Source organism: Martes martes (assembly GCF_963455335.1).
Source record: "Martes martes genome assembly, chromosome: 7".
In the NCBI taxonomy this organism is placed as follows: Eukaryota; Metazoa; Chordata; class Mammalia; order Carnivora; family Mustelidae; genus Martes; species Martes martes.
Window position 1 is genome coordinate 69,911,367 of NC_137894.1, and position 71,123 is coordinate 69,982,489.

At 46.2% G+C, this 71,123-nt stretch overlaps 2 protein-coding genes across 2 annotated transcripts; both read right to left on the reverse strand.

Moving 5' to 3' along the window:
* Positions 1 to 8,932: 8,932 nt before the first annotated feature.
* On the reverse strand, positions 8,933 to 13,099 carry BCL2L10 (BCL2 like 10; the record flags this gene model as incomplete). Its single annotated transcript, XM_080809727.1, has 2 exons — positions 12,606 to 13,099; positions 8,933 to 9,055 (listed from the first exon to the last, which is right to left on the reverse strand). Exons 1-2 carry the CDS (start codon positions 13,062 to 13,064, stop codon positions 8,933 to 8,935), a joined length of 582 nt encoding a protein of 193 aa, XP_080665853.1. The 5' UTR covers positions 13,065 to 13,099.
* Positions 13,100 to 19,229: 6,130 nt separating this feature from the next.
* GNB5 (G protein subunit beta 5) lies at positions 19,230 to 60,141 on the reverse strand. Its single transcript, XM_080808331.1, has 11 exons — positions 59,888 to 60,141; positions 50,666 to 50,802; positions 47,492 to 47,533; positions 45,299 to 45,375; positions 40,329 to 40,461; positions 30,807 to 30,950; positions 28,548 to 28,639; positions 26,243 to 26,291; positions 24,040 to 24,136; positions 22,938 to 23,104; positions 19,230 to 21,485 (listed from the first exon to the last, which is right to left on the reverse strand). Exons 1-11 carry the CDS (start codon positions 59,997 to 59,999, stop codon positions 21,474 to 21,476), a joined length of 1,062 nt encoding a protein of 353 aa, XP_080664457.1. The 5' UTR covers positions 60,000 to 60,141; the 3' UTR covers positions 19,230 to 21,473.
* Between the last annotated feature and the right edge of the window lie 10,982 nt (positions 60,142 to 71,123).

The window sequence follows — 71,123 nt, forward strand, 5'->3', positions numbered from 1 at the left end:
CTGGTTACCATGAGCAACTGGCCTGGTTCTGCTGTCTTACAGAAGACTTCGAGGTCTTCTCTTCCAATATTCCTAGCCACCATGATCTTCATTTTGTTCGGGAAATGTAATGCAAGATCTCTAGGAGCATGTCTTAAGAATAGACTTCTGTATGAGAACACTGTATCTGGTTTAAAAAATCTGCCTCACTAAATTTAGAACACAGGCTCTCTTCTTCCTTAGCACTGGGCCCATCTGGGCATCGGAAATGACTATGTGATTATCCATATCTGTTTTAGGAGCAGATAAGGAAAACTGGGTATGCCCATCTTACTAGCCTTTTCAACTCTGGTTAGGTAATCTTTTGGGTGAGAACCAGCCCTTCTACCAGCATGTAGTCATCATCTGTACCACCCAGTTTTGTTATATATAAGCTACATAGAGTTTATATATAAACTATAGATATGTGGTAACTATACATACAAATAAATATTTATTTAAACTAGAACAAAACAGGGGAGCCTGGCTGACTCAGAACATGAGACTCTTGATCTTGGGGTCCTGAGTTTGAGCCACGAACTTACATACATACATACCTGGGGTTCTTAGGTGCTTAGCTGAGCATCCGACTCTTGGTTTCCGCTCCGGTCATGACTTCAGGGTCATGGGATTGAGCCCCGGGTTGGGCTCCACGCTGGGCAGGTAGTCTGCTTGAGGTTCTCCCTCCGCCCCTTTCCACCCTGCTCTCACCCAATAAATCTTAACAACAACAAACTCTTAAAAATAAAGTTGGGCAACCCTGTCGGAACCCCTCTCACTCTTGAGAGCTTTTTCTGTTATCTTCACTTAAACTTCTATTGCTTTACTCACTGCTGTCCGCCGAGATTCACTCTTGACTCCGTGAGACAAAAACCTCTCTCCCCCACATCATTTTGGTGCCGAGACCTGGGATCACTTCCACTGAAGGGTGAGTAAAAAGCGGCCTTTTTTCTTTTCTTTCCTGGGAGACGCCTCTTCCCTTAGCTGACCTTTTCTCATAAACAGCAAAACCGCGCACCTGCGGCCAGTTAAAGGCAGAACTGCGGAACTGCGCAGGCGCAGTCTTAAGTCTCAGGTGATCGTCTTTGGGGAAAGGTTTGGTCAACCCTCCTTCCTCAAAGGAAGGGAATGTTGGCCTAACCCTACCCAGTTCTGCTTTCTGTTCACTGGCTGGTCTTAAATGACTTTCTTCTGCCTCAGGCTTTTTGCCTCAGGTCCTTCCAATCTCTGATAATCAGTAGGGCCTTCTGACCAGGGACTCAGTTCACGGTGGCCCTTAGCATCCTCAATGCCTTCTCTAAGAACCTGGGGATTTTATGGGTTCAGTGGTCCTGCTGACTTTGTCATGCTGGGGAAGGATGTTGCCTATGGAGATATAAGTTTTGTTTTGTTTTTTCATTTAAAAAGGTCTTTTCATGAGAACTTAGTTCAGGAGGAAAATCTTTTCCTTATTTTTTGTTGCTTGGTAAGGTGTTTTTCTCTTAGGTACAGTTTAGCTTTAATCACAGCCAGGGATCCAAACCCAAGTTACTGGCAAGCAGGATTAAAGCTCTCTCTCTATATGACAAGTTAGAGGGAGCCCAATGTTTCCTGAGCATTTACTGAATACCTTGGGCATTGAAGAGGAAATTACAGACCCCCCAGCCAATTCCTTATTGGTTGCATTAGTAGCTGGGACTTTAATGGGTCATATAGTTGAGGCTTTCTTATTCCAACAACGGAAATATGAAACTATGATGATACTAAATCTCGGGGTCTGCACCCCTCAACAGGGCCATGCTTACAAATGGGACCTCAGGTATATGGACAGAAAAAGCACCCAGGGGAAGGGAAGGGAACATAACTGACTCAAAGTTTAGACTGTTAACCTTGCTAAGCCTTTATGATTAGGGCAGATTTTTGGGGGTGGGGGGAGTCCAGAGAAGAAAAGGAGGATCAAGTGACAGATGGGTAAGAGTGGCTACTCCCGCCAGCCTGATACCTCCTCAACCCAAGATGTTAGACCACTCTTTCAGCTTGGGTAGGAAACCATGGGACGCCTTGGTTCCCAGGGGAGTGCTGCTATGTAGGGACGCCATCACCTCTCTCTAACAGGTACGGAGAACTCTTACTGGGACCGCGAGATGGGAAACCATTCTCTGCGGGGACTCCTGGATTGGGTACTGCAAACCTGGGTAACTCCCAGGGTGTCTGGGTGGCTCAGGTCATGATCATGGGGTCCTGGGATCCAGTCCTGCATCAGGCTCCCTGCCTGGTGGGAAGTCTGCTTCTCCCTCTCCCACTCATCCTGCTTGTGTTCCCTCTCTGTCAAATAAATAAAATCTGAACAAAACAAAACAAAAAACTGGGTAATTCCCCTTGTAAAACTTTTCTAGTGTTTTCCATGGGTTAAACTCAGCAGGTTCTTCAAGGCAAGGTAAAATAAGGCATGACCTTCCCGTAAGACATGGTCTCTTCAGTTCCCAAGCGCCCCCTTGGGGTGCCTTTTAACCCACTGCAAACAATTTGGATTGCAAATGTGGGAAAGGATTGAGCTCTAACATGCACTACATGGCCATAGTGGGATCAGGTCTCCTACAGGGAACCCGGCGGATAGACTGAGGTACCCTAGATCCATCCAGGCTTTCAGGGCCCTGACAAAAAGACCTCTAGGAGAAGGCATTTACCCAAACATGGTGGCTAGTAAGCTCCCTCCTGACATATTGGGTAATTGTCTAAATATACCTCCTCCAAATAAACCTAGATTGCTGGAGGAAACACAGGCCATCCCTAGCAAGGGGATGCAGACTCTTCCAACCTCTCCCTCTCACTGTTCCTAAAAGATGTGGGGGCTTCTCCTTCATTCATTTCCTAGGTTAATGGCTCTAAGTGGAGCCAATTGTGGTTAGTCTCTCTCAGGACGAGGAGTTTAAAGAATATTCCCAAGGAGCTGCTGAAACTCCTTTGTTTCAGGGAAATTTCCTGTCTTCTCTGGCCTGACATGGACTACCTAAACTCGCCTGTTGGTGGAAAAGCTACTCATCTGTCCAAGCGGATGAGCTTTATAACTGGGAACCCTTTTCTGGGTCTTCTGGCAGCACTTTGCCTCGTCTTTCTACCCCACCACCTCCTGTTTCTGCACCTTGGGTACAGCCGCATACACTGCTCACTACAGATCTCCCCACCTGTATCTCAGGTGAAAACTGACAATGGGGAACAAACAGACTTTAAAAAGTGGGCCCACGGGCGCCTGGGTGGCTCAGTGGGTTAAAGCCTCTGTCTTCAGTTCAGGTCATGATTCCAGGGTGGATCAAGCCCCCCACTGGGTTCTCTGCTCAGCAGGGAGCCTGCCTCTCTGCCTACTTGTGATCTGTCAAAATAAATAAAATCTTAAAAAAAAAAAAAAAGAAAGAAAAAAAAGCAGCAGCTACATCTCCTTTAAAAAAATAATAAGTGGACCTAGGTGGAACATAACTTGGTATTTAAACTAAATTTAAACTATAGGTCTTTAAAGTTATCACCATTAAATGTAAAGCTTGTACACTGTCAAGGTTTGCTGAAGGTCAAGTAAGCTCATATTGTCTCTGTTGCAATTTGTCAGCAAAAAGATGGCTGAAACGATGGTTAATTATATGTCTCATCCAAGTTTTCATAGAAAATTGTTAAAAGAGCTTTCAAAGTCTTTGGGATTAAGTTCACTGGACATCTAGGTCTTTTCCAAACAGGAAAAGGTGCTCAATCATTGATTCCTGATGTAGGTTTGTGCTTCTGACTACTTATTGCGAAGAAACTAAGGATATTTTAAACTGCTGGTAAACATACTTTGTGCTCAACCAGTTCATAACTTTGCCATTTCAGGAATTCTGGTGTGACAGTTCACAATGGATTACTACTTAGTCTTCACTGGAAACTAAGATTTCTAAGAGTGTAAAATTAGGCAACTCTGTAGAAAAGAAGATGTGTATGAAAGACTCAAGGAATGGGAATACTTTTTTGTTGAAGGATAAAAGAAAACAATTTTGTCCTAGAAGAGACCGGTTGTTTGCAGAGAAATGGCTTGGGACAAAATCTCAATGCAAAAAGAAAGTTCTTGGTTTGTGAAGGGAAATCTTTGAAAAGGAATTTTAGGTGTGGTCAGGATAGACTAAGATTACAATAAAGGGATTTTTAAGTACACTGGCATAAGATTGTTAAAAAGACAAAAGTTTTCTTGAATTGCTCTTGATAAAATGTAAACAGCTATTTTCTCTTTGCCTGCCCAGAAAAACTAGTTTCTAGGTTTTGCCTTTATCAGGTCTTTGAGTTCTTTAATCCTATTTAGCTAAGTGCTTTAAAACTTTCCAAGATTTTAACAAACTTCTCCAAGACTTAAACCGTGAACAAAGTCTTGTTGACTCATCACGCTTGTTTGTCAAGTTACATTCTGGTGTAAGGGCCACCACTCGATGCTCTGGCCGTTGTGAAGTGTTTGTGACCCAGAAATAATGTCAGTTGTATCATAATGAACTCTCATATCATTAACAATGTCCATTTCTGAGTTTTTGTCTTTTATAACTTCTTTATTCTCTTGTGAAATGAGTTTCATCTTCAATGGGGTTCATAAAAAGGACTTTTAGGACAAATACTGGTATTCACTATTTTTAAGGTCAAAACTAAAATAGGTGAAAACTTCCCAAACTAACAGCAAGGGCTTCTTGATTTCATCTCTGATAGTCATTTATCCTAGAAGCCACCTTGACTGACCTCCAATTGCAACCAAAGGCTTTAACCAAGCATCCAACAGCCTTTCTGGTAACAAGAACCTCAAAGCTCATTATGGGACTTCCAGGACTTCTGTTAGGACTGCAATATGAAACAGGCAACACAGTACGCTTGCTCAGGACTCTAAATGCTACTTCCCAGGCACCGGATGCACTCAGCCAAAAATTAAATGAGGTCAGAGAAGAAATTCTTGAGACTGTCTACTACTGCTACACCTTTTGGGGTGTGAAAAATTTCCTCACATGTGTTGCTTTAACATTACAGTTAACTCCTCCCAGGTGTCCCAATTAATAGGAGACCTTTGTGATCCATTAAATAAGATCAAGATTATCTACTGATCCATTTGAAAAAACTGGTAATTGGGAATCTTAGCTAAGGGATGGAATCATAATTTTGGGCCTAATACTTTTAAGATTTTATTTATTTGAGAGAGAGGTCACAAGCACACAGAGAAGCAGGCAGAGAGGGAGGGGGAAGTAGGCTCCCCACTGAGCAGAGAGTCCAATGCAGGGCTTGATCCCAGGACCCTGAGATCATGACCTGACCCGAAGGCACAGGCTTAACCCACTGAGCCACCAGGCGCCCGCCTAATACTTGTTTTATGTTCATCCTTTTGCATGTGCTGATGCATGTACCGTTTGCGGCTCATCAGGACTCACTGGAGCCATACCACAAGCCCCTGGACCGGCCCCTGGGTAGAGTCTAACAGCCACGCAGCCCGACGCCCCATGTCAGGAGGGAGCAGCCAGAGCGGTCATCATCCCACTATTCTTTAAGGGCAGTTAGGGTTACTATTTCCAAGTGGGAGGAATGAGGAAGGGCCAGGTGGGGCTAGGCAGGGAGAGACAGGGAGCCACGGGATCAGCCTGACAAATTCCAAAAATGGGGAGGCGCGGGAAAACCAGAGATAAGGGAATAAAGTGACCACCCTGTCCTGCTTGGGGGGGTGGGGTGGGTGGGGAGGAGCATGTTTTACAATAAACCTGTGACCAACACAGAATAATCAGACCCCAAAAAGGAAGTAAGCCATCGAAGGTGTTATCACTAGTCCTTGCTCAATGGCGGTATCAGTAGAAATGTTAAAGAGATTGCAGGTCCCTGGTTCACTTTCTGGAAGAGACCAACCCTAAAGGCCCTCGTTGGCAACCTGTTGGGACCCCTCTCACTCTTGAGAGCTTTTTTTCTGTATCTTCACTTAATACACTTCTATCGCTTTATTCTCCCAAAAGTAATAAAAGTAAACAACAAAAAAAGCATTCACCCATTCCCTGACCCTGGCAAACACCAATCTATCAATCTGTTATCAATGAGGTTGGTTTTAAAATTTTTTAATTTCCTCTTTTTCGATTCCACTTAGAGACATCATCAGTATCTGTCTTTCTCCATCTGACTTTTTTCACTTGGCATAATGCCCTTGAGGTTTCTGAAGTACTTTGGCATCTTTAAGATCTACACCAACAGCCCTGGCGGGGTCCGTCACTTCCCTCACTCCATTTCCACTTACTGGATAAAGCAGACTTGAACAGGAAGACTTTGAGTTCAATGAAATGGCTCCATTACTGAGCAGTTTCTCTGTCATTCAATACCATGGGTCAAGACAAGTTAAGACTTCAATACCCTTTTCCAAGTCTTTCTGGAATGACTTGGAAATAATAGTTGGATGAACCCCTTTCTGAAAAAGCTTCACACACGAATTTAAGAGAACCAGCAACGAAGATCACCAATGTGGTACCACCTTCTGCTTCTTCATCTGGACACAGCTCCGCCAGCATTCGGGCTACAGGACAGAACATGCGCGTTTGCTTCAGAATGGTGGTAACCATCATTTGTAATGGTCACATCCTTCCCCATCTTCACTTATTTTTATCCGTTTGGTCCCAGGCTTGTTCTAATAGCATCAGCAACAGCTTGACCATGGAGAGATTGCTCAAGTAGGTTTGGGGTGGCTTGTGGTTCTCATCGGTGCTTTTCTTGGGGCTGCTGGCAGCCCTGGGGGCACCCACTCAAAGAGCACCACTGCTTGGCCGTGGGAAGCCTGGAGGGTCTGAGTGGGCTCAGAAAGGACAGATGGGTATGGATTCCAGATGGCTGAAGAGTAATGGCATACACCATTCACCACTGAGGTGGATTCAAACAGGTCACTCCAAAATATGAAACTATGGCATATTATTTTGAGCTTAAGGCAACTAAGAAATAGCACATACAGGAAAGGCTCTTTGCCCTCCACTTTTCTGCCTAAAGCAGGGCATGAATTTCCTATGATAAAGGGTTTTTTTTGGTTTTGTTTTGTTATGGGAACACATGTGGGGGTGGGGCACAGGAGGAGATCGGGAAAGAACTCTTACTCGGGCTCCACCCCCAACATAGAGCTCAATGCATGACTTGATCTCACAACCTGGGGAGGACAACCTGAGCTGAAACAAGAGTCAGGTGCTTAACTGACTCAGCCACCCAGGCACCTCCACTTTTTCTTTTCAGAGGTGTATTTCATTGATTCATCAGTTGCATATAACACCCAGCACTCATTCTATCAAAGTGTCCTTCTGATGTCCCCACTCACCTACCCTCCAGCAATGCCGTTTGTTTCCTATAATTAAGAGTCTCTTATGGTTTGCCTCCCTCTCAAATTTTCATTTATTTTTCCTTCCCCCAGGGTCATCTGTTTTGCTTCTTGAATTCCACATTATAAGTGAAGTCATATTTGTCTTTCCCTGACTTACTTCACTTAGCGTAATACTCTCTAGTTCCATCCACCTCATTGCAAATGTCAAGATTTCATGCTTTTTGATGGCCAAGTAGTATTCCATTATGTATATATACTACATCTTTATTCATTCATGTGTCAATGGACATCTGGGCTCTTTCCATATTTTGGCTATTATGGATTTTGCTGATATAAGCATTCCCCCTCCCTTTTTAAAGAGATTGTTTAAAAGTAATCTCCATCCCTAGCACGGGGTTCGAACTCACAAGCCCAAGATTAAAAGTCACACATTCCACCAACTGAACCAGCCAGGTGCCTCAAGAAAGGTGCCCTCTTATTCCAGGAGGGAGAGCACACTTATCACTAGAGACGGAAATCAACACCAAGAAGACCATACAAACAAACTGGACTAAAATAACCTTCACCTTCCATTAGTTTCCCCCATCTATTTCCTAGTCCCTTTCCTCAGAATATACTACCCCTACCAGTCTCACCCCTCTACTTTGTCTACTCCACAATTTATCACTTTTTGTTAAAATGGTATATAAACCCTGAATCTACACATTTCTTTGAAGTTTCCACTCTTCTATAGTCTCCTGTAAAAACATCAAGATCTGTATATTTTTCAGCTGTTAACCTGTCTGCTAAATTCCCAGGCCTCAGGTGGAGAGCCTTAGAGTATAATGTTTTCCTCTCTATCACCTTGCCAGTGATGGGTTGACTGCAAAATGGAAGGTAGAAGTAAAGGACTTTTTATGAGCTTGTGTACTGATTGTTTAAAATCAAGAATAGTATGTACTGTATTTAAACAAGTAAAAAAAGGAAATTTTCATTAATTCAAGTTACTCCTAAGAACAGTCTTATTAAATTCCAAGGAAAACCAACAAATTAAAAAAAAGATACATAAGTTTATTAAAAATTTGAAGATATTTAACAATTTAGTGAAGTCAAAAATATAGGTTCTTTTTAAAATCTAGAAAGGTAGAATTAGGAATTAGATTTCAAAGTATTTAGAAAGAATTCCTTATAAAAGTTTTTAATGTTACATTCCTTGTCAAACTGGGACTTGGGAGGGCTTTCGGCATTCCATCCCTGACTGCCTGCCTTGAGAAGTGTCCGCAGCAGCACACAAAACCGGACAGACGAAAGATGCACATTCACTCTCATCCAAGTGTAGCAAAAAGCACCATGTTTCCTACTTACTAGAATGTAGCTTCTCCTGCTATTTCTTAGAGCAGTGAACCTTTAGAATCCATCTTCCCCTCAAAGAGCCATTTTCGCCTTTGTCTTAATACCTCGGAGTACTCGCCAGGAGTTAAAACTCCCGCTGAACTATCACCACGGGACTCCTTAGATGAAGGCAGAAAAACGTCTCAGAAGATGGTTTACTCTGTTCTATTCTTTCACATTTCAAATTCAGGTGGCTGGTCAGTTTTTAGGCAGGTAGAAATGCGTTAAAAATTTCAGAACTCACGGTAATCTTTTCCAGAAGTAGATTAAGATCACTGCCGTAAAGCATGACAGAAGAGCCTGGACCAGCACTCTTTTCCAAGAAGACAGCAGCACGGGTGTGAAGAAGAGACAAAAGCCATCCTGCAAGGGGAGGGATAGGCAGTTAGACTGGTTCAGAATGGCCCACAGCTGAACTCAATAAAATACACTGGTGCTTTTGGATTAAACAGCAAGGAAACTCCTGGATTTAAAGCACAGAGGCAACCTGTACTTAGGAAACTTGAGTTTGGATTTGTAAGGAATCCAACATAGGGCAAAGAAGGACACAGGAGACACGTAATTTTGTCATAGCAAGAATACTCATCTTTTGATTTGCACCCCCCCCCCGTTTTTAAGAGGACACCAACCCCCCCCCAAATAATCTGATTAAAAATGGGCAGAGGAGGGGCGCCTGGGTAGCTCCATTGGTTAATCATCTGCCTTAGGCTCAGGTCATGATCCCAGCGTCCTGGGATCGAGCCCCACATCAGGCTCTCTGCTCAGCAGAACACTGCTTCTTCCTCTCCCACTCCCCCTGCTTGTGTTCCCTCTCTTGCTGTGTCTCTCCGATAAATAAATATAAATCTTAAAAAAAAAAAAAATGGCAGAGGACCTGAATGGACCTTTCTCCAAAGAAGACCTACAAATGGCCAAAGGACCCATGAAAAGATGCTCAGCATCACACATCATCAGGGAAATGAAAATCTAAACCACAATGAGAGGTCATCTCACACCAGTCAATGTCTAGTATCAAAAATACACTAAGTAAGTTTTGAAGATTTGGAGAAAAGGGAACTGTTTACGGGAATGTAAACTCATGCAGCCACTATAGAAAACAGTATGGCAGTTGCTTAAAAAAAAATTCAAACAGAAATGGCGTATGACCCAATAATTCCATTTCTGGGTATTTACCTGAAGAAAACAAAAACACTAAGTTGAAAAGATATATGCACCCCTGTGCTCATTACAGTGGTATTTACAATAGTCCAACATCCAGCGACAGGCTAATGGATAAATAAGATGTGGTGTATTAATACAATAGAATATTAGCCATAAAGATGGAGATCTTGCCACTTGAACCAGCATGGGTAGACCTAGAAGACATTATGCTAAGTGAAGTCAGAAAGACACAAAAAACATGACTTGTATGTGGAATCTAAAAAACGAAAGAACTGAACAAACATAACAGAAATGGGCTTATAAATACAGAAAACTGGAAGAGAGGTGGGTGGGAAGATAGGCCAAATAAAAAATAAAACCATGAGGCATTTTTACTACTTATTTACTATTTTTTAAAATTTTACTTATTTCAGAGATTGCACACCAGCTGGGGTGGGGAGGGCACGGGGAGGAGGAGGAAGAGGGGGAGTAGAAGGGGAGAGGGACAGAGGGAGAAGCAGACTACTCCATGCTAGGCAGGGAGCCTGAGGTAGGTGTCCAGGACACCAGGATCATGACCGGAGCTGAAGGCAGATGCTTTAATCAACTGAGCCACTGAGATGCCCCTCATTTCAATCACTATTTTGTACACCCCAAATTAGTAACACTGTAAGTTAATTATACCAAATTTTAAGTTAATAAAAATTTTAAAATTTCAAAGAAAAAAAAAACTAAGAGGAACGCAGACTAATTTATCATATTCTTTCCTGAGCAAAGAGCAGGTGCCATGTGGGAAACTGGCAAATCGCGAGGTTGAAAACAATCACCTAAGACAGTAATACAAGAAGCTCCATTCAGGGGGCACCTGGGTGGCTCAGTGGGTTAAAGCCTCTGCCTTCGGCTCAGGTCATGGATCGAGCCCCACATCAGGCTCCCTGCTCACGGCGGAGCCTGCTTCCTCCTCTCTCTCTGCCTATCTGCCTACTTGTGATCTCTGTGAAATAAATAAATAAAATTTAAAAACAAAACAAAGAAGCTCCATTCAGAAACATAGAGAAGAAAGGAATGAAGTCTGGATAGTGGCTTTTTTAAAGGCGGGGGAAGAGAGAGAAGAGTGCAGAGGGAAGAGACAATCTTCAGCAGGCTCCATGCCCTGTCAGAGCGACTCGATCTCGCAACCCTGAGGTCAGGACCTAAGCCAAAAATCAAGTCTGACATTTAACCCACTAAGCCACCAAGGTGCCCTGAGATAGTGGCATTTAAGTGTAGCTGGGAGAGGTGTGGGGGAAGTCAGTCAGAAAGACACAAAAAACATGATTTATATGTGGAATCTAAAAAATGAAAGGGGGAATCTGGGCCTCTTGATGCTAAAGGAATACTCCTTAGTCAAAATGAGAATAAAAACTATGACCTCCTTCCAATCAATTTCCTCTAACTACAGAGGGCCCTTAGGGGCCAAATGCCTTAAAAAGGGCTCAGGTCCGTTCTTAAGAGTGTCCAGGCCTGGATGATTGAAGAACAGCACACAGGCCAAGAAGAACGCAGGAGTTAAGGCTAACAGCTCGGACTGTTCATAGAAGGTCAAGATTCTGATTCCCGTACTACCTCTCCTCCACAAACGGGGCCAATTTCCTTACAACAGGTGATGTCAACTGCCAACAGGAGCTAAATTTCCTGTCTTCCTTAGTTTTTTTTTTTTTTAAGATTTTTATTTATTATTTGACAGAGAGACAGCAAGAGAGGGAACACAAGGAAGGGGAAAGAGAGAGGGAGAAGCAGGCTTCCTGCTGAGTAGGGAGCCAATAGCGGGATTCAATCCCAGGACCCTGGGATCACCACTGGAGCCTAAGGCAGACACCTAACGATTGACCCACCCAGGCGCACCCCCTCCCCCTTAGTTCCTTTCTTAATAGCTGTTTCCAATACTTTGGCCAAATTCATTCTGTAACTTGGGTCACTGCAGTCCTTGATTCAAGTCCAAGAAGGAAGAGAGGAATGGACCAGGACTCTAGCTAAGAAACCAGGAGGCATGTTCTCCTCATACTGAAGGGTGGGTGGGCTTCCCTTGATCACTGACGGGGTTCAGGAGCTGCAGGGCAATCGCCTGCCCATCTAGCCTAGACCACAGAAATCAACGACCTACAGCTGAAAGCCCAGGCACCTGGTTATCACTCAGTGAGGAGCTGGGTGCAAAGGGCTGGAAGTTAAGGAACCTTGAGTCAACACCACCACTGGGGGCCTGCGCACTCTCTCCAGCACTTCTGGCCCGGCTCTTCCTAAGAAGTGTCGGGGCTGGGCAGGGGGATGCCTTTTCATTTGTTACGGTTTTACGCTGGTGCTCTCCACCCTGTAGCGCGGTGGGGTCCGTCTCTCCAAACGTTGTTTAACAGGCAGAGGAGAAAAAACCCACCTGGCCCAGGGCCACCCCACTGCTGACTTTACCAGTTTGGGGATCTCTATGTAAGCGAAGCATCCAGCCCTAACGTGGGCGCATCCTAAAACCCCTAAGACCGGCAAAGGTAAGGCCAAAGTGTGCCAACCAGGTCGTGCGCAGCTGCTTTAGAATGGGTTAATAGAGAGCGGTCTAGCGAGGGCGGTTTCTGCCGGTCTGACCACCAGGAGAGCAAGCCAGACTTAACACTGGAAATCCTCGTCTCGCTGAAAGGAACACCTCACCCGGCTGACACCGCGAGCCCCCTCCCCCGGTCGGGCCATTCGAGCGCGCCCCCAGCTGCCCACCCGGCCCCCGCTCCCCGCGTCCCCCCGCGCTCACCCAGCCGCCGTGCGCCTCCAGCCAGGCGCGGTGCTGCCCTGTGAGCCGACGGCAGAGGAAGTCCACCAGGCGCCGGCAGTCCTGGTGAACGCGGGCCTCCCACTCCCCCAGCTCCAGTTCCTGGTCGGGCCCCAAGTTCGAGCAGGCCCCCGACGGCGGGCGCTCCAGCAGCGTTCCCGCGAAGGTCAAGAGCGCCACCACACGGCCCCAGCTTAGGGCTTGGGGGTGGGCGAGTATCTCCCGCTCCACTTGAGCCACCAGCTCGACGCGGTTGCCGCGGTAGCCGCGGTAAGCCGACAAGAAGCGCTCGTGACGCTGCCGCACGTCGGCGGCCACCGAGCGCAGCACCGCGGCCTCGCGCGTAGACGGCGACCGCGCGGGGGTGCCGGGCCCGCGGGCGCAGTACTCCAGGTAGTCGCTCAGCAGCTGCGCCGTGCGCTCCCTCACCGCGTCCGCCATGGCCGGACCTCTCCCCGCACCCCCCGACCTGACCCGGTTTTCTAGGTCCGGCTGCGCCTCCGCCCAGGGAGGGGCCGCCACACCCCTCCCTGGTTCGGCCCCGCAGTTGTTTTTCTAGGCCCGGAGAGGAGCCTTTGATGGGAATCCCATCCGCACCTGTTCCAGCCCCAAAGGCCAGGCTCCGTGGTGTGCACGCGCTCACAGGGCGATAAGAGACCGAATGAGGCTTTTTTTTTTTTTTTTGCGGGGGTGAGGGGGTGGGGTGGGGTGATTATTGTTTAGCTCTGGGGCTAGGGACTAAGAACCCAGAGGGGACAGTCTGGGAAGTTGATCCAGACTTTTGCCTCCTCTTAAGAAGTTGACAAAGGCCACCCACAGCCCTCCACTGACGACTCCCTTGCGAGGATCATCATCTCCCGATTGGACGGAAGCACGCAGGTGTGTGTGCTGGAGATACCTGCCTGTGGATCTGGCATATGCGGCAGGAAACAGGATACTTCTGCAGCCTGCTGGAGTGCCAGTACTGGCTGTATTCATTCATTCACTCGTATTTATTCAGAGCCTGTTAGCACTGGGATGTAATGCAGAACGAGGTATGTGGCCCCTGCTCTCAAGAACCCTACAGTCTGGTGCTGAAACAAAGAAAAGCCCCCCACAGCAGAGTTTAATTAACACTATAGCCGGAATAGCTGAGTACCCAGCTCCAGGATAGTGGCTGCTTCCGGTAGCTACCATTTCTATATTGCTTAGAATTCTCTTTACTTTTTAGTGGCCAATTCCTCATTATTCCAAGGCTCTGTTATAGTTAGCATTTCTTTTTCTTTCTCTTTTTTTAAAAAATAGATTTTATTTATTTCTTGACAGACAGACAGAGAGAGATCACAAGGAGGGAGAGCGGCAGGCAGAGAGAGAGGGAGAAGCGGGCTCCCCGCGCGGCAGAGAGCCCAATGCGGGGCTTGATCCCAGGACCCTGAGATCACGACCAGAACTGAAGGCAGAGGCTTTAACCCACTGAGCCACCCAGGCGTCCCTATAGTTAGCATTTCTTATATTAACCTTTCTCTGTTCATTGTACTCTATGGCTTCTTTCTCCTGATTGGACCCAGACTGACATGGAATTGGTATTAGTAAAAATTCTGTGGGTGCAGTGGTCTGGATTATGTTGCAATATCCCACTCAGGGTGAAAGAGGAGTTGGTGCCCCTTGTTTCACCTACAAGAAAGAAGAGGCAAGACATTTGGGAGGTCCTTTTGGATTTGGGAGGCAACATACACCACGTATGAGTGTGTGAATTTGACCCATCCTCAGGCTGGTGGATTGGGAGGAACAAGAGAAGGTTCTGTAGCACATTTAGGCTGTACTACAAGCTGCTCTACCACCTGGGTCTTGGGCTCCACCAGATCCAATGATATGTGATGTGCCAAAGAGGGATCCTGTACGGACACTCCAGCAAATACCAATAGGAGAATTACAGCACAGATCTCTAGGTTTTCAAAGCAAATCTGTATTCTTCTCTGCACATAGCTATTCTCCTTTCAAGAAGCAGGTTCTGACTTGCTACTGGACCTTGGTAGAGCCTGAATCACTAACCATGTGCTATCAGGTGACCATGTAGCTTGAGCTCTCATCGTGTGGATGTTGTCTGATTTACCTAGACATAAGGCTGGGCATGCACAGCAGCAATCTGCATGTCTTCTCTGTATAAAAGACTGAACTCAGGCAGATCCATTAGGTACAAGTGAATTGCATGAGTAGGTGGCTCAGAATCCTGCAACACCAATTCTTACTGCTTTGCCTCCTCCCTCATTCCATGCCTGGGGCCTCCAAGAGATTGCTTATGATCAGTTGACTGAGCGAGAAAAACTCAAGCCTGGATTACAGATGGGTCCACATGATGTGTGGTACCACACGCAAGTGGACAGGGGGAGCATCACAGCCCCACTCAGAGGTGACTGTGAAGACATTGGTAAAGGAAAATCTTCCCAGTGGGCAGGGATTCCAGCCAGGCATTTGACTGTCCACTATGTGTGGAGAGGGACAGATGGCCAGAATACCCATCGACACTGGTTCTTGGGCAGTTGCTGATGGTTTGGCTGGATGGCCAGGGCCTTGAGAAGACGAGGACTGGAAGATTGGTGCTAAGGAAATCTTGGAAAGAGTTATTGTCTGGATGCCTCTGAATGGGTACAGACTGGAGATATTCACGTCCCATGTGAATATCAGGAGCATACTCTTAATAATCAGACACACTTCTGTGCTCTGTGGATGTCAGAGAGCTTCTTTACCCAGCTAGCCTGGTGCTGATTCTGTGAGTCTGGGAACAAAGAGGCCATGGCAGCAGGGAGAGTGTATGGCAACAATGGGATTCTCCCTACAAAGGTTGAGCTGGCCATTGGTACTGGTGGGTGCCTGGTCTGCCACATCAGGGGTTCGTGTATAGTGAGCCAAATGAATTTCCTTAGAAGGGATTATAAATCTCTGTGCATCAAGCTCCCATTTGAACTCTTTTTGATATCTTATGGGTTCCTCGTGGAGTTAAATGTTTTTCTCTATGGTCATATTTTATTTGCCAGGGACTCATGATTTTACCTGATTAAATATAACATTATATTTTAGCAACAAGCACAGTTTTTCTTAGATTTGGCATAGTTTGGTGGTGAGTGGTGAATCCTCTGGCCTGGCCATTGGCTAACTCCTGATAATTATCAGGTGAACCAAACAGCAAGTGAACAAATGAACCTCTACACAGAATTTCTGATCCACACCATGCAAGGAAGCAGTTTGCAGTCAGATTTGGTTAAAATCCTCGCTCTGCCACTTAGAAACTGTGCAACCATGAGCAAATTATCCAGCTCTTCTAGCTTCAATTTCCCTAAAAAATGGAGGTAATAAACTGCACCATCCAGCTATTACAAGGATTATGTGACTTGGTGTATGCAAGGTGCTTTGCACAGTGCTTGGTACATAGGGAAAGTTCTTTACAGAGAAATTTTTTATTATAGGTATGAACTAACCAGTGTTACTATGCTCACTTGTCCCACTTTTAACCAAAAATCAAAATGTAACATTTTGGTGAGCCTTACCTATCTGGTTTCTTGGTTTTGTTTTTTTAAATACGGAAAATACGTACCGAGTACCTACTATTTTTCCATATATCTATATATTTAGCAGCTTTATTGTGATAAATGTGCAGCCATCACCACTAATTCCATGACATCAAAGGAAATCCTGCACCCATTGGCAGTCCCTCCCCATTCATCCCATCTGAGCCCCAGGCAACCACCAAACTACTTTCTGTCTCTGTGGATTTGCCTGTTCCGACTATTTCATATGAACAGAATCACACACTGTGTAGTCCATTGTGTCTGGCTTTTTTCGTTCAGCACAATTTTTTCAAGGCTCATCCACGCTGTGGCATGAACCAGGACTTCATTCCCCTTTCACTGCCAAATGATACCCCGTTGCCTGATATCCCACCCTTTGTTCATCCGTTCATCGGTTGTTGAACATTTGAGATGTTCCACTTTGGGCTACGGTGCACATTTGTGTTCAAGTTTCTGTGTGGGCATGTTTTCATTTTTCTTGGGTTACAGACCGAGGGGTGTGAAGCCACCTATTATTGGGGAGCACAGATAGGTTAACCTGTGCTTCGTGGTTCCTGGTTTACAATAAGGCCAAGTGTTCACCAGTGGTGTATAGTTTAGATAAGCTTAGGTTCGAAGACGGGTGTTTTCTGTTGTCACAATCTTTGTGTAAATGCTCACACCATACTTACCTTTAGCTCTTCATAGTTATTTTTGAGCCATGAACAGAGCATCATTCCTGATCCCATCCCCTCACAAGAGGGTCAGCATCCTTTCTACAATGATACAAACATACTCACTTCATTTTTTGTCACCAGAAATGGGGGTCAGCCCACGGTGGAGACGGACCAGTCCCGAAGGCCAGCCTAGCTCCAGCCACATCCCATCTAGAGAATAACGGGTCTGTGGTATGCCTTGAAGAGTGGCCCGATTCTCTCCTATCACAGGTGAGATGGCGAGTGGTTTAGCCTCATGTTCTTGCAAAGGATCCAGAGAGACAAAAAGATTAACTGAGTGCTTTCCCCCACATTGCCTCCTCAGAGTTCCTGGCCCACCTCAGTCCTGCCCAGTCCAGATCTCCAGGAACTGTATATTTTTAGGACCTTTTTTTTTTTTTTTTTTTAAGATTCTATTTATTTATTTGACAGACAGAGATCACAAGTAGGCAGAGAGGCAGGCAGGCAGAGAGAGAGGAGGAAGCAGGTGCCCCTCGGAGCTGAGAGCCCGATGCGGGGCTCGATGCCAGGACCCTGGGATCATGACCTGAGCTGAAGGCAGAGGCTTTAACCCACTGAGCCACCCAGGCGCCCCTGTATTATTTTTTAAAAAAAAGATTTATTTAAGAGAGAGAGAGAAAAAACAAGCTGGGGGAGGGGCAGAGAGAGAAGGGGAGACAAGCAGACTCCCCACTGAGCAGGAAGCCCGTTGCTGTGATGCTCAATCCCAGGACCCCAAGATTGCGACCAAGCATCAGGCGCTTAACCAATTGAGCTACCCAGGTGCCCCCAGGACCTGTATTTTTAACCTGCTGTTGACCCGAGCAGTTTTCTCAGCAGGCAAATTTGGGAGATGCAGATCTACAAATCGCTGCTCAGCCAGCTCTCCGGGGCTCAGAAGAAGCCAGCAGACAGCAATAGGGCCCCGACTCCAACCCTGGTTAATCTAACCTATCTGCTGGGCTTACCCTCAGGATCCCAACCACCCTCCTCGGAAAAGCTTTTCAGCAGTCCTTAGACCCCAGTTGGTCTCCAGCCTTTCCCACTGCCTCTCTGTGTCCCCTTGGAACCTCCTCTGAGGTCCTCTCCTCCAGCCCCTCTCCTCAGTGACCCTCACCCTTATCCCCCTTTTTTCCAAGCTTCCGTAAGGGTGTTCTCACTCAGTGGAGCTTGAGAAGGGCTCATTAGCCCATCAGCTGTTTTCAAAGTAGAGTTCCAACCCTGAGACCCTTTCGGGGGGGGGTCCCCAAGATCAAAACTATTTTAAATACGTAATAATACTCACCCTTTCTCTATATGTGTGTCCTTTAAGACTCTCACTCTTTGGGGAGTTATCCAGAAGCTCCTGATATGTGGGGAAACATCACCAGAGGGATGCGTGCTTCTGTATTCTTGTGTTTTACTGTTTTCCTCAGCTTTAATTTCAAATATGATAAATATTGATAGATATAACCCACATAACCAAAAAGCTCAATAATTTTTAGGAGTGTAGAGGGATCATTAAGACCAAACACTGGAGAACCAGGGGCCCAGATGAGCCTCTAATTGGCGACAGTGACTAAGTGACTAACTGGAGACATGCGTGGGGGCTGCTTAAGGAGGGGGAGGAAATGAGGGAGGGCTGAGGGGAAAGAAAGAGCACAGGAAGGGGAACCGGGAGGATGGGAGGAGATGGGTGTAGGCGTGGGACAAGGAGAAAGAGTGAGAAGGGAGGAGGGGGAAACAGGAAGGGGAGGGATGGTGGACGGATGGAGGAAGCAGGGAGCCAACCCTTGTTGAAAACGAGCCAAAGACTGAGGACGGTGCTTTATGTATTTCAGTGCCGTCCCTCCACACGCGAGCGAGCTGAGGCTGAGAGGGCTTCAGATATCACGTAGGCTAGAACTGGTAGAGCTGGGTCTGAACCTAGGTGCACATCGTTTGGGCCCACGCTGTCCCCCTCTAACTTGCAGCAGAGTCCGGGTATCACCACTGCCCCCTGCTTGCTAGCTGGCCAAGCAGCCATGACAGTCCGGGATACTAACACCTTTATGACCTTTTGCCGCCTTTATGATCGAGGAAAGGTGTAGAGGAAGTCAAAGGGTGGAAGAGGGAAGTGGGTATGGAGTGCCTGCCTCTGACTCATTGCGGGGTAGGGCCGGCCGCCCACTCCAAAGCAGCTGCCTGGATTTCGGTTCACAGGTATTTCCCATAAATGGCCATCACTGCAGCCCTCCTTACCTGACCCCCGTTCCTGCCTACGCCTTGTCTTCTCTGGCTGCGCACATCTGAGAGCGCATCTGTGTGGACCCTCCACCATAGCTGGTTTGGTAGGTTTGCCCCCAAGTCCTCTAAAAAAAAGAAAAACTGACTACAAAACTCCACTCAGTGTTATTTTCAATATGCAAAATAAAATTTATTACCTGGAGTTACCCTTGGAGTCTCCACATGGTGTGGCATATTACAAACCAAGTGTTTCATGGATAAATACTAAACAACACCCACTGTGAAATCAAATGCTTCCAGGGGAGGTGGCTTACTGCCCGTGGGGATAAGTGAGTGTTCTAGGGAATACTTCACAGTTTGTTTTTTTTCCCCTGTAGCTTTTTTGACTGGAAAGTTATGGACCATTTTTGTACATACACTGAAGATGCTCTCTGCCTCTCCAAACATCTAACCTTGAATTTGCTTCCCTTTAGTCTTGGTGACTTTTCTTCTGTCCTGTCTTCCTTCACTACTGGAAGGTCCAGATGAGAGTGCAGAGACACTAAAGGGTCTGTAGGGGACAGGAAGGGGATACCGTAACGAGGAGACCGGGGCAAACTCTGGGACCTCCTGGGAGTGGAGTTGGGGAATCCCGTGAGGTGCACCCTGGGACCTGATTCCTTCAGCAGCTGGCTGGAGTTGGGGAGATCCTGTGCTCATTTCCCTGAGCCCCTGCCCAGCCTGGAATCCACTGGGGAAGAGGAGAGGAGTGGCTGAAAAATGGGCCCTTTGGACCAACTTCCTCCTTCCCTCTGGGCTCTCTGGAGTCAAGTAGGGGCATTGTACATTTCTCTCTCTATCCCAGGGTGCGCTGTCTAGTAAAACCCTCAGTAAAATGTTTGCTTGGACTGGATCTAATCACCATATTTACTTAAAAGAACTGATGGAAAAGCTAGCCTGGCTGTTTTTTTTTGCCCATTAGGATACCTGCACAAGTCGTTCTGAGGGTGGGCCAGGGAACACGTCCTGATGTTTGCAGGAGGCCAGCCAGGTCCAGACCTGTCTGCTGACCAGGCCCTGCGGCAGCTCTGGATGGTCTGAGCAGCAGGGCCTGGAGCTGGGCCCACAGGGCCAGAACCACGACTAGGAGTGCGGGCAGGCTGGAGCAGAGCCCAGAGAGAAGATTGGATGATCCAGGGCTTATGGGCACCACAGGAGCCCAGAACACCCACAGGGCAGGCCTCAACCAGGGAAGACTTCCAGGGTGTGAGCTGACCTGCTATTTCTCCAAGGAATGCATGCTATCCTAATGAACGAGGAGTTTCCTAAAACGAATAAGCCTCAACGCCTTAAAAACGAGGAAAAGAAGGGATCTTAAAACAAAAACACTTGATGTCTTCCAGAAGGAAATGCTGATTTTCAAATAAAGACAATTAGTTTGTGTGTTATTTTTTTCTCCATAGAAGAGAAGCAAAGACATTATCGCCTGGGACCTATCAACTAATTCATGTAATTACATTTTCAATGCACTAAATATGAATATACTTCATATGGATATGATCTACTATGACACTTGTAGTATCCTGAGTGGATACTACTAATTCTAATACATCTAATACTATGAACAGGTTTTTAAATAAGTTTACTGTCTGTGTTCCCACACAGAAAGGTTTTGCTCTGAGAAGCCTTTGTGTCACAAACAGCATCTAGCTTTTCCCTCAAATGACAGGAAATATCCTGTCCAAGGGAGCCGTCACATCATCACAGAAGTCCTAAAGCAAACATCCCGTCCACTCTATGTGCATCTCTCCTCTATTTGTGACAGTTCACACAGAGGGAAATATTTGACCTGAAAAAAGACAATGCGAGACTGAAAAAGAAACTTTTACAATAAAAACATTTTTTCAAGAGGGATTTTGTCTGATTACGTTCAGAATTTGAATTTTCTTCTATCACAGACCCCTAAACACGGTCTGCCTCGTGCAGTCTGTTAAGGTCAGCACTTCTAGAGGAAAGTTCCAAAAGGCACAGGGCACCCTGAGAAGAATCAAACTTTAGAGTGCTCTGAAAACAAATGTGGTTCAAGGAAGAACTAGGGGATTTATTAAATGCTGAAACGGTGTGGTAAGAGAAAGCGTGGAGACTATATAATTAGAATAACCTTAAAAATGGATACATTTTAAAAAGTGTTCAAAATGCAAAACACTGGACTTGAAGGTGTTCTAGTGCTGAAGGCCCACACCAGGATCTTTCCAGGGGTGGTCATTTTAAAAGTAATATCGGGGACGCTGAGTGAACTCTCAGCCTCCAGGCTCCTTTAAGCTACATCACAATAACCCTCAGGTCCTCTAGAAGAAACATCTATTTCCATTTGGCGGTTTCAAATTCTACCCTCAGGTGCCTATGTGTGCATTGTGCGGAGACGATTAGGCCCAGACCTGCAAAGCCACAAAGAGATAATTGTTAGCGACTTGTGAAACTTGAGTTTAAAAAGATAAAATCAAGGTCAATCTCACACACACACACACACACACACACACACACACACACACCCTAAAATGAAGCACACGCATTTCTTGGATGATAACACCTTACTCCTGGCTACTCAAAGGTGCCTCTTGGGCCCTGCCTCTTCCCCTGGCTCTGCTCAGTCATCCATGGGATATCTGCGGTGACACTTAGGCTGAGTACCAAAACCATCTGTACTCACACACGTCCTTGAGTCATTCACGTGACTTTACTAATTCAGGAAACTCTTGCCCTGGAAGAGGAGCTCACAGATAACTTTGTTGTTTATTTCTGGAACCTCACAGAAATCCTTGGTTATTCCAAGATTAGACCACTCAACTACTCTCTTTAGAAAAGACACTTCCCAGGCATACACAGAGCATCACAAATGATGGTTACTTTTCAAGACTGTCTTCAAAATCCTCTCCCTCCCCCAAATACGTGTCCAGCAATCTTTTTTTTTTTTTTAAAGATTTTATTTTATTTGAGAGAGAGAGAGAGCATGAAAGGAGAGAGGTCAGTGGGAGAGGCAGACTCCCTGCCGAGCAGGCAGCCCGATGTGGGACTCGATCCTGGGACTCCAGGATCATGACCTGAGCGGAAGGCAGTCACTCAACCAACAGAGCCACCCAGGCGTCCCTGTGTCCAGCAATCTGAAAACTACTGTGCTACAAATTTGTCTAAGCCTAATTCAATCCCTCCAACTGGTTAAACCAGATCCCCTCCCCAAACCTCATAAACATCTCTCTCTGTTTTCCCCTTCTGAGATGCCACTGAGACTGTCAAGTTTGTGCTCTGTCCCCAGTGAGGTAAGAAATACACTTAGCTTTGCTTTATGAACAGGCATTTTGGAGGTATTTCTGGGGAGCCAACAGCCAACAAAGTCATAGAGCTCTTTGAGAATCTGATGAAAGCCATGAGGGCACTTTCTCCAGAAAAATGGATACAGGAAATGTGTGTGACCTATAATTTCAGGGGCTTCACAGATTCCCTAAAGCCCCTCTGTGGGTCTCATAAAAGTATGTCACCACGGAATAGGAATGTCCCACTACTGGGAGTGAGACGGGCACCCTGTGGTTTGCCAAAAGCTAGAGTCAGCAGAATCCTACTTTCATGATCAAAGGGGGCTGTTTGGATCACCTGGCCCCATTATTACCTCAATTACAAGCTGATACACGGTTGTTTCAACCTATGCTCCAATACCTGCACTGACGGGGGACTCACAACCTCTCCGGGGCAATACACCCCTTCTGTGGCCACGGACAGAGCTGAAATTAGAGCTCGGTCTGGCTGATGTCACCCAGGCTGACTCTGAGCCTCTGCTTTAAGGAAGGCCAATCACTCCTCTCACACACAGAGTAAAATAACAGAATTTCTCTTACTCTTAGGGTATGATCCCATGATCCTGAGCAAAAAGCAGTCCCATCAGGGGAGACTCGGAGAGTACTAACGCGGTTTTCATGTCCGAACAGGATGGAGACTCGGGACCCCTTCAGAACATCCCAGACATTGATGGTATAATCATTGTATCCAGCAAACAGCAGGCGCCCTCAAAGCAGGAGGATAGGATGGTTACTGAACCCGTTCTTCCCATCCGTTTTTCTTTTTATGACGTTCACTCACACGATCAGCAGTCGCTTGCTCATTCATTCATTCACTCATTCAGCCCACTGTGATTTAGTGCCCCCTATGTGCCAGGCACTGTGCTTTGCCCTGGGGCTTCAGAGAAGAGAGCCCAGTCACTGCCCCTCGAGGAGGGTGCTGGTGGGCAGGCAGGCAGATACGTGAAGGGACACACGGTAGCCCATGGAAGAAGGACGATAATGGAAGTGCTTAGCTGTGTGTAAAATGCTATGAGATCATGGAGGGAGGAGGATCGAGGAGGGCACTGCACAAAAGTGATAGGAGATGGCTCTTGGGGGCTGAGGAGGAGTTCGCCAGGCAGAGAAGGGAGGCGAGAGATGCTGTAGGCAGCGGTAGCAGCATGCAGGCAGAAAAGCACAGATTTAGACTGGGGGGCTGTGTCTGGGGAAACTGGTCCTGTCAGAGCGGTCTTAAATTTTACTAGTAGCCTCCCCAGCAGTGAGGGCAGAGGGGCCATGAGCTTCCAGGCATTAAGAAAGGGGCTCTTGCTCCCCCACCCCCTGCCCACCTCTGGAAAAGTCCCTTTTCAGGGATGAAGGGGAGGCCAGCAGGCTGAGGAAGAAACACCTGTGAAGGGCCCCGCAGATGTGAAGTTGCATGCATCACTGAAGAACAGCAGTAGGCTGCTCAGCCTTCATTTCCCATAAAATGAAGCGGGTGGGGAGGCTGCTTTGGGTGGGGTGACGTGGGGCGAGGGATCATGGAGGAAAACCAGGGCAGATGCAGACTGCTTAACGTGCTGGCTCATGGGAAGTTCCACTGAGGGAAAGCTTGATCAAGAGCTGGGTTTCGTTTAGGTCCCGGCGTATGGTCCCGGGAGTTTCTGAAAGAAAATCTTACCACTGAGGGAGAAGTCCACACTGGATGCTCCAAATATGATACTGTCTTTGGAGTAGACGGCGACTTCCCTGTCCGCTCGGAGGTCGTAGAGGCGACACTGGGGTGACAAAGAAGACAAAGAAGCACTTTTTTTTTTTTTTAATTTATTTATTTGACAGAGATCACAAGGAGGCAGAGAGGCAGGCAGAGCGAGAGAGAGGAGGAAGCAGGCTCCCTGCTGAGCAGAGAGCCCGATGCGGGGCTCAATCCCAGGACCCTGAGATCATGACCCGAGCTGAAGGCGGAGGCTTAACTCACTGAGCCACCCAGGTGCCCCAAGAAGCACTTATTTCTGGCTCTGGGTTGGGGAAGAGAGGAGCACGGGGCTATTGGCAGGGGCTGCTGGCTTGTGACGTTTGGGGGATGAGGGAAATACCTCAAGTTTTCTCCCCTAGTATTTTCTCCCTTCATCCCAACTCCTAGTATGCTGCATGGATCAGTGGATATTCAAAGAAACAGCAAATACAGAAGATTTGGGGGGGATACAAAACCAAAAATGAAACCCCTCTTTCTCTTTGAGAAAGGATACACATTCATTGTAGAAAATACAGAAAAACTCAGAAATGCCCAAAGAAGGAAACAAAAATCACCCTAAATCCTCGTACTGACTAACATCTAGGTTATTTCCTTCAGTCTTACTTCCATTTTATGTTTGTCTTTACATGCAGTGGATATTTCATGAAGACTTCTATTAACATCAGGTTATGAGCATCTTCCTCATATCATTAAATAATCTTCAAAACCACATGACTACCATGGTTGAATATTCCTTATGCAGATATATTAAATCTGTTTAGCCATACCCTCTTAAGAGTTTTGCTTGTGTCTAAATCTTCTCCTTTACAAATAAAATTTTGATGACTGTTCTTGCATAAATTTTGATGATGGTTCTTACATATCTCTGATGTTTTCTTTAGAATAGTTAAGGAACAGAATCCCTCAGAATAAAATTGTTTTAAGAAACGGTATGACTGGGGGCACCTGGGTGGCTCGGTGGGTTAAAGCCTCTGCCTTCGGCTCAGGTCATGATCTCAGGGTCCTGGGATCGACCCCTGCATTGGGATCTCTGCTCAGTGGGAAGCCTGCTTCCCCCACCCTCTCTCTGCCTGCCTCTCTGTCTACTTGAGATCTCTGTCTGTCAAATAAATAAATAAAATCTTAAAAAAAAAAAAAGAAATAGTATGACCAGATCAAAGGGGAGGGATATTTCAAAAGCTCTTGGATCATATGGCCAGACTGTTTTTCAGAAGGATGGAACCAACAGGCCTAACTCTTTAACCACATCATGTCCACAATGTAGCATTTCATGTCTAATCCAAATGAGCATGGATCCCTTAAGCTTGCAGTTATTGGATTACAGGTGGTCTGAAAATGTTTTCAGGTGTTTATTTGCCATTTTGGATTTCCTACTTTGTAAACAGTCTAGATTTTATCAAACTCTTTCAAAAAATTGGGGTGTGTAGTGATGATGCAACCCCATTCATATCTAAAGGATTTCAATTTGGTCTGTCATATAGATGGCAAGAACTTTTCATAGATGTATGCTCTTATATTTTGTTATACGTTCTTTGGCAGATGGAAGTTTTACATTTTCATTTTCATTTTTTAAAAAGATCTTATTAATTCGGTATTTATTTGTCTTCTCTCTGGCAAACCCTGAACCAACCACTTTCCCCAGGCTGCCTGGGGAGGTATAGGAAAAGGAACATATAGGGTATGGGAGAAATAATAACACATGGGAGAAATAATTACCAAAAATATTTACCTATAGCAGCATTTCTTAACAGGAAAAAAACCCTGAATCTAAACTTCCAAAAATTAACTAGTTAAGTACATACTAGCCAATCTATAACATGAAATACTATTCAATTGCTAAGAAAATATAATGTAGATTGGCTATATTGGCATGGGAAAATGTTCACAGTCTATTGCTAAGTGAAAACAAATTATAAAGCATTTTGTTTTAAAATAAAAAAGAGAGGAATTCACCCAGCTGTGACTTTACATGGGGTTGGAAGATTAAGATATTTAATCCCCTAACCAAGTTTTCCTCAATGAATTCATTTTATTATGGTAATCAGAAAAACATTAATTTTGAAAAATAAAATTAAATCACTGCATTTCTCTTTCAAATAGGAAAAGTTCTCATAATTTAGAAACATACCGTAGCATCATCTGATCCTGAAGCAAAGGCATCTCCACTTGGGTAGTACCTGCAGAGAGACAGTTTGGATAGAAAGCACTTTATTTAGAGTGGTGATTCTCAATCCTGGATGCCCATCAGAATCATCTGGAAATCACCAGGAAAGTAGTCCCATGCTGGGCCTATGGAATCAGAGTTGGCGTCTCCACTGCGACATAAGAACCACTCATTATAGAGGTCAGAAAGGGAGGCTGATCTGGCTGGCCCACTGGCCTCTAGTTTTCTTCCCTGTAAGTAGGGGACAGTGAAATGGCTTTGCAGAGTTTTGGTGAGGAGTAACTGAGATAATGTGTGTATTTGCACCAGGCACTGATGCTCCATACAGAGCAGGCTGCCTGTAACTGCCTGTTTCCACTGATCTGGGACTTGGCTCAGCTCTGGATTATCTGCATAGACACTGGGATTGCAAAGACAAAGCCTCATGCAGATCTCTGCATGGACCACTGCCTCCATGTGATACTTCTGGCAAAGGACTTCACCTTGCCCAGCCTCAGTTTCCTTATTTGAAAAGTGAGGATGATAATGCATCTTCCCTGTTGTAAAGACTGAATAAGATAATATGGGCAAAGAATTTGGCATGGCTAGATGGAAAGTATTCAGCAAATGATACTTATTACTGTTACGTTCATTCTCTTCTCGGTTATCAGGCTTCAGAGGAAGAGAGGAGTCTACACTGAGACCTAACGGATGTTAGAGGAAGAGGGATCAGGGTAAAGGGAACAGCACAGGTGAGAGAATGTGCATTTTAAGGAGTGAGTATATAGAGGTTTAATTTATTTTTGTGGCTTTATATTCTATCCAGCATCTTACCAACTTCACTTAAAATCTGCATTAATTTCCTTTGATTTTTCTAGGTAATTATTGCACATTTGTCAAAAGCTACAGTCTTTGTCCTTTTTCACTATCCTACAATTGAGGGCAAGGACCTAGAAATTCTTACTAACATTTCTACTGCTAATGTAAATAAGCACTGCTACCTTATTCTTCCTTTTAAGGGGAACAGGTCTACTGTCTTTCCCACTAAGTATAATGAAGATTCTTGGATGATTATATTTCAAATACTGTCTTAACAATGCCATTTTCCAAATTTACATGTCAAGTCCTTGCCTCTCTCTTGGGAACCAGTTCATAGATCCTGCTACCTACTCAACATTTCCACTTGTATATATAATAGGCATCTCCAGTGTAACTATCCCAAAACAGAGCTCTGGAATGCATGTGCGACAACTGCCTCCTACTTCTAATTCCTCTAGCCTTCTCTGTCTTAGTAAATGGATCACTGCTTACTGCCCCTTATAAAAGGTTTGGGTTCTCAAGCTCAGGGTTCTTCTTCTGTAATGGAACCTCTCCATTTCACCCTGTGGAATTGGGGCTCAGGCAACCAGCATTAAAATGCTAATACTCTGGCTGTTGCCATTGCTAGGAGTAATAAACTGTCCTTCATCTTGAACCCAAGAGTCTCGTGTCTTCTACCAGCAGCTATGAAACTGCGGCAGTCTAACTTGATAGCTTGTAGGTAGGGCAAAATCTCAGAATCATCACAATTCTGGACATTTCTGTCTCCATGCTATCTTTAGTTCCAGCCACTGTCACCTTTTCTTGGACTCGTGCAACTTTCTAATTGGCCATCATACCTCCATTCTTGCTTCCCTACAATTTGTTCTCCAAACAGCAGCCAGAGTGATCTCTCAAGGGCAAAACAGAGACCATGTCAACCACCCCTCAAACTGGCCTTTGGTTAGGTCCCTCCACATCTCATCTTAACCCGGTTCTCTGCAAGCCTGGCTCTTTCAAACATCGTTTTCTCAGAGAGGACTTCCCTGGCCATCCTAAGCAATAACCCACCCCATCCCATCTGCCTGTTTCACTTTGCACATAGCACCATCTTAAATTAAATTGTACATTTATTTGTTTGTGCTTTGTCTTATCTCCTGCAAGAAAGTAGAGACTTTGTCTATCTTGTTCACAAAGTTCCTGGGACAATGTCTAGCATATAAGTCTCAGTAAATATTTGCTGAATAAATGAATAAGAAATACTGACTCTGCTTAGGGAGGATAATAACAATTACTCTAAGTGCCATTGAATTAAATATCTCCAAGAGATCTGCAGCGCTGTTCAGGGTTACCACAAATCAGCCTTTTAGCTGGGGGGACCTCTCAGCCAAGTGAAATGAGCCTGGAGGTGGTTCCTGGGCTGAGCATTATTACCCCACGCCAGGGATTGCCAGCAGAACAGGGAAGTTATGTGAACATTCTACTCACTGACCGGACACTGTTGATGTCAGATTCGTGTGTCTCAAAGGCCTGCACGCACTGGCCGGAGCGCATGTCCCACACCATGGCTTTCTTGTCACATCCCTACAAATGCAAAGTTACCCAGAGTTATGGTCACTGCAAGGCCTGTCTGCAGTCAGGCATGAGTTCTTGTTACGCAATAAACCCGTTTACCTCCCACAGGTAAATGGCTCACAACATGTTTTTCTGAGACTAGCATCACCTAAGGCTGCTTTCTTCAATCAATAAGCCCTGAGAAGGTGAGACTGTCTTGGGGCGTGGGGAGCAAGAGAAGGCACTCGGCTGTCCCCTTCAGCATGTTTTCTTCTTTTGCACCTTTCCAAGTGTGGGTGCAAACCCTCCAGAGCCTCCTTGCTCCCCCCTGGGCATTTCTCTCTTTGTTCTGTCCTTCCCTTCCTCCCTCCTCTTCATCTCTGCCTCCCTAAGCCCAGGGGGGAAGGACAGGCACACACTGGGTGCACAGTGGGGCCACCTCACTGTCTCAGGTGTACAGGACAGCCGGGGGCAAAGGGAGCGCCCCAGGAGCCGCTGGGTCCATCTACGCCTCTGCCGCACGCCAGCTGGGGGTCATGACCTTGCCAGCAGCAAGATGTGGGGCTCCAGCAAGTCACTGTCCTGGGCTTCCATCTCGCCCCCTGTAAGCCCTCTCTCTGGGTTGCCGACGTGACCCAGGGGATCCTAAACATGAGGTTTTCACATTATACTGTCCTGGCTCCAGGAGCATTTGACACATTTCTGCTAAGCAATGCTGTTATTGAACTTGGGTAGTACAATGTGGACTCTTAATAGTCAAATAGAAGATGTAATGGCTTAAAACTGGTGTTCAAGTTGCTGGTTTCAACCTCAGAGAGAAGAGAGGGATGAAGCACCAGAACTAGTACCTCAGAAACACCCGCAGTGCGGGTTCAGTGCTCCAATTATCTTTAATGAGAACGCAGACAAAGCAAGCGGGAGCGTCTTCTCATCTTCTGAGGACACTAAGTCAAACGGAGTTTAGTGCTCTGAAGGAGACAGTATAATCTACAGTGCTATCAACTATTTGAAAAGGCAGTGTAGTTGAGGAGGCACAGATACAGTTATTCAAAGGCCCAGAAATGAAACATACACAGGTGGGGCCAAATACCCAAGAAGAAACTGGGGTTCCTGCTGATTACAGGCCACACAGTCCCTGCCTAATGCCCAGCACCAAGACACAGGCAGCTTGGAGCCAAGGGCCCCTGCGTCCTCCAGCTGCAAAGGACACGTGATGGTGTGTCCAGCGCCTCCTCTCCCCCCATCTCCTGACTAAAGTGAGACAGGACTCGAGCCAGGTCAGCCGGCTCAGTTCCCCACTCTTATTCCTGGCTGTCCACAGAAACACTCACCCTGACGTCTGCCTGACCCACTGTTGGCTCCTCCACCTAATATATTCCACAGCATATCCCGGGACAGTGGAGTACTGGTCTGCGTTATGCCCAATTTTACAGACAAGGAAATGGGGCCAGAGAGCAAAGCCATGACCCCAGCATCCTAGTCTAGTGCTCCTGTGTGCCATCGTGGGCTTGTGTCTGACCCCAAGCCTTCAGATGCCCTGTTCCCTGTGCACTGGGGTGGGAGGGTGCTGGTGATGCGTGGGGCTGGGGCAGGAGAGTGTCTCACGAGCCCCAAGCCCTGATCACACCACAATGCTGCCTCACCTCAGCAGCCATCTGACCAGCTTGGTACCCTTATGGCTCATCTCCAATGCTCTCAGCTGCTAACTTTGCTGTTTATTTGAGGAATAACATTTTCAGGGCACCTGAGTGGCTCAGTTCGTTGAGCAACTGCCTTTGGCTCCCGTCATGATCCTGGAGTCCCTGGGTTGAGTCCCGCATTGAAGAGTCTTCTCTTCTTTCTGACCCTCCCACGTCTCCTGCTCTCTCTCTCTCAAATAAATAAATAAAATCTAAAAAAAACCCTAAACATGTTCAAATGCAGCAGATATGCACCTCAAGTCACAGCATTCCCATGAGGAGAACATTCCAGATCCCTCTGCAGACTGAATGTCAGCAGAACAGGAGACCCTCACAGCCCCTCACCATAACTGCCCACCACACGCTGCCGTTGCTGTGGGAGCCGGGGATGCGACAGCGAGCTGAGGACAATTCCTCCTAGAGAAATGTCCGGTCAACTCCCTGGAAATGACAAGAATTGCCACCATCACCCTCCCAAGGAGAAGAAGGACCCCAAGGGATTTTGCTTGGGCCTTTACCCCAGACACGAAGGTGTTGCCCGTTTCTGAGGGGGCCAGGTCCAAGCAGAGCACGTCAGCCCCGTGTCCGTGGAAACTCTGCAGCAGCTGCCCGCTCTCCACGTCCCACAGTGCACACGTCCCGTCGCCACTCGCTGTCAGGATCTGTCCCCAGAGAAGGGCGGGAAGAACACTGGCATCAGGATCTGTGCTGGGGGAAAGTCACTCGGATGCTGAAAGCTGACCGGGGAGAAGGAGGCTCTTGGAACACACACACGGACACATGCCTTGCTATACCTGGATTCAAGCACAGAAGTATTTCTCCTGTCCTACGAAAACAAAGTCCCTTTGCGACATGCTCACTGTCCTCGTGATGTGTGTTTATGTGCCTGTCTCCAGGGGCACAAAGTCGAGCAGGGCCTCCGTGCCATATCCACAGAGCGCTGTGACTGCCCGGGGTCATGGAGGGAGTGCTCCGTGAACGTCTTGGGGGACAGAACTGGCGCGGCCCCCATGAGCAAGCCAGACACCTCAAGTGCTTCTCAGATTTTAACGTGCTCCCCAGCCATGGGGCTGCCTGCTAATATCACACCTGGGCTGGGGCCTGGGACCCCCCCACCCCCAGCCCTCACAAACCCTCAGCTGGTAGCAGTGAGGAGCACTGCACCCCACCAGGCAGCATTTTGTGAGACATGTGCCCCTGTGGCTGCTTCTCCCCAGAGCAAGGCCTAGATGGTCCTAGGGCCCCCCCAGGAGGGCCACACGCATGCCCTCACAGACTCAACAAGCATCTGCTGGGTGCTGACGACATTCAGCTGCTCTGCTAGTAGGCATTAATCAGGGTTTGCACAAAGACTGTGTTTTGGTCTCGGCTCTCCGCTCTCCCGGAGCACAGTTGAACAGAACTGGCAGTAAGACCTGACACCAACCAAATTCCCTGCCCCTGTGTTGAACAATTCTGAGCCCAGGCACACTCTCCTGGTGTTCTGTGAGGCAATACTGAGAACACGTGAAAACAATCTAGCGGCTTGCTTCAGGACACACCTGCTCCTGCAAGATAAGACTGTGAACCAACAAAACAACTTATTTACCAAGACAAACAGCTTGCTCATCCAGACTCACTTCAAGACCTTCATCTTGTGGGGCTCCCGGATCCAAAGCTAGTAACGTTGTAGCCAGTTTCTTGCCTCAAGACACCCACCTTAAAAATCACTCAGCCTGGACCCCCAAACCCTCCAAGTACCCTTCCTTGATTTCTTCATTTTGAGATGCTATGGGGATTCTGGCAAGTTGGGGTTCTCCCTTGCTGCAGGTCTAAGAAGGTTTTGCTGGAGGGGCGCCTGGGTGGCTCAGTGGGTTAAAGCCTCTGCCTTCAGCTCGGGTCCTGGTCTCAGGGTCATGGGATCAAGTCCCGCATCGGGCTTTCTGCTCAGTGGGGAGCCTGCTTCCTCCTCTCTCTCTGCCTACCTCTGCCTACTCGTGATCTCTCTGTCAAATAAATAAATAAAATCTTAAAAAAAAAAAAGAGTTTTGCTGGACAGCAAGTTTTTTCCGAGGATCTCAGCAGAGAAGACTGTGATGAGTCACGATCAAGTGAGAAGTGCTGAGATCTGGGTGGGCCCATGGGAGGGACAAGTCCAACCCAGCAATATCTGAGCTGCTCTCCAAGGATGAGGGAGTGCTGGCTGGGTGAAGGCCCACCTCTGCGGGAAAGGAGAGGTGTGAGGACTTTAGCCTGTAGGCCAGACTGAGGGGAGGGCAGGGGAGGGGGTAAGCTTCCAAGGGAGATAAGATGAAGGGCAGATTTTAGGAAGACGTGTCTAAGGTCTTTGCGGCCACCCCTCAAGCTGTTTCTGTAAACTGACAAGGTACAAAGGCCATGCATACAGTGAGAGGAACGCTGTGATGTCTGGGGGAAAGCATGGTGAGTGGAGTTAGGGTCACAGCAGGTGGGTGGGTGGGTGTCTGTGTGTGTGTGTGTGTGCCCGAGTGCGCCCATGGCTTGGGCTTAGGCTGAGCACAGCGCCCTGTGTCCGGGGGAAAGGCAGCGGAGATGCAGGGCTCACAGCCTCCGGGACCCAGCTGACCATACTGCAGAGCCCGGGGCGGCCCGTCCCGAGCAGCCATGGGCTGGGGGATCCACAAGGGCTAATAAGCTGTAGACGCACAGCCTCCCTATGCCCCACCTTCCTGCTGCTCCCAGGGTCTGGATGAGGTGATAAGACAGCACAGGAAGGGGCTCTTGTGGCATCACGGCAATACTGTGGGGCCCTCTGTGGGTGAAGATTACCGAGGAAAGGAAATGAGAGAGCGCTGGGCTTAGAGACTGCAAGCCTTCAGTGCACCCACGGACCGCCCTGTACCTCCAAATTCCTCCTGCTGCTGGTTTTCTCTTCTCCTCTTCCCTCCTGCTCTTGTCCCTTCTCTCTTACACGCTGGGCCCAGCACTTACAAAGAATCTCCTTTTCTCTGCAGGAGGGAAACCACATTATACCCAGGGGACTCTACTCCCACCGTGGCCTGGTGCCTGGCTGGTTGCAGCATGTTGGAGTGTGTTTCTTCCCAGGCAGTCTGGGGAGGCCCAGACTCTCCTTGCAGCTAGGAGAAGCGGCTTTGGAGCTCCTCCCTGGAGCCAGAGCTGCTTGAGTTCCAGAGAGCTTAGGGTTCTCTGGCACAGTCCCCAAGGCCCTCCTTAGAGCTCCCACTCATGGGCAACTCTCAAATCTGGGGACTCTCCAAGGCTGCAAAGCTCCTGCCGCTGTTTGTGGGGCTCCCTTCACCCTTCAGGTGGCCTGGTTCACCCAACAAGATGACCTAGGCTGATAAAAGTTAGCTTATAAACTCACAAGACTTGGACTGGGTCTTAATTTCTGTACTTATATTTTATAATATGCTGTAATTCCCTTCAATCTCTCCAAGCCCACACCTATTCCTGTCCTAACACTTGCAAAGGGCCAGTAATCTGTAATCTCCCATCTTTTTTGGGACACCCAAACAATCTGCTTTAAACGATTACCTCAGTCTAGCTCTTTAATTTGCAGATTTTCGGGGCGCCTGGGTGGCTCAGTGGGTTAAAGCCTCTGCCTTCGGCTCAGGTCATGATCCCAGGGTCCTGGGATCGAGCCCAACATTGGGCTCTCTGCTCAGTGGGGAGCTTGCTTCCCCTCTATCTCTGCCTGCCTCTCTGCCTACTTACGATCTCTGTCAAATGAATTAAAAAAAAAAATCTTAAAAAAAAATTTGCAGATTTTCCATACCATATTCTTCAACCAAAGAGATGAATATTTTTAAAAAGTTACAAGTAAATTCTTAATAGTAAAGAATATTTTAAAAATACTTTTAATATTTTTGTTACCTTCACTACAATATAAGTGAAAACACTCATCACGATAAATGCACAAAACAGAACCTCTTACTCGCGGTCATTTATTCTGGAATGTAAGGAATTTGTAGGTTTAACACCAGTCTTCTGCCAGCCTCTTGACTTTTTCTTTTTCCATCCTTGATCACCAGAATGGAAGGAAGCTCAAGGTTCATTAAGGTATCCCAAAGAGGCCATGCATCAGAATCACCCAGGAAGCTGTGAGATACTATTAACAATAATAAAGTGGGGCGCCTGGGTGACTCAGTGGGTTAAAGCCTCTGCCTTCGGCTGGGGTCATGATCCCAGGGTCCTGGGATGGAGCCCCGCGTCGGGCTCTCTCCTCGGCGGGAAGCCTGCTTCCTCCCCCCCTCTCTCTGCCTGCCTCTCTGCCTGCTTGTGATCTCTGTCTGTCTGTCAAATAAATAAATAAAATATTAAAAAAATAATAAAGTAATAACACCTAACATTTATTGATATTTACCAGGGGCTGTACTATTTTACACAAATCATCTCAGTGAATCCTCAGAAAACCTTATGAGAGAGGAGTTTACTACCATTCTCTCCTGAAGGTGAGAAAAAGAAAACAGAATAAAACTTTGTTTGGGACTGACCAGCTGGGATACAGTGAAGCCGAGATTTGATCCCGGCGGTCTGATGCCAAGCCAAGACCTTTGCCCTGCTCTGTTTCCCAGGACACATCCCGGGGGAAGTCGCCAGCAGGACCTTCTCTACCCGGGACTCGCGGCTTGTTTGGAGGAAAGCACTTTCTCCTTCACAGGTGCCCCTTTGATCTCCACCTCCAGCACCTGCGGCAACACAGAGGAGGTGGGCAGGGAGGGCGTGGTGATGGGACTCCACCAGAGGGGCTTCAGATGTCTGAAGACTCCCTGTTCTCGCATCCCTCTGAGCCTTCCTTCATCCAGACTAAATGTCCTCTGTTGCTTTGTCCTCAGCCCCAAAGACAGCGGGTTCTGGCACCACAGCCAGGCCGGGCCACAGCGCCCCCTACTGTACAGGTCTGTGAGAATCCTGGTGGCAAAGGAAGGATGCAAACACTGGGTGTTCCAAGTCCCAACACCCCTCTGCTCAGCAATTAAACAGATACCTAGTCCCCTGGTCTCCCTGCTGCCAGCCTCACCTCCCCTTCCAACCCCAGTGAGATGAAAACACAGTGGGCCACGGAAGGCTTTCGTCTGACTCAGAAGCTCTCCTGCTTAAAAGAAACCCAAATCTGACCTAGCGCCTGTAATGGCTGAGGCCAGACTCAAGGGCCCTGTGATCCGGCCCTGCCCACCTCTCAGGCTGCCTGTCTCCCTCTGGGCTGCCCTCGAACTTCCCTGGCCAACAGCCCCTCCCTCCAAGGCTGGCTCAGGCAGCCCTTTGCAGCAAGTTTGGGACCATCCCTCCCATTCCAAGCTCTCAGCTTCCCCCGCTGTTCAGTCACAGACAGTTTCCGTTGAAGGTCCTGAGAACAGAGCCTGAGTGTGAGTGAGTCCACCCCCAGAACCGGTGGTATCTGGCAATGTGGGTGGTGGGCACCTACGAAAATTTTCTAAGTAGGCATGAATGAATAAGCCAAGGATCCTTTTATGACGTGTTAAGAAACTTAGTCAAAGGGTTGAAGTTGTAATGTTTTCACCTTGTAGTTTATTCAAAGTAGGGATCAGGCTTACTAGTGAAAGCCTCTTCTTTTGCTATTTGAGAAAACACAAGTGTGAGGTGTATAAAATGCACAACTCTGAAGCGCGGCAGCTCGTTAAACTTTTACACACGTAAGCACATGTGGACTCAGGCTGCGGGATAGGAATTTCCACGCCCTCAGAAGGTTCTCTGTTCCACTCCCACGACCACCAAGTTCATTAGAGGAGGACTTTTATGTGGTATGCAGTTTATCTCAGCTCTGTCATTTAATTAACAGCCCCAACTTTCCCCATTTTTGATTAATTAAAAGTAATAATGATAACCAATGAAAAACAACAGGAGGGTCCTCTTAGAGCCAGCTGCTAGAGCATATCTCTCCTTACATACTTAATACTTACACTGCACAAGACAGGCTTTAAAACAAAGACTGTAACAAGAGACAAAGAAGGGCACTACATAATGACAAAGGGAAAAATCCAATAGGAAGATAGAACGATTGTAAATATCGATGCACCTCACATAGGAGCACCTAAATACATAAAGGAACTATTAACAGACAAAGGAAGAAACTGACAGAAGTTTAATAATAATATGGGACTTCAACACTCCATGTACATCAATGGATAGATCATTTAGACAGAAAATGAACAAGGAGATAGTGGCTTTGGGCCAGATGAACTCAACATACATTTAGAATATTCCATCCCCAAACAGTGGGATACACATTGTTTTCAAGTACACAAAGAACATTCTCCAAAATGGATCACACGTTAGGCCACAAAACAAGTTTCAGTAAATTCAAAAAAACTGAAATCATATCATTCATCTTTTTAAGCACCACACCTGAGCACAACCAATCACAAGAAAACACCTGGGAGGAATACAAACTACACGGAGGCTGAATAACAAGCCGCTAAATAACAAATGGGTCAACTAAGAAATCAAGGAGGAAATAAAAATACATGGAGACAAGTAAAAACAAAAACCCAACAGTCCAAAATCATTAGGATGCAGCAAAAATGTCCCCTAAGAGGTCCAGTTATAGCAAAATAGGTATACCTCAAGAAGCAAGAAATATCTTGAATAAACAACCCAACCTTATACCTAAAGGAGCTAGAAAAAGAACAAAGGCCAAAGCTGGTAGAAGGAAATAATAAAGATTAGAGAAGAAATAAATGACATAGAGACTAAAAAAAAACAAAAACAAAAACAGTAGAACACATTGATGAAACCAGGAGCTGGTTCTCTGAAAAGATCAACAAAATTGATAAACCTTTAGCCAGACTCATCAAAAAAGAAAAGAAAGAACTCAAATAAATAATATCAGAAATGAAGGAGAAAAAAATAAAAGCTGACACTAGAGAAACACAAAGGATTGTAAGAGGATATTATGAAAAATTATATGCCAACAAATTGGATAATCTAGAAGAAATAGATAAATTCGTAGAAACACGTAACCTTCCAAAACAGAATCAAGAAGAAATAGAAAATTTGAACAAATGGATTACTAGCAATGAAATTGAATCAATGATTTTACTTTTTTTTTTTTAGATTTTATTTGGCAGACAGAGATCACAAATAGGCAGAGAGGCAGGCAGAGAGAGAGGGGGGAAGCAGGCTTCCCGCTGAGCAGAGAGTCTGATGCGGGGCTTGATTCCAGGACCCTGAGATCATGACCTGAGCTGAAGGCAGAGGCTTAACCCCCTGAGCCACCCAGGGGCCCCTTGAGTCAGTAACTAAAAAAAAAAAAAAAAACAAAACAAAACTCCTGAAAAACAAAAGTCCAGGACTAGATGGCTTCACAGGTGAATTCTACCAAATATTTAAAGTAGAGTTAATACCTATTGAATCAAACTGTTCCAAAAAACAGAAGAGAAAGGAAAGCTCCCAAATTCATTTTACAAAACCGGCATTACCCTGATACCAAAACCAAAGACACTACAAAAGAAGAACACTACAGGCCAATGTCTCTGATGAACATAGATATAAAAATCCTCAACAAAATATAAACAAACAGAATTTAACAATACATTAAAAAAATCATTCACCATGATCAAATAGATATTTATTCCAGAGATGCAGGGTAGTTCAATATTCACAAACCAACATGATACATCACATTAACAAGAGAAAGGATTAAAAACCTTATAATCATCTCAGTAGATGCAGAAAGAGCATTTGACAAGATTCAACGTCTATTCATGATAAAAACTCTCAATGAAGTAGATTTAGAGAGAACATACCTCAACATAATAAATAATAAAGGCCATAAGTGAAAACTCACAGCTAACATCATAGTCAATGGGGACAAACTGAGAACATTTCCTCTATGATCAGGAAGAAGACAAGGATGTCCAGTCTCACTACTTTTACTCAACATAGTACTGGGAGTCTTAGCCAACAGCAACCAGACAAGAAAAAGAAAGAAAAGGCATTCAAATTGGTAAGGAAGAAGTTAAAGTGTCACTTTTTACAGATGACATGAGAGTATATAGAAAACCCTAAGGATTCCAGCAAAGAAACTACTAGAACTGACACATGAATTCAGTAACATTGCAGGATAAAAAATTAATACACAGAAATAAGTTGCATTTCTATACACTAATAATGAAGCAGCAGAATGAGAAATTAAGAAAATAATCCCATTTACAATTGCACCAAAAAGAAGAAAATATCTAGGAATAAACTTAACCAAGGAGGTTGAAAGACCTGTACTCTGAAAACTGTAAAACATCAATGAAAGAAACTGAAGACGACACAAACAAATGGGAAGATATTCCATGTTCCAGAACCAATATTGTTACAATGTCCATACTACCCAAAGCACAGATTTAATACTCCCTATTAAAATACCAACATTTTTCACAGGACTGGAACAAACAATCCTAAAACTTGTATAGAACCACAAAAGACTCCAAATAGTCAAAGCAATCTTGAGAAAGAAGAACAAAGGTGAAGGTATTACAATCCCAGCTTTCAAGATACACTACAAAGCTGTAGTAATCAAAGCATTATGGTACTAGTGCAAAAACAGACACACAGATCAATGGAACAGAGTAGAGAGCTCAGAAATAAATCCATGCTCTTATGGATTAATCGACCAGGAAAGGAGGCAAGAAATATCTAATGGAAAGAAGACAGTGTCTTCAACAAATGGTGCTGGGAAAACTGGACAGCTACATGCAAAAGAATGAAACTGGGCCACTTTCTTAGACCACACACAAAAAGTAAACTCAAAATGGATTAGAGACTTAACATGAGAACTGAAGCCATAAAATTCCTAGAAGAAAACATAGGCAATCATTTCTTTGACATTGCTATATAAACATTGTTCTAAATATGTCTCTCCTGCTAAGGGAAACAAAAGCTAAATCAAACTATTGGGATTACACCAAATAAAAGACTTGCACAGTGAAGGAAACCATCAACAAAACAGAAAGATAACCTACTGAATGGGAAAAGATATTTGCAAACGACATATCTAATAAGGGATTAATATTCCCAATACAGAAAGAACTTATACAACTCAACACCAAAAGAGGCAAGTAATCTAAGTTAAAAATGGCTGAGGACTTGAATAGACATTTTTCCAAAGAAAATATACAGGTGGCCAAAAGAAGCATGAAAAGATGCCCAACTTCACTCATTATCAGGGAAATGCAAAGGAAAATTACAGTGAGATATCACCTCCCAACTGTCAGAATGGCTAGTATCAAAAACACAAGAAATAATAAGTGTTGGCCAGGATGTGGAGAAAATGAATCCTCTTGTACTGTTGGGGGGAATGCAAATTTTGGTTCCTCAAAAGTTAAAAACAGAACTACTCTATGATCCAGTAATTTTACTAGTGGGTATTTTACCCAAAGGAAATTAAAATACTAATTAAGAAAGATGTGTGTACCCCAATGTTTATTGCAACATTATTTATCATGGCCAAATTATGGAAGCAATCCAGGTGTCCATCCATAGATGAACGGATAAAGAAGATGTGGCATACAGATACAGATACAGATATAGATAGATAGATACACACACACAATGGAATATTATTCAGCCATAAAAAAAGAACGAGATCTTGCCATTTGCAAAAACATGGATGGAGCTACAGATTATAAAGCTAATAAGTGAGATAAGTCAAAGACAGACAAATAACATGATTTCACTCACATGAGGAATTTAAGAAACAAAACAAAGAAAAAAAAAGACAAATAAAAAACCAGACTCTTAATATGGAGAAGATTGATGGTTGCCAGAGGGGAGGGATGGGTGAAATAGATAAAGGGGATTATAGATAAAGAGCACATTTATCATGATGAGCAGTGAGAAGTGCATAGAACTGTTTACTCATATTGTGCATGTGAAACTAATATAGCACTGTATGTTCACTATACTTGAATAAGATGATGATGATGATAATAATAATGATAATAATAATAGAGGGACACTGCAAAACTTCCTCTCCTTGCCACCCTTCCTTGGTCCTCGGTCACTTCCCTTGCTCCCCGGCAGGCTGAGCCACCACACGGCCACTTACTGACCTGCATGTCTGAGTTGGTGAAGCTGCAGGCCGACAGGTAGTTGGTGTGCATAGCGACGGACTTCTTTTTGGCAGCCATGTTTTCATTTTTGTCAAACGTCAGTGGATACACAGAACACTTATTATCCAAACCACTAGCATGGAAAGAAAGAAGTGTCAAATGCTAATATAAGGCAACAGGATACGAGTACACATTCTCCTTCTGGCAAACTTTTCAAAATGTTTTCCTTTGGCAACGTCGTGTGTTATAAACTTTCCCCCCAACCTGGAAGATTTTCAAATGTACCGTAAAATTGAAAGAAAAATAGTACAGTGAGCACCCAGATCCCTTCACCTACATTCACTAACTTTGCCTTTTGTCCTATTTGTGGGAGCAAACTCTGAACCCATTTGAAGGTAGATGTAGACATGACATGTTACACCTAAAGACTTCAATTTGTAAATGTACATCTTCTGAAAAAAAAAAAAAACACAAAACATTCTCCTAGATAGACACTAGATCACTATCACACCTGAGAAAACGAACACAAATTCTCTAACAGTATAATCAACCATCTGTATTCAATCTTCCCCAGTTGTCCCCAGGATCCAGGGCCCCATCAAGATTCACCCACGGCATTTGGTTTTTATAGCTTTTTGAGATCTTTTAATTTAGAAAAGACCTTCCACCTCTGTTTTTGTTGTTCAAACAAGAGATCTTAGGCCAACGGTCTTGTAGAATGTCACATACTCTGGACTCGTCACATTGTTTCACAATGGTCATGTTCAAGTATAACATTTTCGGTACTACTAGTATACAGATGATACTGTGTACTCCTTTCTCTTTCTCCTGCTTCACTTCAGGAGGTTTGCGATGCCTACTGTCTCAAGACTGGTGATGCCGACTTTGATCACTTGGTCAAAGTGGGGAGCACTACATCACAGCATGGTAAATGTGACTTGCTTGTAATTAGTAACTAGGGTTTGCCACTTCAAGACCATGTGAAGATCCTGCTTCCCAACAACCTTTCACACAATGACTTTAGCACGATTATCTTGTTTGAATCAAATGTTATTTTAGGAGAACAAAATGGTGACCTTCCAATTCGATCATTCCTTCTGCATTTATTAGCTAATATTTTTTGGTAAAGAAAAATTCCCCCTCCCCTCTCACTGTATATACCTGTAGGTTCTTTTTTCTCTTTAACTCTGTTATGAGCCATTACTATCACTATCCCATGTGAGGCTCACATTGTCCCACATTTGGGCAGTGGAGGGCCCCTTCAAGCAGCTCCTGTTTCTGTTGGATATGACCCCACTGGTCCCTGGATGTTTCCTTGCTTTCTGGAACAAGAAAATATCCTAGGCTCACTTTATCCTTTTCCTGCCCAGACCTACAATCAGCCTTACTCCAAGGAGCCCTCCTTCCTTTTAGTGGACAATGACATTTGGGGCAGGGGGGCACTCTCTTCTGATGATGCCCTGGGGATCCTAGGGGAAACCTTAGCCTTTCCAACTGCTCAAGGGGGCAGGTGTGGACTTGGGAATTCTCTTACCAGTAATTCATAAGCCTGTGGGTGAGAACAATTTCCAGTTAGACTGTGGCATTGTACCAACATGCTCAGTTTAGTTTTTTTTTTTTTTTTAAGATTTTATTTGAGAGAGAGAGAGAGCATGAGTAGGGGAGGGGCAGAAGTGGGAGGGAAAGGGAGAGAGACAATCTCTCAAGCAGACTCAGCCCGAGGCAAGACTTGATCCTACAACCCCAAGATTGTGACCCCAGCCCAAACCAAGAGCCGGATGCTCAACCGACTGAGCCACCCAGGCGCCCCTGCTCAGTTTAGTTTTTGATGCTCTTTCCTCGTCCACTGGACCCCATATTTTATTTTATTTTTTTTAAGATTTTATTTATTTATTTGACAGCCAGAGATCACAAGTAGGCAGAGAGGCAGGCAGAGAGAGAGGAAGAAGCAGGCTCCCCGCGGAGCAGAGAGCCTGATGCGGAGCTTGATCCCAGGACCCTGGGACCATGACCAGAGCCGAAGGCAGAGGCTTTAACCCACTGAGCCACCCAGGCACCCCTGGACCCCATATTTTAAATATTTGTTAATATTACACCAATATTTACACCTTGAACTCCCTTTGCTTCTTTTTCCTAACAAGGTGCAAGGCAGCCAGTGCAGTCAGTCACTGACCGTCTACCACACACCAGGGCCGGGAGACAGATACGACAGAGAGGAAGGCACGAACCGTTCCTCCTCTCTGAGGAGGCTGTCACCACAAACCTGTCTTCCTGGGCCTTGTAAAATTACCCTCTTCCCTGCTTGGCCCCCGCCCTCATGGAAATCTTCCCACTGCGTTCAAACAAGAAATAGCTGACAGAACCATTCTCCAAACTACTGCTAAAGACACTGTTCACGGGCCGCCTGGGTGGCTCAGTTGGTTAAGCAGCGGGCTCTTGATTTGGGGTCAGGTCACAATCTCAGGGTCAGGAGATGGAGCCCTGCATCAGGCTCTGTGCACAGCAGGGAGTCTGTTTGAGATTCTCTCCCTCTGCCCCTCCCCTCACTCACTCATCTTCTCTAAAAAAATAAAACAAACAAACAAAAATAAAGACACTGTTCACTATGTTATTATATCTATTGCATACTGCAGAAGGATCTACCCGATATATTCTTTCTGAAATACAGACCCAGCTAGCTGATATCTCAGTATCAAGTATTGAGAAATGATGTAACTTCTTCAGCTCTATGCATCTGCTAACATTAATGCCCAGTTAGAAACATATTACCCAGAATTTTAAAAAAATATATAAAGTGTTTATTATTCCTAATGAGTAAGAACTGATCTTCCCTAAAGAGAGGTCAGCTTTTGCCCTCAGCTGCTGGGAGGTCATCTTTGAGCCCCTGGAATGGCCCGCCTGACGGGAGAGCAGCCTTGGCTCACAGACTAACAGTGTGATTTATGATGGGGGCTTTAGGACACACACTGTGAGTTCTGACCTCCCCACAGGACCCAGAAACTAAAGGTATTAGCCTAAACCTCTAGGACATACTGGAGACTAAGGGTCAGCTACATGGGCCGTACGTGATTGAGTCCCAGGAAAAACTCTGGACCCCAAAGACTCTGGCGAGTGTCCCTGGTTGCTAAACCTCTGTATTGTCACGCACGGTGGCCAGGAGGAGGTAATGCCATCCATGATGCCATAAGGAGGGGACGACTGAAACTCCAGGTTTAGACCCGGCCTGGACTCTGTCCTGGGCACCTCTTCCTGTGGTTGGTCCTAATTTGTATCCCTGCACTGTGAGAAAACTGTCAGCCTAGGTAGAGCACTTCCCTGAGTTCTGTGGTTGTTCTAGCAAATTATTACACCTGAGGGTGATTGTGGGGACTCCCAAGTTTGTGGCTGAGAGCTGAAATGACAAGTTTTGTGGGGATGGTACCTTCTTTTGGGGGGGGGGTGCCTTCTAACTATACAGCTGGCCGAACTCCTTTACATTTATCTTATTTTGTGTGTGTATGTATACACACACACAAAATAAATGTACTTACACACAGCATATACACAAATACATATATACCTATATATATCACGTGTGTATGTCTGTCTCTTATTGTGCTTACCTCATATCCTGGCAAGAAGTAAATGGGAATGGATTTTATATAAACATTACCATTCAGTTACAAAATGGAAATATAACCTACTTTTGCACTATTAAAAAAAAATTAGAAAATGTGAAATACATGTGTGTGAACATGGGTTCCAAAGGCACATGGGGTCTTGGCAAGTGTAAAGTGAATGAAAAGATGCCCCAGGAGCACTTTGGTGGCTCAGTGGATTAAGCCTCTGTCTTCGGCTCAGGTCGTTATCTCAGGGTCCTGGGATTGAGTCCCGCATCGGGCTCTCTGCTCGGCAGGGAGCCTGCTTCCCCCTCTCTCTCTGCCTGCCTCTATGCCTTCTTGTGATCTCTCTCTGTCAAATAAATAAAATCTTAAAAAAAAAAAAAAGATGCCCCAAATGGCCCCTCAAAGGGAGGGATGTTGAGGATGACCATTGTGTGACTCTGGCTGGAGAAGGCTCCAAACTTTTTGCTTAGAGGCCAAGGGTTTTCATTTTTGAATTGAATCTCATTTCTCCTGATTATAAAAACAACATATGCTTATTTTCAAAAATGGAAAATTATAAAAAAGAGAAAACCCCATAGTCCCATCTTCTACAAGGAACTACTATTGGATTTTTTTGGTACAGTTTATCATAAACTTCATGCCTCTTTTCTAAACATGGCTGGAATCCTATGGTAGAGGTAATTTGGATGGTTCCAGAATTGTTTAACACAGGGACAGGGAATTATGTTGGTTGCAGCTTTTACTGCCCATTCTGTTAAAATGAGCTACAGGAGAATAGGGGAAAAAAACACCATCTACCTAGCAACCTGAATAATTACTTACCATAATTAAGAAGTCTCTTTTTTAATGATTGTATAAAATAATACCTTCAACTCATGTCCCACAATTCACTTAATAATTTCCTTTGATGGACACATTATTCCTCCCTACAACCCCCTTTCTTTGCTTTATTTTAGATAATGCTACAATAAATATTACTGCTCGTGTGGCTCTTCTATATTTTGGATCACTCCTTTCAAGCAAGTTGTTAGATGTGTGGAATCACTAGATCACAGGTTATAAATTTTTCAAGGCTTCCAATACACATTACCAACATGTTTTCCAAAATGTTTGCACCAATTTATAGTCCCAGCTGACAGCGTTTGAGAATAGAGGAGGCAGGTCTGAAACTTGAGCTACTGTCAGTCTTTAATGAAAATAAGTATGAAAGAGAGTTTCATGGTTTCTTTTTTAAGGGAGTTCAGGGACACACTGCCTAACCAATCAACAAAAACAGTAAGTTTGGGTTTGTTTGCTTGTTTTTGCCCATCGAACAGTGTTTTATGGCAGAGAGGAGATCTGAAAAGCTGCTTGACCCCTACTTACCCACATGCAATGGCGCATCCCGACGGGGCATATGCACAGGCCATCACCCACGTGCAGGGCATGGTGACTGCGTGCTCCTGAAACATAGAACGTGAGCCTCATAGAAAGAACGAGCAGCACTCCTACACAAATGTATTAAAGTGTGGAGCCCAACATGGGGCTTGATCTCACGATTCATGAGATCGTGACCTGAGTGGAAACCAAGTTGGATGCTCAACCACCTGAGCCACCCAGGTGCCCCTACTTCTTTCTTAATGTGATACTCCCCTTGTTCTTCCGAATGAATATTGGGGCTCATTTTCTGTGAAAGGTCTGTCGGAATTTCACTTCAGTTATATGCTTTACCTTATTTACTCAGATTCTCCCTATTTTCAAAATCTACTCTTAAATGATCCTACATGTATGCTGTGTTTGTTGCCCTGTGAGTATCCAAGGGCCTCTGTCCCCTGTGGGTCCTGACACCTTCCTGGGAAGATCAGGATGAAAGCGGGCGAGGGCAGGGTGATCTTCAGAGACCCCATAACATGGGAGCAATGAGAACTAGAGGTAGCAGTTCCCGCTCCTGGCTGGTGGTCGTGTCACCCACATTCTCCTGCATGCTGACAGGGAACAAAGCCACAATTCGAAACCTTCTGCATCTGTGGGCTTCTTTCCCTGAGAGACATGGGCCCTGGTTCCTGGCTCCAACACCAGCAAGATGTGTGGCCCCAAGCAGGATGGCCACCTGTCCACCCCCATCGGTGAAGGGAGAGGATGGAACTAGATGATTTCAGTAACTTCCAGTGCTGGTCTTCTTTCCTGTTATGATTCTCTGTGTTTTTGTGGGGGAAACACGGGCCCTGATACTGCTCACAGAAATTCTATCACTCACAATTACAGCCTTTCAGATGCCTAGAATAACCCACGGCAGCAAACGGCCACTCTGAGCACAAGGTGCCACAGGCCCCCTTCCTTACAAGTAATAGCTATGTTCCCTGTCAGGGGCCACAGTGGCAACACCATGCCTCCCCAGAAATCAGGCAGTGTGTGTTCTATGACATCCTAGGGCTTTTAAACAGAAGCAACAAAACCCCACACACTCTTGAAGATGCTAAGGTGCACTGGCAGAAGGAGAGGCCTCCAGGAGGGAGGTGCTGGAGAGGAAACCCCCCCCCCCCCCGCTAAGCTGCCATCTTTACTATTTCTCAGGGGCCTGACCATGAGGGGCTCTGCTCCAGAAGATGGTTCTGGGCCCCCCTTGATCAGGCTGTGTGCACCTGTCTACTACAACACTTACTAAACACGTTCAATCATGCAGAATATGGATGCTGCTGGGTTTGAGGCGCACAGAGGTCTCTTTGTCTTATGCGGTGAAAGAGAAGACCTTCCCTGGATAAATAACAGAACCAGTATGGAATACGTAGTAGTTGTTACCGTAAAAGGCAACATGAGGCAGGCTTGTGAGCACACCTCCACAGAGATTTTCGCCTTTCTCTTTAGTTGAGTCTAAATGTAGGTCGGATTTGGAGCTGAGCACGCCCAGGCCCGACTTGCAGACTATCACTGGAGAGTCAGTTCAACTCCCTGCAGCCTCAGCTTCCCCTGGCCTCTGCCGTCTGCTCACGTCCATGGTGCTACAGAGTCCGGTCAAAGACACAGAGGACAGGGGTGCCTAGGAGGCTTAGTGGTTAAGCATCTGCCTTTGGCTCAGGTCACGACCTCAGGGTCCTGGGATTGAGCTCCGCATCTCAGCGGGGAGCCTGCTTCTCCCTCTGTCACTTCCCCTGCTTGTGTTCCCACTCTTGCTGTGTCTCTGTCAAATAAATGAATAAAATTGTAAAAAAAAAAAAAAAGACACAGAGGGCAGAGAAAGCTGGGGGTTCAGGAACCTCCTACCACCCCTCAGGAGAAAAATAATATATGCATATGTGAATCTGCTGAGTTTTCCAGGCCAGGCCCTTTTCGGCATTAATGTTAGTGCCCTCTCTGGGGGCTCTGGTGCTCCTGCTTGGAGGAGGGGTTTCAGCTCGGGATGGAGATGGATATGGCCATGGGCTACTGAGCTGTCCCAACACAAGATGGGCTTTCCCAGGGTTTCCAACCCCAGACAGGCAGCCGAGGAGCCGCATGACCATGGCTGGGGGTATCTGGCAGGGAAGTGGACAGGGCTGGGACTCTGAGGTGATGCTCAAAGCACCACGGACAACCTCTTACCTTGTTAGTAGTGAAGGAATCCCACACGATCACCTTCCCATCCTGGAGGGAAAAGAATCAACAGCTTAGGAGTTGTCAGCCAGTCCTGACAGAGAGCTGCTGAGAATGCTCGGAAGAGCTGTGTCTGGCTGGGCAGCGTGCAGGAGACAGCCAGAGTGAGCACCTGGGTATCAGAACCTCCAGCCAATCTCTGAACAACAGGGAGGGAATGGGGGGCTGAACTGTCCAGCCCGGTTACAGGCTCAATTCTCAATGGGATACTGCTTGTGGAATACAAAGCAATGCTCAGAGACTTCTAGGCCATTTAGAAACCAAGCGCTGATTGTTGGTATCTTGTCATCGCCCACACGTCCTGACAAGAAGCTAGACAGGGGTGAGACAGACCTGAAATTACCTCGAGGTACTTCCCAGGTAACTAGTGGTCTCTTACTTCCTCCCTCCCCACCCCTACCAGCCGTCCTGGCTCCTGTGCTCCATGCTCCCCGCTCTCTGGGTCAGAGCCCCACCAGCACGCATTCAGCTCTGGGCTGCGCAGGCCTGACATCAGCGTCACTTCCCCACCCGGACGTTTCACATCTGTGCTGAGAACAATGTGCAACTCCTATCTGTCACGGTGGGGCCCCCTCCGCAGAGCACTCACTGCCAAGGGTGGGCTCGGGGCTGGCAAGGCTACTTTCACCGTGACGGCTGCTGCAGTCACACTGGGGCTGTCAGGGGTCACCACAAAGTCGTGTGTGTGTCATACAAACCCACAAGAGCCCTGGTCCCTACAGGGCAGCCACCTGCCCGGCATGTGGTGTGTGGGTCCTCTGGGTCCCCAGACTCTGCGTGACAGAGGAAGAAGATGGCCGAGTCAGCCGCCTCCAGAGCAGGCTTGGTTTTTATAATCACTGAAGCCGTTTGGAGCTAAATCGGAACAATGAGGTAAGGGTGGGGAGGAGAGACGCCACTCAGGGACACAAGCGAGGTCTGATTATCCAAAGTGACATGGTTGCTTTCTTGGCACGATCCACTGGAAGACTTCCATATTCTTGCTGCATGTGGCTAAAGGGCCCCGGAAAAAAGTCTAAGTGGGCCACCTGGGGCCTTTCAAAACTCCTAAGCACATTGGCTCTTCCAGTCTAATTTCTCTGACTAAATGCCCAAACACATTTGAGGTAGATTAGGTAACAGGGCAGACAGGAGGGAAGGAGCTCCAGACCTGTGCCCCGGGACCCCCCCTCACCTGGAGCCTGGCTCTCCGTGTGTTGTCCGAGCTGGCCTTCCTTCTGGCAGCTTCCTCCCCAACACTGCCTGCCTGCCCGGCCCCACTGCCCACCTGCTGTGTGCTCTGGAGAGAAGAGGGCACCCAAGAGGCTAAAATCAGCTATGAAACCAAATGTGGGCCTCTCCACAAGCCCAGATTTATACACCAGGGGCCTGTGAACCTGGAGAGACCACCCCCACCCCAAGCCCTACCCCACGCAGTCAGGCTAATTAATCTCCTGCCTGCAAGAGAGAAGGGCTGCTCTGAGTCACTCCGTCTGCTCCAGAATGTTCCTGCTGTTTCCAGCCTCCTCCCACACCCACCCCGCTTCTAGTCTTCTCTGCAGCAGAGCAGGAGGGATGGAGCGTGTCAGCAATGTCCCTCCTCCCTCTCTAATAAGAACAGCATGTGAGTGACAGAAAAATCCAACATCTATTGTACTTTGAAGGTTAAAAAAAAGTCAAAAAGGCTAGGTAGCAACATGTGTTTCTTGATAACCACTTGGTAAAAAAAAAAAAAAGTCTGGAAAGAAATGCTCTGAAATAGTAATAATGGTTGGGACAGGGCGGTGGGAGTAAAACGGTTTCTTTGTTCTCTTTTTCAGGGTCTTTTTAACATGGTAACATACGTAAGAGATAAATGTTTTATGAACATAAAAGAAAGCAAGTACAACGTGACACATTAGATCTACAGGTAACACAGGAGATTAAGAACACCTGTCCTTACCAAACACAACCTGACACAGATGTTGGTGGGTGTGGATTATTTAGATCAGTACAGTTTTTATATTTAAAAGGGCTATTAAAAATCCCAAAATTGTCCTTTGGAAAATCTGGGCTGAAAGTAGGAATGGTGGGAGAGGAGTCCAAACTGGCCATAAAAATAGAGGACTTTGGTTTATAATTTTATAATTCAATGCATGTTACATCAAAATAGACATAAAAAGGACCAAGCAGTGATCACCAGACTCCTGACAGTCACACTTTTGTAGAGGCCCCTCCCTCATGTCAGGGTTGGAAAACAGCAGGAGTGAAGGGATGTCACCTTTGATGGCCTGGCTTCGGCCTCCTTCTCCCCCTCTTGCTCTGGGGAAGGCTGGCTACCATCTTGTAAGCAGCCCCGTGGAAAGGTCTACATGGTGAAGAACGAGGGCCACCAGCCGACGAGCCATTTTGGAAGTGAGTTTCTGCCCTAGTCGAGCTGTGCTGTGACCTCAGCCCCGACCAACATCTTGACTGTAACCCCATGAGGGACTCTGAGCCAGAACCATCCATGGGACGCTACATCAAAAACTAATGATGTACGTACTGGTGACTAACATAACATTAAAAAAAAAAAAGAACCACCCTGATAAGCCACCCTTATCTGGCTCTCAGAACCATGTGAAATAATAAATATTTGTTGTTTTAAGTTGCTGAATTTGGAGGTAATTTGTGATGGAGCAATAGATAAAACTAGTATGTAAGATGTAGAAGAGACTATGTCAACTACATAAAATGAATGAAAAATTATACTTTACAAAATATGTATCTTAAGTTTATTCTTTAAGGCATAAAAAGAGTTTAGGAACTCTTAAACTAAAAGAAGCCACAAGCACTTATGTCCTCAATTTGGGGGGGAAATGCCCCACTATCTAAAAAATGAATTTCATTCCCAAATACAGCCCTGAAGTACGCTCAGGAAAAAATAATTCTGAATGGCTTCTCAGATATAGTTCACGTTTCAGTTATTACCATAACTCTGAATCCACCCAAATCAGTGACATCCTACAGTCTGCAAGAGAATGCTTCACTATGCTAACTCACGTCCTGTGGAGAATAAGCAGAGGGATTAAGAGCAGACAGGGTTTTCTGAAAAGGAAAGTTCTCTTTCTTCTTCAGTGATCAAGTGAGACTCTTGCGTGCCCTCACAGAGCAGATGCCACCTACCTGGGAGGAGCTCACGATCCTCCTCTTATCTTTGCACCAGTCCATGCAGAGAACCTTGTTCCCATGGCCTTTGAGGGTCCTCCTGGTCTTCATGACAAACTGCCCCAGAGCTTCCACCCGCTCGGCCACCTGGTGCACTAGAAGGACAGGCTACAATCAGTTCCGTCACCAACGACTGGATTCTGAGCCATACGCTGGCAAAGGGATGACATGGGTCTTTGTGGCCACAGCTTGATTCTCCTGGTTTTGTTTTGTTTTACTGTTATGCTTTCATAACACTCTTTTAAACTCAGGAGAAGGTAGAGACAACACTGTCATTCTCTCTTTGTGTTTAATACCCCACATCTTTCCGAGCACGTCTATCTCTGTGTGCTGAGGGATCAGCAAGACGACCTCATCTACAGAGATGACATGCCTTCCACCACACAGAATTCTCCTGCTGAAGGACCACAGCTCTGCAAGGTGGGCAGGGCGAGCAGCAGAGAGAGACCACTGTCCCCATTTAACAGGTGAGGAGACTGAGGCTCGCAGGGTTCTTTGGCTACAAGTTCAGACGGCCAACTGGGAGAGAAGCTAGGGCTTTCGTTTCTTTTACCCACCTTTCCAGTCACAAGGGAAAGTGACTTTACAAGAACTGTCCCATTAGGTGGCGGAACGTGCACCCACGCTGCTGTTCGACAGGCACTGTGACTCCTGGCTGAAGCCCCTGTACCTAGCACAGGCCTGGGACCTGTTGGGGGTCTGGTCACGTGCTGCAGGCAAGAACGGATGAGGGAGCCACCACATGGTACACCCCCGGGGTTTATTGAAAACTTCCGGTGCCAATACAGATCAGTATTCTACAAGTCTAAACACGTGACCTACAGGAGCAACCCACACCAGGGAGGAGCTCCAAAAAGGAATCTCTCAGGGGCTGGGCCCACGGCCTCTTTCCTGAGCCTGTCACTGAGGAGTCCTAGAAGGAGCCACATTCCCACGAAGAGACCGTCATGTCCCGGCCCCGCATCCAGAGGTGAGGAGACTGAGGCTGGGGGACCCCACGGCTTCGCCCCCTTGTGCAGTGCCCTTCTGGTTAGAGGCTGTGCCCTTCTGGTTAGAGGCTGTGCCAGAAGGAAAAACTGGGGCTCCAAACCGCTCTCCCCCACTTCTCCTTCCTCCAACTCTCCCAGCTGGGCCTTTCCCCCAGGCAGGTGAGAGGGAAAGGGGCATCCGAGGCAAGGGACAGACCCAGGAAAGGTGTGGAGTCTCAGCACCACTGCGCAACACAGTGGTGGGGGGGTGTGAGGCAAGGCAGCTAGCCCTCTTCCTTCCCAGAAGCTGCTGCCACATGCTGGGAAGTGCCACCTCCCTCATGGAAATGGAGCAGGAAGGGCCAGACTGGGCTGTGGTTTAAGCCTCTGACAACAGCACGACTTCTCAGAAACCCTCCCTCCCCCCGTCTCTCTAAACACTGCATTGTGTATTTCCTAAAAACAAGGAACTCTGATAGAGCCACAGCATATTATCAAAGTCAGAACATAAACACCAAAGCGATGCTACATCCAATCTACAGACCCTACTGAGTTACTCTCCATTGTCCCAATAATATCTTTACAGCAAAAGAAAATCCAAGAACCATGGGCTGCCCTCAACTGTCATGTTTCTTTAGTTTCTGGTTAGAGTTTTCCAGCGTGGGCTTGTCTGCCGCTTGCTCATGATCAGATGCGGGCAACACGTGTTTGGAAGGATTGCCATAGACCGACACGGAGTCCCCACCAGCGCGCCCCGTCAGGAGGCACCTGTCGTCCCTTGGTCCCATCACTGGCATTGTGCGCGCTGACCATTCGGTTGGGATGGTGTCTGCCAGGTTTCTTCACTGGAGAGTTACCATTTTGCCTTTTGTAACGAAACTGTCTGCAAATACCCCGTCACTCTTCAAACTCCTATACCCTCGTTTCAACATCTGTTCATGATTCTTGCCTGAATGGGTGATGATGATGGTTGGCAAGTGATTCTCCTAATTCCATCATTCCTTCTGCATTTTTAGCTGTCTTTCTAATAAATGGAGACTCCCCTCCTCTTCAGTGTATTTATTCACCCATTCATATTAGAGGGACTCATGGATTCTTACCTTATTCAAGGGGTTATAATCCCTCAGCATTATTATTTATCTTAATGCTCAACTAGTAGCTGATTTCTTCAGTGGGAGCCCCGTCAAGCAAGTGCCAGACCTTCTGACATGTCCCTATTGTTCTCTAAGCAATTTTTTAAAAGATTTTATTTATTTATTTGACAGAGAGAGAGAGAGACAGTGACAGAGGGAACACAAGCAGGGGGAGTGGGAGAGGGAGACGCGGGCTTCCTGCTGAGCAGGGAGCCCAATGTGGAACTCCATCCCAGAACCCTGGGATTATGATGTGAAGGCAGACGCTTAATGACTGAACCACCCAGGTGCCCCCTAAGCATTTCTTATTCTAAGCTCATGTTCTTTCCCTGCTCTGGTCCTAGAATCAGCCACTTTTCCCAGAAGTCTTGGTTTCATTTAATTGCCCCATTTCTTTGTGATAAAAGAATAAGAGTGTGAACCAGTTAAAAGTCTCTGTGAAAACCCAAACTATAAAAAGTCCTTGCTGAACTATGAAGTATTACGTGAGAGGTGTCTGGCTGGCTTAGTGGGTGGAGTGTGCAACTCTTCATCTCCGGGTTGTAAGGTAAAGCCTCACGTTGCGTGTAGAGATGACTTAAAAATAAAATCTTAAAGGGTGCCTGGGTGGCTTGGTGGGTTAAGCCTCTGCCTTCAGCTCAGGTCATGATCTCAGGCCCTAGGATCGAGCTGCATCCGGCTCTCTGCTCGGCAGGGAGCCTGATTCCTCCTCTCTCTCTCTCTCTCTCTCTCTCTGCCTGCCTCTCTGCCTACTTGTGATCTCTCTCTGTCAAATAAATAAATAAAATCTTAAAAAGATAAAAGTACTACATGAACATGCAATTATTATGCTATCACTTCTGCTAAAACATTGCATTCTTTTTTTTTTTTTAAAGATTTTATTTATTTATTTATTTATTTGGCAGACAGAAATCTTAAGGAGGCAGAGAGGCAAGCAGAGAGAGTGGGGGAAGCAGGCTTCCGGCCGAGCAGAGTGCCCGACGTGGGGCTCGATCCCAGGACCCTGGGATCATGACCTGAGCCAAAGGCAGAGGCCTCAACCCACTGAGCCACCCAGGCACCCCAAAACATTGCATTCTTTATTGCCACAAATGGCACAGCAGTTTTTTACAGATACATTCTTAAAAACACACTGAATATAGTTTAAAGATGGCAACTTTTCTAAATTCTTATAGGCCATTTACACAAGTCTGTACCAGCTCAGAGCTGCGAGCACATTTTATTTGGTGTTTTGTTTGGAAACTTCACATTGATATCATTGCTGCTTTCCCTAATTCAGCATGGGGACAACCAGAGCTGTTTTATGTCCCTCTCATGAAAATTAAAAAAATTAATGAATTAAAAAGATGACTCACCTAATTGATATGGGGCCTTCCTTATCTAATGTCAGTCTGACCATATCCCGGCTACTAATAATTTTTTTCTCACTGCATTTTCCTTTCCATATATAGGTTTACTCTAAACCCACTCCATCCCATCTCTATCTGGCAAATCTCACATCTGTTAAGTTGAAGAGTTACAGCTTGAATGATGTCTCTAGAACCCTGAGTACATGCCAGGTACAGAAAAGAATAAGACAGTCCCTGCTCTTCCCAAGCTCATGGTCTGCAGGGGGCAGATCGCAGCTGTAGTGAAGTAACAGAGGTGGTGGGGAGCCCAGGGTAACCCGGCTAACTCTGCCGGCAGATGTGCCATCAGGAGGGGACGTCACAGGTACCTGGTTTTGAAGGATCCATAGGAACTGGAGTAAGGAAAGGGGAGGCTGAATCACCTTCCAAATTTTGCACCAATAAACTGTCTTTGATGGCCACTATTTGGTGGAAGATCTAAGGAACCGAGGATGAAAAATTATCCAAAGCTAATTCTAAAAAATTCATTTTGCAACCCAAGTGTCCATTGATAGAGGAATGGATAAAGAAGATGTGATACACACACACACACACACACACACAATGGCATACTTCTTGTACAAGAATGAGATCTTACCATTTGTGACAGTGAAATAAGTCAGACAGAGAAAGACAAATCCATATGACTTCACTTATATGTGAAATCTAAAAAACAAAACAAAACAAAACAAATGCAGAAGCAGACGCATAAATATGGGGAACACACTGAGGGTTGCCAGAGGGGAGGAGGTGGGGGATGGGCAAAATGGGGGAAGAGGAGAGGGAGGTACGGGGTTCCAGTTATGGAATGAATAAGTCATGGGGAGGGTGGGGGGATGGGGAACCTGGGTGATGGACATTAAGGAGGGCACATGTGGTGTGAGGAGCCCTGGGTGTTATACTCAACTGATAAGTTATTGAATGTGACATCTGAAACTAATGATGTACTATAAGTTGGCTAATTGAATTTAAATTAAAAAAAGAAAAAATACTAAGCCACGGAGATAAAACAGGATAACAGCATAGAGAGTACAGTCAATGATATTGTATAGAGCTGTCTGGGGACAGATGGTAGCTACTCTCGTAAGTAGAGCATAACCTACAGAGTTATCAAATCACTGCTGTACACCTGAAACTAATGTAACACTGTATGTCAGCTAGACTCAATAAAAAAATACAAATGAAAAAATTAAAAAATGGATCCTCTCTGGTTCTATGGATTGAATGGGGTGAGATATAAAAACCCTCAAACACTTGGATGGAAGGAAAACATCCGCAATCACATTACTTCCTGTGTGCTTGAGATTTTGGAATTGCTCCAAAACATACATTAGCTACACACAGAAAAAAATCTCCCCAGAGTTCCCTAATTAAAAGCTGGAGAGGCTAAGCAATGGTGCAGTCTTTCAGACGGAGTACTACATGTCTCCATAAAATAAAATAAAAATATTGACACTAAACAGAATGGCAAAATGACAGGGGGAGCTAAGTAATCCATTGTGTTAATTTAAAATTGGGCTCAAGCTCTGCATCTAGTACAATCCCAAGAATGCTCACAAATAATTAGCACAAACATAAAATCATAAGTTATGAAATACACCAAAATATTCAAAGTGGCTACTTTGGGTGGTGGAGTTATGAATGGCTTGTTTGCTTCTAGATTTCTAAATTTGTTATAGTGGGCCTTGGTTTATTATGGAGGTACCTTAGAGACACTTGTGTGAGCTAGCTTGTTGCAATTATGAACACAGAGCGGAAGCAAGGGGAGAGACAAAAGGCAGGTTTGCTCTTTGCTCCCTCTCATGGTTGCAGGCAGCATGGAGGAGAGCAGCAGTGAGATTAGTTTGTAGGGAAAACTCACGTCCAGCCTCAGGCCACACAGCATATTTCCTTAAAACTTGGAAAAGGCCAGTCAATGTATTTGCTTCAGACTAATCCAGAAATTGGTTTTCCTTGGTTTCTCCTTAAACCACAAAATCAGAATAGTCCAAGGCTCCTGTTATCATATAGCCTTTGAGAATAAAACCTTTCACAAAGTCACATTTATAAGAGATAGAAAAGTGAATAGCATCTGATGGTAAGTCCTGTGACTTGCCCAAATTTCCTCTAGATATGTATTCAAGAAATTACATACATCTTCTTTGAGTGGCTTTGTTCCTACGCTATATTAGAATCTGCCCTCTAAGAGGCTGGGAATCTGGAAGAAGCCCCCCACAGCCCCCACGAGGCTGCCATACATGCTGCCTGACATAAACACAGCATGCCTCCTGCCTGTTCTGGCTCATTTTTCTGTTTAATTTCAAGTTAAGGACTCTTTAAAGTTGAACTCTTTTCTTTGTTCTTGATCTCGACTCTCATTCCAGTTCTCATTTTTTATTACCAAAGCAGGAAATGCACAGATGGGTATACAGTGAAAAGTACCTCTACCTCCCCTCACTCCCCTGGGCTCTCTCTAGAGAAAACAAGTTTCTCATGTATCCTGCCACAAATTCAATGCATATACAAGCATCCCTTGTTTAAGCTAATGAGATCATGTTATATATACTGTTTTGTATTTTTTCAATTTCATATTGAGACCTTTTCATACACATTCGTGGATTTTTTTTTCCTTTTTAATGTAAATCTCAATTGCCTGAGAGATGGCCTAGCAGGGTGAGAAGGAGAGCTAATACTAGGAGCCCAAACCCTGGCACCTACCCCCCCATTCTCCCTTAGAGTAGCTGCAGAAGCTTAAGGCATTCCCTTTACCCTTCCCTGGATCTCAACAGTCTCCTCATCCATAAGATTATGGAGAGGAGGAGAAGGAAACTTTTTGTGCCCGAGGACTGAGGCTGAAGCAAGTGACCCTTCTAGTTTTGAGAACTGCGGGATAGGACCTCCAAAGATCTCCATGTCCTAATCCTTGGAACCTGTAACTGTGTTACTTTACATGGCAAAAGGGGCTTTGTATATGTGATTGTGTTAAGGATCTTGAGGCGGGATGATTACCCTGATTTATACAGGTGGGCCCACTATAATCATAAGGGTCCTTATAAGAGGGAGGCAGCCAGATCAGGGTCAAAGGTGAGGTGATGACAGAAAGGTCAGAGGGTGTGGGGCCACAAGCCAAGGATTGCATGCAGCCTCCAGAGGCTGGAAAAGGCAAGGAAGAACCTCTCTCCTAAAGGTTCCAGAAGGAATGAGGCCCTGAAGACCCACTATAGACTTCTGATGTCCAGAACTGTAAAAGAGTAAATTTATGTTGCTTTAAGCCCCTATGTTTATGGAAATTTCTACAACAGCAAGAGGAAACTAATATAAGCTATAACTTCATGATTCTAAAATGTCTTACAATCAAGGAAGGAAACACTTACCCATGGTAGAAGGTAAGCAGAAGGCAGGGGAAACATCCCGAAACATCCCGTAAGGGGAAACATCTAGGGAGGAGGAAGCTCTGAAGGAATAAGGTGAAAGGCAGAGGCCCAAGGCCCGGGGCTATGGAGTTTCATGTAGGCTGGCTTCCCCTTGGGACCCATATAAGCCATTTCATCTATTTAACGTTGGCCAAAGGTCTGACTTCTATCCATATGGAGACAGACCTTTCCACTGTGAGTCCAAAATTCAGCACTGGCTTCTGAGGGTACTGCATCCTGGCAGGATGGGGGTTCCCTACTGAAAAGCTCTACCTGACTATCTCTCTGCCTTAAGGCCATTTCCCAAATCATGGAAAAGGCTGAGAGGTTCCCCGTGGGCAGTCTGCCCTGCGGATGAAGAGCTTCTGGAGAACCTCCTCTGCACAGAGCCCAAAGGGACTGGGCACAGAGCTGAAGTGGAGTTCTGACTGCCTGGGCTGGGATCCTGGTCCCACCACTTACTGGCTGCAGTCCCCTGGCAAGTCCCTTCACTCAGTGTCCTTATCTGTAACATGCAGAAGTCAGAAGACTTACCTCAGAGGCACCCACCCCACACTGACAGCATCATCGGCAGACTTTGCCCAGTGCCTCCCAATTGCTGTTCCCTACCACTCGCTGATAACAGAAGCCCAACTTTATCTGGGGATGACAACGTGTCCAGTTCACTTCTCCCTTTCCCAGTCTTCCTTGCAATAACTATGCGACCTACTTCTGGCCAATAAAGTACAAAATCTGTTGGGAGAAAGGAGGCTTTGGGGAAAACTTCTGCTTTCCTGATAAGGAGAACAAGAGGCTGGTGCCCACATTGCCCCTTCTTGCCCTGGATACAGAGGTTATGTCTGGAGCTGTGGCAGTCATATTATAATCATGGGGCTAACGCCAGTGTTTTCAGGGTGATGGAGAAGAAAGCCTGGAGTCTGGGTCCTTGATGGCACACTAGGCAGCTGAACCAAAGCTAGTGGTCATTGACATTTCTTCCTGTGATATAAGGAAAATAACTCCCAATTTGCTTTATTTGGGGTTTATAGTTCATTGTAGCCAGACACATCCCTAAATGATAAGCGGTTTAGCATGTCTCTGATTTAAAGAAGGCCCCTTGGAAAGAAAGCACACTCTATAGAGTCACGTCATCTGCTTCTATCAAGTGATTTTCGAAGAAAGGCATCAGGCGCTCACCGACCTAGCATGAACCCCATGTTTCTTCTCCAAATAGATTTTAAAAGGGGTGGCATCAGATAGGAATGGTAGGAGCACAATGTAGAGGGGTGCCTGAGGGTACCATGGCAGGGGTGGGGTGTGGGGGGGAGGCTGTGCTCAGCAAAGGGGAGCTGCCACCCTCAGAGCTGAAAAGCAGATAAAGCCACTTCCCCAAGCCTGGCCCTGAGCCCAAACTCTGCTGAGGACAAACCATCTGACGGTAAAGGGCAGCAGATCCCACCAAGAGTCATTTAACCTGGCTAATTGCTGGCTCATAAAAATCACAGAGCCGTTTCTGAATTATGATGGTGGTCAATAATTAAGTTTATTTAAGACTGGCATTGCTCTTTTATGCCAAACACACCGCATCCATTCAGAAGCTTCTTTTGCTTTTTTTCTCTTCTGCTTCTTTTCCCCTTTTGCTTTTCCCTTTTGCTTCTTTTCCTCTGCTTTTTCCCCCTCATCTGGTTCTCCGGCCCCCCCTCCCAGGAAAGGGGGCAGAGTGGAAAAATGAGGTTTTTAACTCAGAGCCTGGTTCCTCGTAAAAGCAAAACTGAGAAAAGGCACCACAGTGATGGAGAAAGCTAAATGATGGAAAAACAAAACGGGAGTTTACCCTAGGCCGCGCCCACTAGGGCTCGAGGCGTTGGCTACCGCCGACACCCCCCTCCACCCGGCTCCGGCAGGAAGGCAACCAGTTCGCAGCTCCCAGGCAGGTGATGGAGGGAACTGGTCCCAAGATCCTTCAGGGGGTGGGGTGGGAGGTAAGAACAGCGGCCAGGGGCTGCTACCACAGGCGCCCCCGCCCAGAGGCGGAACGGCCTCCGCTAGCGGGCGGGGGCTCTGCAAGGTGTCCCGCGTCTCCGAGGGCCTCCCGGCTCGGGCCCCACAGCCGCGCACCCCGGGGCTCGGGGCCGCGACCCGCGCCTCACCTTGCGCCCGGGAACCGGGGGCCCATCCCAGGCGCCGGCGCAGGCCTGGCTCCCTCCCCTGGAGGCCCAGCGCCCACCCCCACCCCCAGCCAGCCGCGCTCCCCCGGGGGCCGGTCTGGTTCCCTCGGCCCGCCTCCCGGCGCGCAGCCCCCGCCCCGGCCCGCACTCACGCTCCACGTCGTGCAGCTTGGCCCGCTCCTCCTCCAGTTTGCCCTTGAGGCTCTCGGCCTCGCTCTTCAGCGACGCCAGGGTCTGGTTCTCGTGCAGCCCGTCGGTTGCCATCTTCGCGCCGGGACGCGGCGGGGAGGGAAGCGGAGAGCCGGGATGCGGGTGAGCGGGCGACCGAGGCCTGGCCGGCGAGCGGGCGGGAGCGGCCCCGCGCAGCTCCACCGCCGTCTCCCCGGGCGCGGCCCCGCCCTCCGGCGCTGACGCGGCTGCTGCGAGCCGGGCTGCGGCGGCCGACTCCCCCCCTCCGCCCGCCGCACAGGAGGGCACCGGCGCCCCCTCCGCGCCTCCCCCCCGCCCTGGCACCTGCCGCGCGCTGGCGCTGTGCCCAGGGCGATGCCCTCGGTGGTGCTGCTGCGCACACCACCCCGGAGCCGGGAGTATCGTGCCCATTTTACCGGTGGGAAAACCGAGGCTCAGTGATGGTAACGTGACTTGCCGGAGGACACGCACCTGGTGAAGGACCAAACTGGGATTCCAACCCAGGACTGCCTGGCTCCTGGGAGCCGGTAAAGTCACGCTGACACGGCCTTCCTACCCTCCCCATCCCCGGCACCGGTCTCCCCTTAGTGGGACTTGATAGGCTGCCCAGTGGCTGCTGCCTGCAGAGTGGCTGAGCGAGGAGTGCCGGACGAGGCCCAGCCCGCACCACTCATACACTGATACCGGCCTCACCTGGGTGCCTCTGGTGCTCCCCCACAACGAATCCGAAACTTTCTTCCTTTATTGACTTAAATATGCAAAAATAAAGCGAAATCTGGCTTCTGAGAAGCTGTAGAGGCTTTGCGGCATTAGGAAGCGCACTCTTGGTTTTGCTTTTCCTCTCTTCACACAGGGAATTAAGTCCCTGGCCTGGGGTCAGCAAAAGGAGGTGCTGGCAGAGCCGGGTTAGTATACAGGGGCCCAGACCCGGGTGTTTGGACCCACACTCCGTGATCTCAGATATGTCCCTTCTGAGGCAGCTTCCTCCACCCCAGAATGAAAGGTTGCTAGGGTTCTCTCAAGGACGCGAATTTAGTGACGTCATGGCAGGCTCAAGCATCTCTTTTTCCCAGTCCCCGGCAGTGCCAGGCACTGTTCCAAGCACTTTACATTAATAAATTGCAGTGATCACCCTGAATGGATACTGTTGTCCCCATTTTACAAACGAGGACATGGAGGCACAGGTTAGATGATCTGCTTGAGTCACACTTTGAGAAAGAGGTGAAGGCAGAATTTGGACGGAGGAAATGTGGCTTCATGTGGCTTCATCGGGGTACCTGCCTTCTGGACTTCAGTGGGGAGGATCCAAACCATGGCTTCTCCCTTTTCCTCTGTCCATGACCTAGTGTGTATGTGTGTGTGTGTATGTGTGTGGGCAAAATGAGAAGGCTAATTTAAGGTTGCAAATTCCAGAGCAAACATTCCCAATCAGGATTTTGGGGGCTATCCTCGCCCCTCACTCCCTGAACAATCTAGCCTCAACTTGTTGTCCGGGGCAGCTCTTTATCAAAGAAAAGTTGGAAGTAATCTGTATTCATCTATACATGGTGGTCTAGGAGGTTAGATTCTGAGCTCCTCAGTTTCCTTATCTGAAAAATCTACTTCATCGGGCTGTTACAAGAATTAAGTAAGATAATGTGATTGAACCTCTTAGCAGACTTCTTCATCATAGCAGGTGCGTATTAACTGCCAGCTAGCTCCCCTTTCCCTTTCCATCAGTGTAGGTTTATTCATCATTTATCCTCAGTATTTAGCATAGTAACTGGTGTATGGTATGTCCTCAGTTAATGTTAGTTTATGAAGTGGATGTATAAAACAGAATATGTAAAATATATAATTAAAATGAAACAAATATAAAATGTCAATATATAAATATAAATGCTTTAGATACATGCAACTACTTATAAAAGCAAAAATATGACCTGTGCTTCAGAGTTTGTAGAGCAAAAGTTTAAGATAGCACCAGTCCCATCTAGGTCATACTGCCTGAGGATAAACCCTGGTTGTGTTGTGTGGCCTCAGGTGATTAACTTCTCTGTGTCTCAGGCTCCTTAACTGTGAATGGCTAACACCTCCCCAGAAAGGCCTCATCGGGGTGACCACGCAGCGCGTTCAGAGCTGTGCCTGACACAAACTGTTTGCTCATTATTATTAAGGCTCCCTGATACACTTGAGCAATTTGCCTGAAGTAATTCAAACGAGACACTAGGTCATGGGAGGCACTTCTCAGCAGGGTCACCTCAGGCCTAGCAAAACAGCATCCTCTCATCACCTCCTCAGTGACCCCTTGTGGCCCATCCTGGGATGTGTGCCTGCTCGAGGTCTGCCTGCCTGTGACCTGGAGTGAGCGGATCTTCACACTGGGGTATGCCCTTCTCTGGAGGTCCTCTCTGTAAAACAAACCCCAAACATCCTCCATTCTAGAGGTCCTACCATCTAGAGATAAGGTCATGTGACTTCTTTACAGATGCCAAAGTTTGCAAAGTGCCTTTCTGTACTTTGGTTTTAACTCCTTTTTCTAAGTAAGGAAGAAGGAGATCAGAAAAGTTGAGGTCCTCTACATTTCAGCAGGAGTGGAGTTACAGCGTTTCCCCTATTCATGAAAAGGTCCGGGGCGAGGGGCGCTACACAAACGCAAACACCCAGGTGAAAATTAACTGTCAGTCTTTGGATGTCTCCTCAGCCACAAGAGGGTGTCTGAATATTTGGGAACCCCCAAGTGCTTGTGGAGATAGCCTGTGACAGTTTCCTGGAACAGCTCTCCAGACGGAGCCTCTGCCCTGGGGAGAATGTTTGATGCTACAGGATGTGACAACAGGGACTCTGGGCTCCCAGTATCCACAGAAGAAACTGTTTTAAAAAGATTTTAAAAAGAGCTGAGATTAATAAATAGCATTGCTCCAGGATGGCAGGGCCCCGGAAAGCAGGCTTATTTTAAGAACCGAATGTCATCAGTCTGATGACGTGCAGAGCCACGTTTAGAACACAGTGCGCTGCGGATAGAAGCCCGTTACACTGAGCCTGAATCTTGTGATGTCACGATTATGACGCTGTACCAAAGCCTGTGTGTCTCTCTGGGCTGTTTACTTGCTGTTAACTTTACGAGAATAATTTTTTAAATGTAATTACTGTCAGGGGTTACAGTGGGACCAAGAGGATGAATACTGCGTTTTCCTCTTCAGTTGGATAAAATGTAAAAATCCTCTTTCCTCTCTTTGACAGATGGTTTTAAAACTGTGTTGATAATGAGGCGTTTCCCATTGGGATTTTGGAGAAGAGTACTTTACCACCTTTGACCAGCTGGGGGCTCTGCTGAGCTGTGTTACTGAGCGCCGCTCTGCACATCCCCTCAGGGCTAATTTCAAGGGCTTCCGCCATGCTATGGGCATTTTGCTACAAAGATGTGAAAAGCCTGTGCATAGCCACCTCTAGTGAGGACTGATTTATGTTCTTTGAAAAATGTTAGGATTTATATTCAGTCCCTGGCCCTCACTGAAATCTTAGGCCTAAGGAGCACATTTCCTTGAACTTAATTTTGCTTACTACAGAGGCCCTGGAGGGTCCAGTCTTCAACAGAGCTGGAAAGCTGGATCATGGCTTTCGGAGAGGCACTTTCAGGCTGTTTGTTTGCCAGAGTCTATTTTAGCTTGGTTGGTTGTCAAGCAGACAGAAAGCAAAAGCAAAAAGCATTAGCCCTAAAAAAGTAGTAATAGCTAAAACATTCATTGAGCATGGCCTCTGCTGGGTACTGTTTTAAATGCCTTATCAAATGAACTCACTGAATTCTCACAAAGCCCTATGAGATAGATGTTATTGTTCCTATTTTACATATTTGAAAATTGACCTCCTAAGTCAGTTGAAATCTGTTGGCACCAAGACCAGCAAGGAACATAACTAGGATTTGAACTCCAGAGGTCAGAGGGTCCACACCTTGAAACCCCTACGCTATGCTGCCTCATTCAGCCCAAGTGTGTTCAAAATGTCTGTGTGAATAAACCCATGGGATGGTGACTCATCTGTCACAGGACCCTGATATTAGCCATCATTTTAAAACAAGATAACTACCTGAATTTTTTTTAAAGTGGCACTTACAATTTCTGCACATGTTGAACAGTAGCTGAGCTGTTGAGATTTCTTGAAAACTGGTCTCAGAGCCCGTTGTTTGAAACATTTATCGCAGGAGCCAAATACATTAACGAGAAAGGTCTGATCGCACATTTTTAATCCAAAATGAAGCTGAAAAAGAGAGAGAGAGAGAAAGGGACGTTTGTGCAGGAGAAAAGCCAACAGAAACAGTTTTTTAAACCGCGTCTTCCTTTGATCATGATGGTTGCTCAGACTTCTACATGTGGGATAAAGTATATGCAGTCAATTTATAACCTTTGATTTATTACAACACACTGGGTCAACACCAGCTCGTTTATTTAATCAGTAAGAAAGCATCAGAATAGGTTTTCTGGGGTTACCATTTAACTGGCTGTTTCGGCAGTTTACAGACACCGACACAATTGATTTTTGCAGCCCAGTATTAATCCTGTGGGGCTCCACAGTGGAAAATGTCATTATAATGGATATTATAATTTAAAACTTAAAAAAAAAATTCTTCCCCTAAAGGTAAACTTTGGGAGGGAAGACGAGAGTCAGAAAGTGGTAGAACCTGATTTCAACCAATACCCCAAGGCTGAGTAAACGTATTGGTTCTCTGCAAGGGACACATCCCATTTATTAAACACTGGACAGCTACAGCCCCAGGGCCCCTGTTTGTCCATCCAGAAGTCAACTGACAGGTCCAGGCCACTGAAGGGAGGGCAAACACAGAAGCAAAACCATCTGGTGGCTGAGGGTGCTGGCTCTGGCTGTACAGATCCTGGCCCCACTTCTGTGGATCTTTGCTAATCAATCAAATGGGGATCTTAACATCTACCGTAACAGGAGAAATCACTAGGGGATTTATGAAAGGCAGTGCATAAAGCTTAGCTCAAGGCTGGAATATAGTAGGTGCTCCAGAGATGGGAAGCTGCCCTGTGAGTGGCTGTGGGAGCAGCAGCAGCAGCAGCAGCGGGAAGAGGGGCAAGGGATGAGGCTGGAGATGTGGGAAAAGCAGAAGTGAGCCTATGGCCACATTAAAGGCAGAACGCGATGAAGGCCTTACATAAAGCAATGGTGTAGGATGGATTCGGACCATGCTTGAGAAGAAGGAGCTAGACTTGCTGGCGTGAGGGGATAAGGAGAGGGAGAGGTCTATGAAGCCTCCTGGGTTTCTGTTTGGGAGGCTAGGTGTTGCGGTGTCACTGCTGGAGATGAGGACGAGGAGGTTAAGGGGGCAGGGAACAACCATCACAGCTGAGCCTATTTAATAGGTGTTTCAAAGAGTGGACCACATCCAGGCTCAAAGAAATGACCCCCTGAGTATAAGGAGGTTTGGGGCCACTGGTCTGAATATTTCAACAGAGCCAAATTTGAGAGGAATGTATTTGTAGGGCAGGTGGCAGTGGGGACACCTCAAAGGGGAAATGTCTGCCATGCAGGGTTCACCCTGGGACTGGAGGAAGAATGGGGAGAATGAACTGGGGTGGACTCCTACAACAAAGGGGCAGCTGGTAGTAGTTCTTGAGATCTCTATGTGACAGAGAAGGAGAGGGCCATCCCCTAAGGTTGAGAGATCAGAAGAGAACCAGCTACCGACCACCACGGAGCGCTTGGCCCTGACTGCTCACAGCCACCCCAGGAAGGAAGCAGATATCCGTGTCATAGCTGAGGAAATACCTCAGGATTAAGTAAGTTCGAGGTCAGCACTGGAGCCCGAATCTGTGTGTAGCGGGACTCCACAGCCCTTCTCGTGAAGCTGGCACAGTCAGGGTGCTCTGCCTTTTCATAAAATATGAGTTAAAGAAGGCTGCCCCCTGGAGTCTAGCCTTTGGCAAGGACGCAGTAATGCTGTCCCCCACCGCCCAGGCCTGCCAGTCCCAAGGTCATGCTGAGGACTCCAAGTAATAGCATTAGGAACGTGAGCCATGGATTTTTCAACAAGGGAGCAACGTCATTCAAGCGGATCATTCCAGCATTTGCGCTTCCAGAAGTAGGTCAGAGAGAGAATGCACAGCAGGAAAATCAACTAGGGTAAGAGGTTGTTATCGTGATCTGGGGAAGAGGAAATGAGCTCTGGACAGAGCTGGGGGAATGGAAGATGAGAGGAACTGTGGGAACTGAGTGGAGAAGGAATCCCAGGATGGCCAGGAGTTGCGAGAGAGCAAGAAAAAGGGAAGGAAAGAAAATGCCAATATTCCAAATCTGGGGAGAGACACTGTTCTCCTTCCCAGACTGAATTTTAAACTTTTTCAAATGATAAGGCTATACATGTTTATTAGAGCTGGAAACAGAAGGACAGGAATAAGGAAAATTAATCACATGCATGCCCTGTACTAACAAACTGATTGCTGTTAACATTTTGTTTTCTTCTAGTGTTTTCATAAACATATGTTTACACTTTAAAAAAAATCAGAATTGTATGCAATACATAATTTTGAACTTTAGTAGTTTGCTTACTAGTGTTTTTGTCTACATGTGCCATTGCGTATTCTTAGAAAACATCATTTTCTCATGGAGACCACAAGCTTTGAGACATATCAACCTTAAATCATTTCACATGGCTAGCATTTTGGATCTGATTGGTTAAGCATGGGCAAGCTACAAACTAAATTTGATATATTACAGTATTGAAAACTATAAATATTATACATGGGCATTGTGAGTCTGGAAAAATCAAAAAGGCATAAGGAAGAAGACAATCACCTATAATTCCACTGCCCAGAAAGACTCCTGGTCCATATTTTGGCATATGCAAGAGTAGATTTTATATTTTTTATATATTGATGTTTTCCATTTAGCATTTATATCATGGCCAGATTTAACCGTAGTGCATTCTACTATCCTTATTGTCAATAATCCTTTTTATAATGAGGGAGCTTTTAACAGCTAGAAAAAATGCTTCACTGAGCATTTCGACAAGATAAAAATGTCCCATTTTAACAAGCCTTGGCATGAAGTTGTTCTGCAGTAGTCCACAGAACTTCTCAGACCTTCCCCTAAGCCCAAGCCAAACACAAAATTTCCTTGCTATGTTTCATCTAAATAAATAATTTAAAAATTACCCAAAAAATCCACCACCTCATATTTATTTTTAAGAGTTCAGACCTCGGGGCACCTGGGGGGGCTCAGTTGGTTAAGTGTCTGCCTTTGGCTCAGGCCATGATCCCAGGGTCGTGGATCAAGCCCGGTATTGGGCTCCATGCTCTGCAGGAAGCCTGCTTCTCCCTCTCCCCCTGCTTGTGTTCCCTCTCTCACTGTGTTTCTTTCTGTTAAATAAGTAAATAAAATCTTAAAAAATAAATAAAAATAAAAGAGTGCAGACCAAAGACAGAAAGTCAGGAGTGAAAGTCCCTACGACTTGTTCTGTGTTCTCTCCCCCATATTTAGAATTGCTGCATATTCTTCTAGACTTTTTTGACACCATAGATAAAGCTTGTGAGTTACACAAATAAGGCTATTAGCTATTTGCTTTTTTTATCTAATTTATTCTGTTAGTCCTTACAGATCTGTTTTTTGGTAATAGCTTTAATATTACTCTATACCATGTAGTATCATGATTTATTAAACCAACCTGTTATTATTGGATATATAGGGTATCTCCAGTTTTTACTTTTAGAATAATGCTTCACTGACCCAGTTGAAAATGGGCAAAACAGCCCCGCATGCTTTGCTGCTGGGAATGTAAAATGGTGAGGCTGCTGAGGAAAACTGGTTGGCAGTTACATAAAGGGTTGAACAGAGTAGTCACCGTATGACCCAGCAAATCCACTCCTAGGTACATATGCCCATGATAACTGAAAATACATGGTCACATGAAAACTTACACATGAATGTTTATAGCAGCATTTAAGCTCAAAGTGGAAACAACTCAAATCTGTCAACCGATAAATGGGTAAACAAAATGTGGTATATCCATATAGTAGAATGTTATCTGACAATAGAAAAGAATGAAATTCTGATCCATACTACAACATGGATGAACCTTGGACCCATTATGCTAAGTGAAATAAGTCAGACACAAAAGGCCACTAACTGCCACTCAGTTTCTATGAAATGTCCAGGATAGGCAAATCTGTATAGACGGAAGGTATGTGAAAGGTTGCCTGTAAGTAGGAGAAGGGGAGAATGGGGTGTGACTGCCTAGTGGGTATGGCGTTTCTTGTCTGGGGTGATGGAAGTGCTGTAGAATTAGATAATGTGTATCATTGTGTATATACTAAAAACCACTGAAATGTATGCTTTAAAATGCTAAGCTTTGGGGTGTCTGGGTGGCTCAGTCAGTTAAGCATCTTTTTTTTTTTTAAGATTTTTTTAATTTATTTGACAGAGAGAGATCACAAATAGACAGGCAGGCAGAGAGAGAGAGAGAGGGAAGCAGGCTCCCTGCTGAGCAGAGAGCCCGATGCGGGACTCGATCCCAGGACACTGAGATCATGACCCAAGCCGAAGGCAGCGGCTCAACCCACTGAGCCACCCAGGCGCTCCAAGCATCTGACTTTTGATTTCAGCTCAGGTCCTGATCTCAGGGTGGTGGAATCGAGCCCCACATCCGACTCCGTGCTCAGTAGGGAGTCTACTTGAGATTCTCTGTCCCTCTCCTTCTGACCCTCCCCACTGTGTGCCCCCTTTCTCAATCCCTCTAAAATAAATAAAATTTTAAAATAAATAAAATGCTGAGTTTTATGTTATGTGCATTATCTCATTAAAAATTATTTTTTAAATACAAGACTCTGAACAGACACTTCACAAATGCAGACATTCATATGCTCAATAAACATATAATGCTCAATATCATTAGTCATCTAAGAAATGTAAATGAGAACCACACTGCTATACCACTCCTTACCCACTGGAATACCTAAAATGCAAAGACTGACAATTTGAAGTGTGGGCAAGGTGTGGTGAAGTGGACCCCTTTCCTTGTCGACGGAAGTATAAATTGGTATGTCCACTTTGGAAAACTGGTTGCTAGGACCTACTAAAGCTACACACATATATAACCTGTGAGCTGGCACTTCTACTCCTAGATGTATATTCATCAGAAACAAATACTTATATTCTCGAAGAAAAAAAAAAAAAAAGAAAAGAAAAAGTAATTTCATAGCAGCTTTATTCACAATAACTCCAAACTGGAAAAACCCAAATGTTCATCAACAGGCAAGATAACTTGTGATGTGTAATAAAAAGAATAAACTTTTGACACACATGACAATGTAGATAAATCTCACAGACTTATGACTATATGATGTTTGTATCAAAACATCTTTCTATTCCAGGAGCACCTGGGTGGCTTGGTTGGTTGCTCAACCAACTCTTGATTTTGGCTCAGGACATGGTTTCAGGGTCTTGGGATCCAACCCAGTAAAGAGCTCCAAGCTCAGCAGGTGGGGACGCTGAGGGAGTGGGGCTGCTTGGGATTCTCTTTCTCTCTCTCTCCCTCTGTGCCTCCTCCCCGCTGCTCCTCCCCATGGCTCATGTGCCCACATGTTCTTGCTAAAATAAATAAATTTTTAAAAAGATTTTTTAGAAGATTTTATTTATTTATTTGACAGAGAGAGAGAGAGCACAAGCAGAGGGAGTGACAGAAAGAGGCAGAGGGAGCAGCAGTCTCCTCACTAAGCAGGGAACCCGATGTGGGGCTTGATGCCAGGACTCTGGGATCATGACCTGGGACAAAGGCAGATGCTTAACTGACTGACCCACCCAGGTGCCCCTTAAAATATTTTATTTATTTGACAGACAGAGATCACAGGTAGGCAGAGCGGCAGGCAGAGGCAGAGAGAGAAGCAGGCTCGTCACTGAGCAGAGAGCCCGATGAGGGCCTCAATCCCATTATCCTGAGATCACTACCCCAGTCAAAGGTAGATGCTTAGCCGATGGAGCCAGGCAGGTGCCTGAAAATGAATAAATCTTTAAAAAAACAACAACAGGGGCGCCTGGGTGGCTCAGTGGGTTAAGCCTCTGCCTTCGGCTCAGGTCATGATCCCAGGGTCATGGGATCAAGCCCCGCATCGGGCTCTCTGCTCAGCAGGCAGCCTGCTTCCCCCTCTCTCTCTCTGCCTGCCTCTCTGCCTACTTGTGATCTCTGTCTGTCAAATAAATAAATAAAATCTTTAAAAAAAAACTTTAAAAAAATAAATAAAAATAAAAATAAAACAACAACAACAACACTCTTCCTCTTCCATAAGCTGCATTCTGAGGCTTATATTGACATGTAAAGTGTTAGCTGGATCAATTTTTAAAGCTGATTGTATGACTTTACAGATGCCTGGTTTTCTCCCCCCGATGCCAACACTAAACATATTTTTAAAACAAAACACCTTTCTATTATTTCAAAAGAAACACATATGGGTCGTAGAACAATTAGAAGATGCAGATTACCTACCACTACCGCCGTTCACCTGAGCTCCCTCTTCATGAGCGCCCAGTCAGCACTTTGGTGTGTGCACATAGAACACGTACGTGAGCGTGCAGGAAAACCTGAGTATGCTAATATACGGTTAGCACATACCTACCTTCCACAGAGTCAGCACTCAGAGGGCCCAGCTGAGAAGTCAGAGTTGCAGCTCCAAAGTGAAGGTGAGAAAGCAGAAGCTGTACCTCTAATCTCCTTATCTGGGCGTCTTGGCTCAGAGGCTTTGTCCCTTCCCACGGGCACTCACTGCCCATGGCAACCTTCTGCCCATCCACAGCAGATGCCCTCGGAACTTCTGCTGACAGGCTTCTTGAGCTCAGTTCTCTGACCTCTGCAGGAGGCGGCCTTGGCAGGCTGGAGCCTCATGAATGCACGCTCTGCTCCACTGAGCCATGCTAACATTCGCCCCAACTGTCATCAGCAACTTCCGCCTGCTTGGTCCTCATCCCACCAGCTCCTCTTCATCTTGGAAGTTCTGCCCACCATCAGATTTGTGGGATGGATGGAGAGGTAGAAGGTGTGCCCTTCCGCTCCCCCATACATATATTTCTCAGCCCCTGCAGGCCCCCTTGTCTTGTTCCCAGACAAGATCTGCTCCTTCCCAAGGCTGACCCCCAGTCCTGCCCTCTACTAGGACCTTGCTCCTGCAGCTCTGTCCCATCTTGCCAGCATTAACGTGAGCGCGGGGAAGAGTA

Excerpts from the sequence above, each read along its gene's own strand:
- GNB5 (XM_080808331.1), bottom strand. The coding sequence starts at position 59,999 with ATGGCAACCGACGGGCTGCACGAGAACCAGACCCTGGCGTCGCTGAAG. Across the intron at positions 45,376-47,491 it reads ATTCCTTCACTACTAACAAG|GAGCACGCAGTCACCATGCC; the intron begins GTAAGAGGTTGT and ends TCTATGTTTCAG. Across the intron at positions 40,462-45,298 it reads GGATGCGCCATTGCATGTGG|TGGTTTGGATAATAAGTGTT; the intron begins GTAAGTAGGGGT and ends TTTCCATGCTAG.